The sequence below is a fragment of the Tiliqua scincoides genome, chromosome 1, assembly GCF_035046505.1.
Source record: "Tiliqua scincoides isolate rTilSci1 chromosome 1, rTilSci1.hap2, whole genome shotgun sequence".
Taxonomy (NCBI): domain Eukaryota; kingdom Metazoa; phylum Chordata; class Lepidosauria; order Squamata; family Scincidae; genus Tiliqua; species Tiliqua scincoides.
In genome coordinates, this window is record NC_089821.1 from 291963941 (window position 1) to 292036029 (window position 72089).

General features: G+C 45.3%; 1 protein-coding gene and 1 pseudogene across 1 annotated transcript; both read left to right on the forward strand.

Annotated features, from left to right (window-relative positions):
* Positions 1 to 11985: 11985 nt before the first annotated feature.
* On the forward strand, positions 11986 to 13032 carry GPR65 (G protein-coupled receptor 65). Its single transcript, XM_066612144.1, has one exon. The coding sequence runs from the start codon at positions 11986 to 11988 to the stop codon at positions 13030 to 13032; it is 1047 nt and encodes a 348-aa protein (XP_066468241.1).
* Positions 13033 to 59009: 45977 nt separating this feature from the next.
* Positions 59010 to 59128, forward strand: LOC136637981 (5S ribosomal RNA; annotated as a pseudogene).
* The last annotated feature ends 12961 nt before the right edge of the window (positions 59129 to 72089 follow it).

The following is a 72089-nucleotide window of genomic DNA, read 5'->3' on the forward strand; positions in this document are numbered from 1 at the left end:
CTGTTTTATAAAACAATTACATTTATAAAAAAAATGGCAATACAATTCTCTATCAGAGTGAACTCATATGGAATTTCCCTTCTAGCCTATTTGGCTGAGACCAAGTCAAATCTTGGGCACAAGTAAAGGAAGCAGCTTGCACAGTATTCTTCAGCAATGCAAGCAGGCACAGAGAAACTTGCAGTTATATTCATCTGGTCATTCTTCTGGTACCACCAGTCCCTAGCTTACCAGGGCTTGCTCGCCCACAAGGACTTGAGGGAATACGGACACTTCCCCTCTGAGTCCTCAATCTCCAATCTGGCACACCTTTCAGTAATCTGGCCATTCTTCCTATCTGACACACTTAATGTGCATGGGGATTTCCCACTTAAGAATGCGGCAGAATGCTCAGAGTAGTTCTGGAAGCTTCCAAGATCAGTTCTGTGCATGTGCAGAGAACTGTATGCAGACCAAAGAGCTGCATTTTTTCATTCACTAGCACACTATGTATAGCGTTTTCAAATATAAGCGTTTGCAGAATAAGGTACTATCAAGTGATTAAATTATGTCAGGGCTTAGCTCTAGAATCTATTTATAACAATAGAGCTGAACCCCAGAATACGTGAAGAAAAATGCTCAGACAGGAACCAAAACAGACACTATACAGCTCTTCAAAATGAATTGGGTTTATTCACGAGGACAACTTTGGTAGTGATATTCAGAGGGTTGCCTCTAAGTTCCTTTGATCAAGGATTGGATATCAATGCAAATATTCAGTGCCACAACTCCCTTCATTTGCTTAGATTACAATGATGCAGACGGGATAATGTGATATTTGAGGAAAAAGGTCAACATGTTGTGAATGATAGAGCATGGATGCAAGAATGGCAGAATACGTAAGATGCAGTTGGGGAATGCTTTTAAAACGATGATATTCAGTCACTAGAGGCCAGTGTTAGAAAAAATAGCAGCCATGGATTAATCATTAGGGACTCAGCCATTTTTAGTATGAAGGCACAATTTCAATATCTGTCCTTTCTCACAAATGATTTACAATGAAAGAAAAAGAAGCAGTTATAGACAGAAGACTGCAGATATAATTGGCTTCAAGATGAAAGGTGCACATACATTTGGAAGAAATTATGAGGAAAAAAATACAGTACATTCCATTATGCTGATGAGAAGCAGCCTCACTTTGAAACACAACATGCACCAAAAGAAATGCCAAAGATAATGATCCCAAGCATAGAATTGGCCTTCTTCACTGCTGCCGCACATTGGGTCAACGCTTTCATCGACCTGTCCACCACCACCCCAAGATCTCTCTCCTGATCTGTCACAGACAGCTCAGAACCCATCAGCCTATATGTGAAGTTTTGATTTTTTGCCCCAATGTGCATGACTTTACACTTACTAACATTGAAATGCAGCTGCCATTTTGCTGCCCATTCTGCCAGTTTGGAGAGAGAGAGTTTGGAGCTCCTCACAATCGCTTCTGGTCTTCACTGCTCGAATAAGTTTGGGGTCGTCTACAAACTTAGCCACTTTGCTGCTCAAACCTGTCTCCAGGTCATAAATCTTCAAATTATAAACAAACCAACAAACCAACCAACCAACCAACAAACAAACAAATACTAGCCTGGCATCTTAGTGTAAAGTCGTCGTCCCCCTTGTAGGCCAGTTAAACATTTCAACCACGCTGATTTTTTAAAAAGCCCAGGTGCTTTCATTTCTCACCAACAAAAAAAAGATGCCAGGAAATGGCTTAACAGACAACGATGCTTTTGTACAGCCATTGCTAGATTCACAGAAGTGCCAGGTGATTGCTTCTGTGAAGCAGAACTGAGTAACTCCTGTGAAAAGCCACAAATCATGAGGGCAGATAAAGCTGTAGAAAGGTGCAGGTTCTTAGGGCGCAATCCTAACCCCTTATGTCAGTGCTTTCCAGCACTGGCATAGAGGTGCCAATGGGACATGCTGCATCCTGCAGTTGGGTGTCACTCACAGATGCCTCCTCAAAGTAAGGGAATGTTTGTTCCCTTACCTCAGAGCTGCATTGCCCTTAAGTCAGTGCTGACATAAGGGGTTAGGATTGCACCCTTATTCACAGAGAGAAAGGCTACAAATCCACGCAATTGAAAATTGCCTCTCCAAAGAGGCTGCTTAACTCTTGAAAATTCCATTTGCTACAATGTCCACTCAGTAAGTCCCTTGGACTTTAGTGAAATTTACTTTCAGAAAAGCACAGATAGAATTTCAGCATAATTGTGCCTATTTCCCTCCTGGATTGTTGCCAGCCGCACAATAACCTGTTTTGATAAATACATTTTTTTTTAAAGTAGCAGTGAAGTAGGATGTATGATACATACATGAGATTTTCTAGAAATATAATTTGCATAGAAGATACTTAAATAAAAACAAAATTTGTTAAAAGTTGAGAAGCTGAACCTATTGCCAAGCCTTGATCTATGATAATTTAGGCCAAAGAAAAGCATCCTGAGAGACAAATCTATTTTTTGAAGTAGACAACTTGTCCATTGCAAAGTCTAGACCCTGCATCTCCCACCCCCACAAAAATTAATAGCAACCTGAAGTATTTCTAGTGATATCTTTGATGAACTTACGTAGTTTCCCCAGAATACTGAATCATATGGCCCCTTTCTCTATGAAATCTGAATTAACCTGAAAAAACACACAGCCAAAAGAAGCAAGGAAATAATGGTTTCCTCTCCACTCCTGTGAGCCAATGACTGTGCAGCTACTTCCCTCTTAATTTTTTAAAGTAAAATTCTGTAGCAATTTCCTGCTTCTGTGTGAGAATTTTTATAATCAGAGTACTTGGTCTTCTCATTGTGAAGTGAAGTGAGGAGAAACAGCTGGGCAAGATCCTAAGGTAAGTTCCTACGCCTACAAGATAACATGATAGACGCATGTCTCCTATTGGTATGACTCAGTAGGGCTCCTGCAGGACGTTTTTACTTGCATGCAATGTCTAAAGGGTGAGACTAGCCTTCTGTCTGATCTCATCTAAATGGTGAGACAAGACTTCCCCCTTGATGGTGGTGCACTGCACACCATCACAAACTGAATGGAATACTGTTGAATGTTGTATCCAGTTTTGGTCACCATATGTCAAGAAGGACATTGAAGAAAGGAAAAAAAGGTACAAAAGAGGACAACCAAAACGATTAGAGGATTTTCTTGTGAGGTACGTCCTCAGCATATGGGGCTTTTTAACTTGGGGAAAAGCTATTGAGGGGAGACATGATTGAGACTAGTTAAATTTACATGATGTGAAGAGATATTGGCTAAGTCCTTCTCACAGTACTAGAACCAGGGATCATTCAATGAAAGTGACCTGCAGAAGACTGAGGATGGAGAAAAGGAGGAACTTTGCACAGAACATAGTTCTGTGGAATTTCTTGGGTTTTAACAGAGGATTGCATAAATTCATGGAGAAGAGGTTTATCAAAGGCTATTGGTTTGGGTGACTGCCTCCAGATCCAGCTGCAGTCTGCCTCAATACCAGTTGCCAGAGAACAATGGTGGGGGAGAGACATGCCCTTTCTCTTTGTGGGCTTCCCAGAGGCAGCCAGTTGGTCACAGGATGTTGATCTGAATGGGACTTGGTCTGATTCCGCTGGGCTTATATTCTCATGGTGCCTTATCTTTTTGTATACCATCTTGACTGGAAGGGCGACTTTTAAAAGGTGTATATAAACACACTAGCAGCTCATTTTCTGGACTGGGGTTTGACACGTGGAAAGTGAATGGCCATTGATGGTCTGATCAAAGATTTTTGATCTCCAATGGAGGGCAGTTAAGATCCACAGATTAGTGATCATCTCTTAAAATAGTTTTATAAAATATTAGCGAGCATATGCAGCAGCTGCCCCTATTTTCTGCTACCTCTTTGTAGAAAACACTGTCCCTGCTTGGGGTGATGTTGGGGATGTCTTCCAAAATGTTGCTAGTGCACATACACTTTGCTGTAGTCCTTCATGTCTCAGGCCTTCCACATCACCTCCAGAAATTAATTCTTGTGAGTGGAGGTGAGCAGACACACACAAGAAATTACTAGAGAGCTTGAAAAATTTTTCACTGGGTTCCGAACCTACTTTTGGTGACCCTGCTCATGCGTTCCCCATTTTCAAGCAGTCAGAAGCTGCTGGGATTCACCCACGGCTGTAGGCTTTAGCTGACCCATTTTGGGTCAAGCTCTTCTCTTTCTTCCTCCTCCCTTTTCTTTTCCCAGGAGTTTTCCATTCCCAGGGGCTAAGCCTCTTTGCTTACTGGTCAAAGCATCTTGATTCTCAAACACTGACTGCAATACTGCACAGTCTAAGGACCCAATCCTATCCAGCTTTGCAGCACCAATGCAGGTGCAGTGAAGTCCTGAGGTAAAGGAACAAATGTTCCCTTACCTTGAGGAGGCCTCTGTAGCTGCTCCCACCACCACAGGATGCAGCACCCAACCTGTTGGCATGGCTGCCCAGTGCTGGACAATTGGACAGGATTGGACCCTACTTTATGGAACTCCTCAGCGTAAACACTTTGCAGCTGCCAAAAAGTGCTTTCAGTTTCTCATGAACAAACTCCAAACTTTTCTTGCTTTGTTCCTCATTCAGGCTCACTTTTGGTCTTTTTTAAAACTGCTGCTGTGACACTTCCATTTTTTTTTTTTCTGCACGGTTGCTCTGGTTTCAAGACTGCTATCATTTGCTCCATCTTGCATCACACACGAGTTCACAGTTTCTCTCTGAGGAAGCACAAACACCTTCCCACACCACCCGCCACCCACTTCTAAATTGTGTTAAGATCCAGGTTTTGTTTGGGCCAAAGAGCACTGAAGGCTTGTGGATCCTTGTAAGAGTCTTTCTCATCCATTGCCTTCAGTGTTAAGCTGCACAATTCAAGCTAACAAGATGAGATTTATCTCTCTCTTCAGCCTGTTGCACTCACAAAAACTCTGAGCAAACCGATATCTGTCTTTTCAGCATTCAGCTTCTGAGAATTGCAGCCCAAACCTATCATGCAGTTAGGACAGCAGAACTCATGCTCTGCTGTTGTAAACAGTGTGGTGTTGCCAAACATTGCATGCTGCTGCCAAGTGTGAGGGAACAGCCAGTGGAAACAACCAGCGGCTCCCCACAGCTCACCCAGGTCATACCAGAGCAAGTAAGGTGGCAGAGGGGGCAGGTCATGAGTGGGGAGAGGGAGAATCAAGGGAGGTTCAGGGCAAGGAAGAACGGCAGGTTCGAGGAGTGGGCTGGAGGAGGTGGATCTCAAAAGCAAAAGCACACATCAGATCCTACCCCTGAGTTTCCAACCTGCCCCGCCCCCTTCCTCTACTCAGAATTATGTCAGCAAAATACAGTGGGCCCTCAGTATCTGTGGGAGATCTGTTTCGGGCCTCAGAAGATGTTCCGGACATGATTGGAAGCCACTTCCTATTTGTTCCAGCGACTTCCAGTCATGTCTGGAGGTGTTCTGAGTTGCACTCAGGAACAAACCAGGAGTCAATGTAGTTGGTTTAGCAATGGGCATCACCCAGTGGAAACATTTGCAGCAGCATTCTGTTCAGGGCTTTTTTTCTAATGGAACGTGGGGGGATGGAGTTCCGGCACCTTTTTGCAGGGCCCCCTCCCCTTCGGAGGCATTCCGGGGGGGAGAAAAACAGAGGCATTCGCTGGGTGGGTGCTGGGGGGTGCAGGGTGGGCGGGCGCCTGGCTCCTGCCTGACCGCACAACGACCCCCTCCTGCCCCCATCCCCAAGCTCTCGCCTGAGCCCAGCCCGCCTCCCCTCCCCCCGCGCTCTGCTTCCCCGTGCAGCTTCCAAGCCGGTGGAGGGTGTGGGGGGACATGCGCCAACACCGAGCAGGAGGACGGACAGCCAGCCAGCCAGGGAGACGGGCTGCGGCACCCACGGAACGCCCAGGTACTGGCTTGGCAGAGGAGGAGGGGAAGGAAGCTGGCTGGTGCAGCCCCATGCCAATCTGCAGCATGAGCCTAGGCATGTCTACTCAGAAGTAAGTCTCATTGTGCTCAATGGGGCTTGCTCCTGGGAAAGGGTGCATGGCCTTGCAGCCTGAGAGCCCAAGCCTATGCATGTCTACTCAGAAGTAAGTTCCATTGTGTTCAATGGGGCTTACTCCCAGGAAAGTGTCATAGCCTTGCAGCCTGAGTAGACAGGCAGAGGAAGGGCTCTGAGGCTGCAGTCCTCTCCACACTTTCCTGGGAGGAAGCCCCACTGTCTCTACTGGGACTGACTTCTGAGGAGACAGCCATAGGCTTTGGCTCTGAGGCTGCAGTCCTCTCCACACCTTCCTGGGAGGAAGCCCCATTGACTCTAATGGGACTGACTTCTGAGTAGACAGGCACAGGATTGGACTCTAAGGCTGCCATCCTATCCACAGTAAGCCCCATTCACTAAAGTGGACTTCTGAGTAGACATGCATAGCATTGGGCTCTTAGGCTGCAATCCTAGGCACTTTCCTGGGAGCAAGCTCCATTGACTAGAATGAGACTTACTTCAGAGTAGACATACCTAGGATTGGGCTCTTAATCCTGGCAGAGATATATATCTGCACCGTTTTCACATGCTAAGGGCAGGTGAAAAGGGATTCTGCGTGTGTACAATGTGCTGTCCAGCCTTGCCAGAGATCCTCCTCATGCTTCCCCCACAAGCATGCCCTCCGCCAGCCAGAATTTGCAGCTCCTCTCCAGCAATGCACAGCAGCTGCTCAGGGCAGCAGAGAACATACAATTGCATGCCAAGCGTCTTCCCAAAGACACAGAGTATTCTGATACCTGAATTAAACCATATTTAATCACTTGTTTGCAAACGTAGCTGTTTCTGTGTGCACCTAAGGACCCCTCTCATGTAAGAATTCCTTTTTTGTTCTTACTCCCACAGTTGCTTAGAGTAATTTTACTACATGGAACTCATGTAAGCCATTTTTTGGAATCCATTCACTGCTTCCTCTCCTCGAAGTAGTGCCACACTACATACTACATGCTACAAGTGCACCTGTACAGTATTTTTCCCCACGTGTAGAAAAAGTAGCTAGGGGGAAGGGGATGTGGAGATTGACAGCCCAATCCTATGCATGTCTACTCAGAAGTAAGTTCATCTTTAGGGGGAAGCACATAAAAAAATATTTTATTTTTCCAATAAAAAATGGTTTATAAATAAATAAATAAATAAATAAATAAATAAATAAAAGATTAACAAGTTGTGAGTTCCTGCACCTTTTCTTTTACAAAAAAAGCACTGTACACACCAAAACTGGTTTTAAAATGAAAAACAAGAACAATAAAAAACCAAGCTGACTAGTGTCCTTTTATAATATAACTTATACTATAAATACTAGCCCCCTATGCATATAAGGCTTTCCAGCATATATATTAAAAAGCCTGTTGCTCCTTCAAACCAAAAATTTCAAACTGCTAGAATGTTCCTTATCTGTAGCACATAAAGGCCAGTTTATTCAAATGTATCAACATTGTTCTGCAGAGAATCTGTGGCAGGCTGCCCAGCTCTCGCAATCGGCCTGACTTTTTAAACCGCAACTGTTTTTGTTTTTTTTACTTAAGTTGAACATTCAGAGAGAGAGAGATCAAAAACTATGTTGTTTACATTTCAGGTAAGCATCCTATACCATAACTAACAGTCCTTTTACCCTGCATCACTAGTGCTGGTGAGGTGGTTACTGTGGTGGTGCTTGGCAATATTAGGATTGAACCATCAATGTATCACATTTGCACTGCAGTCTCAGCTGCCAACTGGATGTTTAGCAAAGACGGGAGAGCAGTGTTCTGGCGCCCTGAACAACGCCTGATGTCATGATACCACGCAGCATCATGATGTCATCAGTGCACTTGCACTTCAACTGCTTCCCAATGGGAACACTGAACTGATTCAACAAATCACATCCAAATGGATTACTCATAATAAGAAATGTTATAATAATGTCATAATGTCATAATAAGAAATGTACTCATAATAAGAAATATTACTCATAATAAGAAATTGTGCGGCGGCAGTGAAGAAGGCCAGTTCTATGCTTGGGATCATTAGGAAGGGTATTGAGAACAAAACAGCTAGTATTATAATGCCGTTGTACAAATCTATGGTAAGGCCACACCTGGACCGCACAATGTCCCCCTCCTGCCCCCATCTCCAAGCTCTCGCCTAAGCCCAGCCCGCCTCCCCTCCCCCCAGCGCTCTGCTTCCCCGCGCAGCTTCTAAGCCGGTGGAGGGCATGGGGGACACGCGCTGACGCTGAGGAGGAGGACGGACAGCCAGCCAGCCAGCCAGCCAGCCAGCCAGGGAGATGGGCTGCGGCACCCATGGAACGCCCAGGTACTGGCTTGGCGGAGGAGGAGGGGAAGGAAGCCGGCTGGTGCAACCCCCATGCCAATCTGCAGCACTAGGCGTGTCTACTCAGAAGTAAGTTCCATTGTGTTCAATGGGGCTTGCTCCTAGGAAAGGATGCATAGCCTTGCAGCCTGAGAGCCCTAGCCTATGCATGTCTACTTAGAAGTAAGTTCCATTGTGTTCAATGGGGCTTACTCCCGGGAAAGTGTCATAGCCTTGCAGCCTGAGTAGACAGGCAGAGGAGGGGCTCTGAGGCTGCAGTTCTCTCCACACCTTCCTGGGAGGAAGCCCCACTGCCTCTAGTGGGACTGACTTCTGAGGAGACAGGTGGCCTTCAACCTTCCACCATCCCACTGCTTTAGGACTTCTGCCTCTACGGAAGCTGTAACAACGCTGTGACAGGTGCTTTGGTTATGGGTATGGGGAAGATGAATGAAATTGCCCCACCAGCAGCAAAGCTCTACTTATAGAGAAAGTTGTGAGCATTGAGCATCGTATCATATATTAGATATATTGTGAGCTTCTAATATATATTAGATCAGTGAGTTTTCAACCTTTTTCATCCCGTGGCTCACTGACAAGTCACTAAAATTGTGAAGGCACACCATCAGTTTTTCGACAATTGACAAGGCACACCATGCTGTTGGTGGGGGGCTCATATCCCCCAATGGCCCTACTAATAAATGAGCCTCCCCCAAACTCCTGTGGCACACCTGCAGACCATTTGCGGCACATCAGTGTGCCATGGCACAGTGGTTGAAAATGGCTGTACTAGACAGTAATATAACTCCAATCAAAAGGTGGCACTATATCCCCCCCTTAGTGCATAGTTAAGGTTTTGTATATCATGTTGTTTGTGTTTTGTCATCCTGAAGAAAATTTTGGAAATTCTGGTATGTTTCCTTAGTTTGTGCTGCTTGCTGAGTTAAAAAATATGGTTTCTGGAAGCATATATGGCATCCCCCCCCCCCCCACATCAGAATACTGTTCACTGTGTCAGGACTAGATATTATACAATTAGTCCTAAATCAGTTCCAGAACAAATAAAATAGTAGTAGATAAGACCATCTAAAATAGTCTTAAATCACCCCCCCCCCAAAGTGGTGAATTGCCTCTGATGCAATTTCTCAAATCATCACTTCAAACACAGATTGTTGCTTTGCAGGGTGGGGAATGATTTTTCACATCCCCCTCCCTGTGCATCTTGGTCCCAACTGGGATTTTCCCCAACTCCTGATCAGGTGGGGCTTCCACATGGAAGCACACTTAGATAGCACTCATTTGTGGGTATGTCCAATGTGATCCTTTTATATTGCTGCCCCTGCAAAGTTTTACCTTGGGAGTAAAACTCCCAAAAAGTTTGAGAACCACTGACAGCCCAGTTCTGAGCTCCCGGGGTGCATGGCTTCGGCAGCACCAAAAATGGCTGCCACTGCATCCTGCGCACCTCGGGCAGCCGGGGTGGCACCTCGGGAGAAGGGGGCTTTTGTCCCCTTCCCCCTGGTAAGGGAAGTCGCCCTGTAATGGGGCTGCTCAATTCACCACCAACCAAAAGGTCAGTGATGGGGGACGAGTGTTCATGTCAGACTGTGAGCCCCACACGAACACTCAGTGAGCCCCACACACTTCCTCCCTGCCCTCTCCCTGCCTTCCGCCCGCTTCCCCCCTCCCAGGAATGCCTCCTCCTCACCTCCCCCCTGCCCCTGCTTTCCTCTCCACAGCTCGACAGTCCGTGCAACTGCTGAGCAGAGGAGGCCAGGTGCCCATCTGGCACTAGCATGGGCGCTGACCCAATGTTAGAGCTCACAAATGTACCTTACAGCACGTTTTCAACTGTGCACACTGGCAGTAAGCCGGTTTGTAGGGCCCAGGTAGTCTAAAATTATGACGAGAGTGGAGAAAGCAGATAAAGAGCTTCCTCCTTCTCTCATAATACTAGAACACATCACTGAATGATATTGATCAGCGTTATTCTCTGTGAGCCCTCAGCCTGATTCAGCAGGGTGCTTCTTCGATTCTTATCATATCTTTCAGAATTCTTTGCTCTTTCTTCTCTAGTTTCTCCCTCACTTTTTACTGTGGCTTCTCAGAACTGCAATTCTGAGGGCTGCCTAGAACTTTGAAAACAAGGGAATAGATATCATCCTTTTCTCCCAGAAGATTAGTTTTAGCCAGACACTTCCCCCAAATCTCCCCAGTTAACCCTCCACCTTTCTTTCCCTTAAGAAGTTGCACATCAGAAATATAGAGGGATAGAATTGTGACGTCTCAGGAGGAACATGATTGAGACCAGGGGACATCCACTAAAATTGAGTGTTGGGAGAGTTAGAACGGACAAGAGAAAATTTTTCTTTACACAGTGTGTGGTTGGTCTGTGGAACTCCTTGCCACAGGATGTGGTGACGGCATCTGGCCTGGATGCCTTTAAAAAGGGATTAGACAAGTTTCTGGAGGAAAAATCCATTACTCGTTACAAGCCATGATGTGTATGCACAACCTCCTGATTTTAGAAATGGGCTATGTCAGAAGGCCAGATGCAAGGGAGGGCACAAGGACGAGGTCTCTTGTTATCTGGTGTGCTCCCTGGGGCATTTGGTGGGCCGCTGTGAGATACAGGAAGCTAGACTAGATGTGCCTATGGCCTGATCCAGTGGGGCTGTTCTTATGTTCTTATGAGACATACAAAATTATGCAGGGGATGGACAGAGTGGATAGAGAGATGCTCTTTACACTCTCACATAACACCAGAACCAGGGGACATCCGCTAAAATTGAGTGTTGGGAGAGTTAGAACAGACAAAAGAAAATATTTCTTTACTCAGCGTGTGGTTGGTCTGTGGAACTCCTTGCCACAGGATGTGGTGATGGCGTCTGGCCTGGATGCCTTTAAAAGGGGATTGAACAAGTTTCTGGAGGAAAAATCCATTATGGGTTACAAGCCATTATTTGTATGTGCAACCTCTGATTTTAGAAATGGGCTATGTCAGAATGCCAGATGCAAGGGAAGGCACCAGAATGAGGTCTCTTGTTATCTGTTGTGCTCCCTGGGGCATTTGGTGGGCCGCTGTGAGATACAGGAAGCTGGACTAGATGGGCCTATGGCCTGATCCAGTGGGGCTGTTCTTATGTTCTTAATTGTTTTCCACTGTTTTCTTATTATTTTTGTTCTGACCTCCTGGGTGACCTTGGGCCTGCCATTATCTCTCAGCCTAACCTTCCTCGGAGGGTTGTTGGGAGAACAAAAGAAGAGAAGGATCCATGTACATCACTCTGAGCTCATTGGTGGAGGGAGGGTATGAAAATCTGAAAACTAAATAATAAATACATAAACCATTGCACTGAATCTTTTCTTTTCTTCTTGCAGCAAAACAAATCAGTGAATGAGTCCTTCCTCTTTGATGAAGTGATCAGAAGACAAACAATAAGGGCCCATAAAAGGTCCCAGTTTCAATCCCTGGCATCCTTTTCTGAAATGTCTCAAGCTCATCATTGGTCTGTGTCAACAATACTGGCCTAGACGGACAAATGGCCTGATCCAATATAAGGCTCTTTGCATCCCAGCTGAATGGTGGTCAAGAACAATCCATAATCTGCTGTTCTTTATCTCTTCCCATTTAAGGTCAGATGGTTCTGGCTTGGTTCAAGACTATGACAGTGAACCAGTGTGAGCAAATGAACTGTTCTATAGATCACACACTAGATAAGAATTTGTTTCCTCCTTTCTTCAGCATTTTGTTTATTATCAGCATCCCTGCCAACTGTGCATCTCTTTTCATATCCATCTGCCAGGTGAAGAAAAAAAATGAGTTGGGAGTTTATCTTCTCAATTTATCGATAGCCGATCTGCTCTACACTCTGACCCTGCCAATGTGGATCCATTATGCCCTTAAGAGTGATAACTGGGTGCTTCCCAAAAATGTTTGCATCTTTTCTACTTTCCTCACTTTCCTGAATTATTACACCAGCTCAGGATTTCTTGCCTGCATCTCCATTGACAGATACTTAGCCGTGGTCCATCCGCTGAAGTTTCATTACTTCCGAACAAGAAGGTGTGCCTCAACAGTCTCTATCTTGGTTTGGGCCTTTGAAATCATATCAAATGTTCAAATTCTCAGGCATACTGACTTTTTTCCACATGCTCATAATGATAGCAACCATTCCATTTGCTATGACGTATACCCTCTACAACAATGGCAGGCTGAGTTAAATCTTTACCGGATCTGCGTGGGGTATGCAGTGCCATTGGCTATCATTGTATTCTGCTACCAGAAAATATACCGAGCTGTAAAGCATAATCAAGCCACTGAAGACAGAGACAAGAAGAAAATCAATCACTTGTTGCTCAGCATCATTGTCACCTTTTTCGTGTGCTTCACACCATATCATGTCGTCCTCCTTATACGCAGTATCTCTGAGCCATGCAACTGCCCCTTCGCCTTGAAAATGTTTAAGCCCTATAGAATTGCAACGGTGGTAACAAGTTTGAATTGCATCGCTGATCCAATTCTCTATTGCTTCGTGAGCGAAACTGGAAGAGCAGATATCTGGAACATCGTCAAGTGTGGCTCTTCAGCAACTCAAACAGATGCCCAGAATTCACAGAACATTGCTGTGTCTAAAATGTCACAGGACACAAGCACAAAGAATCGAGAATCAACAACATTACTATAAACCTTCAAGCTACTTGAAAATAAGGGTAGAGAGGTCATTTTGTCATATGTGTAGGACTGAATCCAACAAAAGGGCTGCTTCTTTGGGTTGGCTTCTCTTCGATCAACCACTCCTCTGTCCACCTGCAGTTCCTTGTTTCCTTGGTGGGAATAGCCTGGAACCTAGACTATGTCATCAGCTGCCAAGGACTAGAAGATGCTGACATACATATCCATGTGATGTTAATATCTTTGTGTTAAACTTTAATTGTTGTAGGCCACTTTGGGAGCCAATTGTGCTAGAAAAGCAAGTTAGAGCCCAATCCTATGCATGTCTATTCATAAGTAAGTCCCATTACAATCAATGAGGCTTACTCCCAGCAAAGTGCAGAAAGGATTGTAGCTTTAGAAATTGAACACATGTAAAATAAAAGTTGCCCTTCCATGTATGGAAGGTGTCTTCTTCTCACAGAAGGGTTGCATCATGTGTCATGCTAGTATACTGTGCTAGAAAAGTGGCACTAAATCCAAAAAATGTTCATATGCGAATGGAAGCACTATTACAGCACTACGTGGGCTGTTCCATTAATCTGTCAGTGGATATATAAACACCGTGTATTTCCAATTAATGTTCCCGTTCTATAAAAATGAAAGCAAGCCCCCCTTTAGCCATATTAATGTTTACACCTCTTGATTGATAACAATAAAGAAAAGTACACTGAGAGCCCAATCCTATGCATGTCTACTCAGAAGCAAGTCACATTATAGTCAATGAGACTTTCTCCCGGGTATGAATGGGTAGGATTGCAACCTGTGGATGTGAAAAAATGACTTTCTTTCTAGTTACCGCAGGGATCTAGGAAGGGGGGGGCTGCCAAGTGGTGAGCTACTTATAGGGAAGCACTTGTCCACTTTGGTCCAGCCTTCAGCCAATAAGCATCATAGAAGATGTGTACTTCCAACTAATAGAAGTGGATATCATCAGAGTCTGCAGGGGTCACCCAGCAGGAATATCAGGAATCTGGTCAGAAAAACAGGCAGGTGCCATGTCCGAAAGCACATGTGCATTTGCAATGTTTTTATTATTTCTCTGCCTTCTGTTACACATACTTTGATTTTTTATAAAAAGAACAGACATTTCCATTCAAAGGAGGAATATGCCCAAAGGTGGTTTCTTCCACTGACTCCTAAAAGAGAAAAAGCTGTTGTTGTTTTTTGTTTTGTTTTGAATGGCTGCCCATGCTTTCCAAGTTAAACAAAGATGCTGGCACAAAGATATTCAGAAAAGAGGAATTCATTGTTCAACTTAGACCAAGCGTCTCTAAACCCCAGCCCGGGGACCAGAGGCTGCCCACAGCGAGCCTCTATCTGGTCTGCAGCCAGCTTCTAGTCCCCTGTGAGCCTCTGGCCCACTCTGGCCGTGTCTGGAGGGTGTTCTGAGGACCTGAGAGGATTCACGTAGCCTTCCCAGCCCTCAGAACGCTTTCTAAAGGCCTGAAAACATCATTTCCTGATTTTCCTGAAAAACTGGATGCTTTTGTGCCCTCTGAAGACCTTAGAAGGCTACCTGAGGCCCAGGGAGGCCTCCCCGGCCTTCAGAACACACTCCAGGCGTTTCCTGTGTTGTGCCGGTTCTGAGGTATTTATTCCTATATATTTAAGTAAGCTGCTTGGAAGGTGGGGGAATGGGAATCCATTTGAGCATGTGCTTTATTTCTGTGGTATGCATTGGTGCTTGGAGAAATCATGGAAATTTGAGCCCATTCATTCATACATTCATTCATTCATCTAAGTTCCATCTCTAATGTAGTTACTTAAATTTTATATTTAAAATTTACTTTTTTGGGCCCTCAACACCATGTGTGCAGATATTTTATGCGGCCCTCTGGCCGAAAAGTTTGGACACCCCTGACTTAGACAAACGCACCTCAGGAACAAACATTGTCACCCAGGAAATGTCAATAATATTCATATTCCCTGACATTGGTCAGCTAGAGCTTGGTCAACTCCCTGGTTAACCCTGGGGGAGAATGTTGTCAATAACTGGATTGCCAACTTTTGATTTCAAGAGTTTTGTCCCCTAGATGGGATCAGGGGACAGGCAGGCAGAGGCAGAGTGGAACCAGGTTGGTTACGGGTGGTTATGGGTGGCAGGAGGACAAGCTGGGCTCACAGCAACTGGTCACCAGCGCTATTGATCCCCCTGCTCCTTGAGTTTTTGTTTTTGTTTTAATCCAGTAACACAGTAGTTCTCAAACTCTTTGAGAGTTTGAGAGCCACTAAGTTCTTGCGTGGACGGGAGGGCGGAGGCAGCAGGGGCGGGGGAAGGCAGCGGCGTGATTCCCAGGATCGTGCCGCTAAGGGGGGCTGCAGGGGCTAAAGCAGAAGTGGAGTGTGATCGCTCCACTTCTACTTTCACTGCTGTGGGGAGCCCTGCTGCAGGTCATGCCAGGCTCCCCGCAGTCCTGGGAGGCTGCAGGGGCTTGGGTACCCCAGGGATCCTGGGGATCATGCCACTGCTTCCTCCCTGCCTCCGGGCTGCCCTGCCCCTTAAGGGGGCAGGGGCCAGGGCCCGCAGGCTGGGGCGTCGTGATGCCCCAGTTTGAAAAGCCCTGCAGTAACATGTTGCTACTTTTGTGTGCATAGTTGTTTCCCACCACTGGCTCCTTCCTTGTTTCTCCCAATAATCCCATCGTCTTCCTACAGAAATAGCATCAGTGATTGCATATATAATGCAACACATAATTTCCTGCATTGTTTATCTAGATGTGTCCTGATGTTGTTTCCCCTCCCCAACTGCATTCCACTTTCAGTTATGGTAGTATCTTGTCAGTTGAGCCCACACGTTGCTATAGGAACGCACAATGCAGGAAATTGAAGGGGAAAAAAGCAGCCTGATACTATTAAGGATGTGGCAACTTATTTTAGTCCAGCCTGCTGTAAAAGAAGCACTTTCCATATGGGGAACTCATGAAGTATCTTAGTCTTTGTTATGCACACAGTGTGTCATCATTACAGAGGCGTCTCACGTTCACATATCAATGGCATAGCTAGAGGGGGTGCAAAGCAGGGAGCCTCACCACAGTGTCCAAGGGGCCCCTCCCCTTCAGAGCCATTCCAGGTGGTGGGAGCAAAACGGAGGCGTACACCTGGCTCTGAAGGGGAGTCATGTGGCTCTGTTTTGCTCAATGGCGTAGCTGGAGGGAGTGCAAAGCACTTTGCAGGGAGCCTCAGCACAGCGTGCAAGGGGCCCCTCCCCTTTGGAGCCATTCCAAGCAGTGGGAACAAAACAGAGGTGTATGGAGGCAAAACGGATGGCTCCGAAAGGAATGGGCACCCCCTCTAGCTATGCCACTGCATAATATTGTATTCATGTATTTATTTACTGTATTTCTAGCCTGCCTTTCTCTCCGAAGGGACCCAAGGCGGCTTACAAAAGCGTGGGAGTACAATAAACATAAAATCATCATTCAAAAAACATAGTGCAGGCACTCGCCCTGTAAGCTGATCTCACAGATAAGTTGAGGGCAGGTTTTGAGTCAAAAAAGTGCATGGAATTTGCTGTGACCCTCGAATAACTCAAGGGTAAAACTGAGGGGTGTGTGAAATTCTTTGAAAATGACTTAAGGGAAATTGTTCTAAGGCAGCAGTGAAAAAAATTAAAAGGAGCCATTTTAGCATCTTCTCCAAACAGGAAGGGAGATGAAGGTGCCTATAGGCTTTGTGTGGAGTACAGGGCTGCACTTCCATAGCAGCATCCCTCATACAGATAACAAATCCCGTCACTTTGTATTTGGAGAAGTTAAAATGGTTGCCTTTTCTGCTTGCTTTTTGTTGCTGCCTCGGAACAATTAATAGTAAGTAAAATTGCTCCTTTCCCTTCCACAACCCCTCCCCATGTCCTGCTTCTCAGCCCAGTCCAACTCACACCTCACCAGGCAGCTGCTCTTGGAAGCTTATTTACTGTAGTGACCCGTATGTAAGTTGAACCAGGTTTTCAGGGTTTATTTTTTGCATACATTTTTCAACTTATACCTGAGTGCAGGTGCGTGTCACTTGGTGACACTCCAGCCAGCGACGGCCCACATATGCAACGGCTGCCGCTGGTCCCTGTTCACCCCCCTTTAGCCTCCAAAGCTGAGGGGAACCATGCTTCCCTCACCTCCAGAGACGTTTCTGAGCCTCGGAGAGGCAGCGCACATCTGCGTGCCGCCTCTCCGAGACTCAGGCTGGTCATTTTGGCCCAAAATATGTAAATTCCAGTTTCCCAGGAAACCAGAAATCGCATCTTTTCTGGAGACGGCTCAGAAAAGGCTCTGAAAATCCTTTCGAAGGCTTCGTATAGCATCAAGCCTCACTTGGCAACAGGGGTGCCGAACTACATCCCTGTCACTAAGTGATGCATGACTGTATATATGGTAAATTGCACTAAAAATAATATACTCTCCCTATGAGGTGAAAGCTGCTCTGACTAGGTCACTCGCTCAAGAGCTGGGAAATCAGAGTACTCCCAGCAATTTACCTGGGAGTACAGCTCGTGCTACTGGAGTTCTCTTCCGTAATCCCCAGTGGCACTGGCATCACTAGAGGGGGAGCGGCACACTAAGTTTTGCAGAGAGCCTCCCTGCAGCGTGCAAGCGGCTCCTCCCCCTCCCCTTGGGAGCCATTCGCCTCTGTTTCCCCCCACCCACCCACATGGCTCCGAAGGGGAGAGGAGGAGACACTTGCATGCTGCGGTGAGGCTCTCAGCAAAACTTAGTGCGCCACCTTCCCCTAGCAATGCCAGTGCCTAGTCGATTAAAAAAAACCTCAGTGGATACCAAAACAGTGTAAAACTAGTTTTAAAGACTCACTTCTGGTTATCTTGCTCTTATAATGTCACCCCAGAATGCATTGGTGTAGTGTAGACATTATACTGTATTCAGCCACTAGATGGGGTGAATAATGAAATCCAATGGAATGAAATAATTGTAATTATTTAAATAATTATTTAACAGCGTGATGGTGTTAAATTGGATTTTAGTGCCTTTTTCCTTGTTACAAGGCATTTAAATGTGGACCTTGGCATCAGTGGTAAATCAAATCAGTGGATAACAAATCAGTGGATACCAAGGTCCCACCAATTTAATTTTTGTGCATTTACCTGGGCTAAGTTCCACTGAGTATAGTGGGACATACTTCTGAATAGGTCTGCATAGGCTTGCAGTCTAACACAGGGAACTAAGATTCCTGGTTCAGATCATCCCTCAAGCATATATTCTATAGGGGGCATTAGATAAGTCACTATCTCTCCTCTTCTCCAGCATTACTATGAGGATTTTTAAAAAATGACCTCCCATGCTGGGCTTTTGTAAAGATTACAGATACAGAGGAAGCACTTTCACTACTGTAGAAATGCTAAGCATGATTTGCTGTGGATATCTTAGCACCTGCAATACATTGCCAGATGCAGATGAACTTTCAGTGTCCCTAAACTCAATTTTGCACAATGAAGTTCTAGAGTGAGAAGTGATGCTGAATATGAACAAGCCAAGTTTATTTAACCCATTTTTGCCCAGCCCACAAATGTACACATTTGATCCCTGTTGCATATATGCAACACTGGGCAGAAATGGCATAAGCACTTAACATCATAGGGCCAAACTCGGCATGATACAGAAGATCAGTGATTCAATTTCTCAGCATCTTTTTCATTGAAAGGCAGCATGGGAAGTAATCGGGAACAAGGCTGTGACCCTGTGGGAGGTGGGTAGCCCTTTCTCCCTGTGTTGTTCCCCCAATTTAAATCCCTCCACTGAAGCAGCTATTATCCACAGAAGGGAAACAGAAACAGGCATAGTACAAGTTATTTTTGCTCTCTCCTCTGCAGATAATAGCCACTTTGAGAGAGATATTTAAACCAGGAAAATGTCACGGGGGAAATGGGTTAAAAAAAAAAAAAAAAGACCCACCATTGGAGCTCTGATGTAGCTTCCCTTGCACTTTCTTTGGACTTTAATGCATGTCAAGGTGAATTGCTGGGACTCACTTCTGTACTTATCACACATCTGCAAAGATTGAATAGGTGTTGTATTTGTATTCTCTGTTCATAATCTGACTGTCTAACACATTCATGCTTGCAGTCACATGAGCTAAAGGCCAAAGTCCTGCAGAAAATGGGCGCAGTCTTAAGTCAATCTTATGCAAAAGCTTTACACACAGGGAGTGACTTTGGCTTCAGATTTCTACCATGTTTCAAAACATGCTGTCTCATGCGGAGAGGGGTGGAGCAGTCCAAGAAATTCATATTCAAAGTCATTAGATAGGTGAACCTAGCTGCAGGGATCACTGGATTAATTGTGCAACCAGTACCTGCAAAAACTCTTCTGTTGGTTTGTACAAAGGAGTTCAGTGGTTGGGCTGAGCTCTTTTTTGCACTAGAGGGCAGCTAAGCTCCATGTAGTAAGGTGAAGTTTGAAAAATATGACACAGAGAAAATTCCTTCCTTACCAGCAATTCCTGTCTTAGGAACTTCATTTAGGGAAGATCTTGAAAACATGTTGTCTTGCATGGCACAGGAGTTCAAGATTGATTGAGAGTTGATCCTAGCCAACAACTAGTACCCAACCTGGGAAGAAACAGTTCACACATGTGCTCTACATGTGTAAGCAGTAGGGGTGCCTACACATCAGGGTTTACATCTAGAGTCTACCAGAGGAGACACTAGTCAAGAGTCCCTGACCATCAAAGGGTCCAACTAGCCAGCTAATTCCCAAACTGGTGGCAGTGGTAGCACCCCTGTATCATCAGGAGGTGGGTTGAGAGCACCACGGAAGATCCAGTACAGGTGTCCCCCCCAGGGTCACCAGCAAATCTACACAAGATTATGGTTCTTCTTTCGTGAATGGAAAAAAAATCACAAGTTTGACCTACCTCTTTAGGCTAAGGCACAAAAGGTATTTATTAGAAATTTAAAAAACAATAATTAGCAGGGATGGGAAAATTCAACGCGGCTTGACTTGAGTTGAGTCTAGAGTCACCGCCCTCTGTGACTTGACAACGAGTCATAATGGGGGCACTTTCTGAGTTGCTGAGTCGCCCCTTTGCAACTGGATAGGACTTGAGTTGAGTCACCCCCATTAAAAAGTCTTCTGTGGCTCTGCACTGTGTGTGTGTGTGTGTGTGTGTGTGTGTGTGTGTGTGTGTGGAGTTCACTTTAAAGACTTTCCTACTGCCCCATCCCATCTGTAAACAGCACAGGAGGGAGTGGAAGGAACTGCGTGAGAGCGGGGACAGAAGCGGCAAGAGGGAGAAGGGTCACGCGCAGCAGCTGCAAGGCTTACCAGGACAACCCAATCTTGGCAGCTCTACTCAGAAGCAGTCCCATTTGCGCTGGCCATTCAAGGAGGATCCTCCCCCCCCCCCCACCACGTAACAACATTGCTCACAGCACTCATACGGAGGAAAGTGTTCTTGCTACAAAATGCCTCCCTCCCTCCCTGCTTCCTTTCTCTCCCTCCCTGGATTTATCCAGCCAATTGTAAGGCAAGAAGCCCCTTAGGCTCCTCCTAACCTCTCCCAGCCAAAGGAAATATTAGAATGCTAACCTTCCTCCAATAATCATGGGTTCCCTCCTTCCTAGCAGAGATAGGCTAAAGAGCTCGCTCCTGCCTCCCCCCTCCTATTCATTGCAACAGGAAAACATTTACCCTTCCCTGCCTCCTGGCGGGAACTTCCCTGCTGCTGGTCTGAATAATTCCCAGTCTGAATAATGGCCCCACAAGGTTTTTCATGCCACAAAAACAGTAAGCAAGCACACCCAGACACAGGCAGACTAGAGTCTGCATGCTTGGGGACAAGTGCTAAGTCAGGGGGGCCCTGACTCAAGTGTTTTTCAGAGCGTTCCATGCGCGCAACTCACGAGTCAACAAAAAATGTTCATTTTTGAAACTCGAGTCCAAGTCACCTGACTCAAGTTCCCATCCCTGATAATTAACACACTGATCTTCTGTAGAAGACTGACAGATAGGTTGGACCCCAAAATGTGTCATAGATCATATGAAGATGGGTCGTATAAGCCATCCAAGTGGTCCTTGACCAAGTGCACAACTGACATTGTGCACAACTAACATTCTTGTTTTGTCTTATGAATGAATGAGAAGGTCAAGCAGGTAAATTTGACATTTATGTTGTGCCCTATGTAGCAAGTTCACAGACTTCAAAAGAAACAAGGTGGCAGACTTCAAAAGGTGTGAAAGAGTGGGAGCACTGATTTTCCAGGATTTCCAATCCAGTGAAGCAAATTCTACACAATGCATACACTGACTCCATGCAGACATTCAAGTGAACACAGAGATTCGGAGCCAACTGTCTGGGGACTCCTACCATGAGTCCACTTCCTAATCAATGTGCTTTTGTTCTCCCTAAATGTGTGTGAAAATAGAGCCCTCTTCATGTGCTCTAAAAGCGATGACAGTGTACAGGTGGAACCTCGGTATCCACTGACTTGACTCACCACTGATACTGCGGTCCACCTTTAAATGCCTTGTAGCAAGGAAAAAAGCACCAAAATGTATTTTCCTACCATTGCACAGTTCAAGAATTATCATTTCATTCCACTAGATTCCTTTATTTACCCCATCTAGTGGCTGAATGAGATATAGCATCTATACCAATGCATTCTGAGGCAACAATGAAGGAACAAGAAACCTGGAAGTGGGTCTTTAAAGCTATTTTCCCACTGATTTGGTATCCACTGATTTTTTTTTTTTAATCTTCTGGGGGTTCCAGAACAGAACCCCAGTGGATAACAAGACACAACCTGTATAACAGAAATGGGAATACAGAGGAGACACGGGAATACATCCCTTGCTACACCTAACCACAGCTAACCTTTGGTGCCAATTTACTCCATAGCCAAGCCACCTGCTCTCCCTACATGTTGTGCCCATCTGCATAGATAAGTTCTGGGACAGGAAGTTTTTCTCCCTGCATTCTGGAAACCTAAATAGTCAGCTTGCTTCTGCAGACAAGTGCTGAATGTGAGGAGAGGGGACATCCAAAAAATTTAAGTGTTGTTAGAGTTAGAACAGACAAAAGAAAATATTTCTTTATCCAGTGTGTGATTTATCTGTGGAACTCCTTGCCACATGATGTGGTGATGGCACCTGGCCTAGATGCCTTTAAAAAGAGACCGAACAGAGTTCTGGAGGAAATGTCCATCACAGATTACAAGGCTTTACTCAGCACTGGCTGGCACTGGGCTAGCGCTGGTGGAGAACTGGAGCTCCACCACTCGATGGTCGCACAGACCACTGAGCAGCGGAGATGTAGGTGGAGCCGTGGGGGGAGGAGGGAAGGAGGTGTTCTCGGGTGGGGGGAGGTGGAGGGAGGGTGGGGAGAGGGCAGGGAAGAGGTGTTCCAGGGGACGGAGCAGGGTGGGAGGGAGGTGGATTCAGAGTTTCCATGTTGGGCAGGCTGCCCAACACGGAAGCTCTTCATTCTACACTCTTCATTCTACGCTGACCTTCGGGTTGACATAGAATCAATTAGCCCCATTGTGGGACTACACGCTTTACCTGGGGGAAGGGGATAAAAGTCCCCTTCTCCTGAGGAGGAGGAGGCGGCAGCTGCCTGGAGTGTGCTGGATGTGGTGGCAGCTGCAGGGCATGCACGGGGCAGCTCAGGATTGGGCTGTAGAGCAGTGCTTCCCAAACATTTTAGTACCAGAACCTACTTTTAAAAACAACCATCATGACCCACTGGCCAAAAAAGAGATGATGATGATGATGATGATGATGTAGTAGTAGTAGTAGTAGTAGTAGTAGTAGTAGTAGTAGTAGTAAAGGTCCTGTGCTCCGAGACATCAAAAATCAGCTCACAACTCACTGGTGGGTCCCAACCCACAGTTTGAAAACACTGGACTAGAACCATCTTAATATATTCAATATATTCTGCAGATCTTTCAGGGTGTGATTCCTCAAATGATGGTGTAATTATTAGGCTTGATAAAACAGACAATTTTTACCACCAAGCCAAAGAACTAGTGTGGTTCCTCTTTAATATTCATTGCCATGCTTTCCAGGAAGACAATGAAATCTTGTGACCACTCAGCCTTGTGATGCAAGTCCAATTAAGGTTATACAGAATAAATTAAAGGAACCTTTTGTTTATGACGGAGAGCCAACCATAATGCTACAAAAGGTACTCATTTGATGTGTTTGCAATTCAGCCAAATTAGCCTCCATGCTTCCAGGAGGTAAGGCTGCCATGGATACAGGACATGCAGAAGATAACTTCAAAATCAGATGAGGCTATTTTGAAGAATAAACTGAAGTACATAATGTCCAGTTAGAAAGAAGCAGTTTTTCTCTGCATGGACATGCACGAATGGGAGAAAAAACTTGCAACCTGAGCAGTAGCGAAGAATATCTAGATTTCAAGGTGTATCAAGGAGTTGTTCAAATATTGAAATACAGGAGGTGCAGCCAGGTGAGATTAACAGGTAGATGAACAAAACATACTGGAACAATTTGGGGAAAGATTTTTGAATGCACATTGATATTTGACCATAGCAATCAACACTGGCAATCATGGCTCCCAAGCTGCCCAAGGCCAGGACCACAGAATGCCACCCCCCACCATCTCGTCCGGGGACCTGCTGAGAGCTGGAAGAAGCAGCTCAAGGAGGTCTTCTAAGCTCAAGGAGGTCAAGGTCTTCTGAGCTCTAAGGTCAAGGTCTTCTGAGCTCAAGGAGGTCTTCTAAGCCCTCCAGAAGGCCTTTAAATCTCACTTCTGGTTTTCAAACAAAAACTGAAAGTGATGTTTTAGGTGTGTTAGAAGTTCTTTGGAGGGCCAGGAGGGCCTTAATGTCACTTCCAGTTTTCAGCCAAAAACTGAGGCGAGTTTTAAAAGCCCTCTGAAGGCCTACAGACAGGGGGAGGAAAATGCCAGTGGAGCCAAGGAAGGCGGTGGCACCTCCGCAGGCATGGCACCCTCAGGCATTTGACCCCCTTGATCCCCCTAGATCCCCCTAGGTGCACCAATGGCAACCGATACAGCATAGCCATCATGAACACAGTGGTGCTCTAGGGCAAAGGTGCTGTTTAGAAGGCTAGCAAGTGTTGGCTAACACCAGCGGGAGGGGGTGAGGATAGACTTGGACTGTAAGTTTCAAATCTGAAGTATGAAGACAACAGATACGTAAGGCCTACCTGACTGGGCTGTTGTATGAATTACACGGTTAATACGTGAGAAGCATCTATGAAATGTTCTCCATAAAAATATTATTCCCTAAGCCTATGCACATTTACTTGAGAGTATAGAACTTAGCAGTACTTACTTTTGAGTGTGTGTGTGTGTGTGTGTGTGTGTGTGTGTGTGTGTGTGTGTGTGTAGGCTCAGGCAGTGACACACATGCATTTTTTTGTGGTTTTGTGGTTTTTGTGCTGGAAAGCACTGACATAAGGGGTTAGGATTGCGCCCTTTGTTTTTTAAATTGATTTGCTATAGTACATTTTTAGCCATCCACCTGAGTTCTTGGAACGGAAATGGATTCACAAATAATGAATCTCAACCTGTATAGTGACACATCTCAGGCTACCCCTCTGGGCTTCCTGGCCAAGTGAGAATTTGAACACTCAACCCGTAAAGCCAGTGGTTCTCAAACTTTTTAGCATCGGAACCCACTTTTTAGAATGACAATCTGTCAGGACCTACCAGAAGTGGTGTCATGGGAGGAAGTGACATTATCAAGCAGGAAAATAAACACACTCCCCATATAACAAAATCAAATTAAGTAAATAAAACTTACAATAAGTCTAAGTTAAAAAAATTATTTAAAATGATAACACTCCCAAGCAGTTGTTGATTTGTTTTATTAAAAAAAAATTCCCCAAACATCCCAAAGGCTACATTGACTATCATTGTTAAAAGCATATACATAGTAGCCTGTTGAAAGTACAGATCTGTAACATTTCCCCTAATGCAGACATATACCATGGTAGCATCAAGTCTTGCGAGTTCATTTTCAAAATAAGATACACTTTGAAATGAATGGGAATCCACCTGAAATTGGCTTGTGACCCATCTGGTGGGTCTAGACCCACAGTTTGAGAAACACTGCATGAAGCCATACTTGATTTCTAACATTCTTGCTTTGTAATCACCTTCAGCGATACACATATGAAACGTATGGCCCAATCCAACACTTCCCTGCACCCTGGCTTGCTTTCAGCTCAGCTTTCAGTTTCTAAATGTTTGCTCTCCCCTGACACTGAACTTGGTGGAGTTCCTGCTGGTTGGTTATATATTCCACAGAGTCTCAATAAACCCTTAACCTTTTGGAAACCCCCAGTAGTCTCTCCTGCAACTATTCCAGCTCTTTCCCAATTTATTTAGCTTTTATTCTACAAAGATAATGAGTTGGACTCCGACTGAGTGATTACACCTTGTTAGGAAGTATAATTGGGATGGACACAGTTTGAATAACTACAGGAATCACAAGCCACATAAAGCAATATATTTTCACCTTTGTGTAAACCGAGAAATGAGAAAGTGACTGCATGCAAGGATGCCAAAGGTTCTTTGGAACGATTCCTGTGTTTTTAATACTGGAATATGTGTAATTGTCCTATACTTGAGTCAGAGCATTGCTTGCACTGACCAGCAGTGGCGTGGTTTGGGGGTTTGTGTGTGTTCATGTGTGTATTTCCAACCCTATCTGGATATACCAAGAATCTTCGGTATGAAAGGCCTGGGCATATATATATATACAGAGAGAGAGAGAGAGAGAGAGAGAGAGAGAGAGAGAGAGAGAGAGAGAAAATCTTCACTCAAAGTTCTTGGCAATGGATATTCTTGCAACCAGAAAGCAGAAAGACATGGTTATAGATGGGTACACATGAAATACGCATCACAATCCCACTATGAAAGTAAATTAGCCGAAAGTAAATCCCGCTCTGTTCAAGGAGGCTTACCCGCTATGTAAGTGTGTTTAGGTTTGGAGCCTCAACAAAGAGAAAGTTTTCCTATATCATATCTGGCTTGACCCTTACTTTCAGTGCAGTGGCATTGCTAGCAGGATGCGGGCCATATGGGCGATGTGCATGTGGAGATGGTGACACCACTACTGGCCAAAAAATTTTAAATCTTAGTATTTTTGAATAATACCATCATGTTATATATATCATTCAATGTGTAATTTCATGCAGAATGCAATGAAACAAAACACGCTGAAATATCTCTATTCTATCAAATGTTATAGCCAAATGATCGGCCTCAAGCCCTGGGGCTATTAATAAATCAGATAGCTGCTAATTGCCCTGCAAAGAGACAAGCTCCTGCAATCTGCAAGTTTTTGCAAATATAGGAAGATAAAGGATGCTTTTGAGCATCTTTTTTGCTGGTGTGTTTTTTTCCCCAAGTCCGTCAATGACACATAGTGGAGGCAGGGGATGGCAGGGTCACATAACCACCTTGAGTGCTCTTTTCTGGAGTGGAAAGGCAGAATATAAATTCTGCAAATAAATAAATAACTCAGCCCAGCAGGCCTTGAGGCTATTCATTAGGGCTGCTTCATTATGAGAAATGGATCTGGCTTTATGCAAATAAATATAAATAAATAATCCTTGTTGGCATCCTTCAGTCTCGCAAGACTATGGTATTGCGCTCTGAATAGTGTTCTGGAACAGAGTGTCCTCTCCAGTGCATGAAGCCTGGGTAAAGTAGATATGGAGGATAGACTGTTTCCCATGCAGCAAATCCCCCCTCTCCACGTCTCTGAAATGGTCCAATGGAAAGGCAGAAGCCAATACGGTTGATTGGTTCCAGCGGCGTCGCAGGAGTTGCCAGAGCGTGACTGTGTTCAGCCGCAAACTGCCTCAGGGACTCCGACTCCAGATTTTGCCTTGAGGTTTCTTTCTAGATCAACCAAAACTTTTCAGAAACAACCTGAAAATTCACCCACACCTGAAAATTACTTAAGGACAGAAGGAATGTACCCCGCACAATGAAAGGTTTTGTATTCTTCTCATTAGGTAGCATGAAGGTTGTATATGTTTTATAATATACAACAAAAGTTATCAACCAACATGTATTTTATCTGGGAGGATTTTATCCAGCCCCCAAGGTTCCCCAGTCTCTCAAACTAAAAATAATTCAGAAGATACACTTCTGGTTATATTCCTCATTCAGCCACTAGAGGGGCTGAATGTAATGCAATCTAATAGAAAGAAATTATTGCAAGAAGTTACATTGCATTGCACCTTTAGTGGCTGAATGAGGTATATTCCAATGCTGGGAGACCTGGAATATAAATATAAATGTAAATTAAAGTTCATTAAGCTTAAAATAGAGCAGAAACAGAGACCCAAAAAAAGTTTGTGATTTGCATCATAGGTTGCTTGATGCTTTTTAAAAATCCGTTCTTCTCCCTTCCTGTGCAAGTCAGTTTTGCCCTCTGCTCCCCTCCTCCTTCCGTCCCCACCCACTTATTGTATTCAATAATCGGTTCTCCACGTATTTATTATTTTCTGGCCCTTGACACTACGTTAGATATACAATGTGGCCCTCATTCCAAAAAGTTTGGAGTCCTTTGTTTATGTCATCCAGGCAGAATCCCTATGGGTTGAGAAAGGAAAAATAAAGAGGTTAGTCCCAGAAGTGCCAAGAGACCATGCATAAATGAGCCACTTGATGACGCAACTCAAGATCCATTGGCAAAGGCACTATTACAGTTGGATGTAAAAGTTCAGCAATCATTAGTGGACATGAGGCAAGACCTTCACAATTTTAGTGACACGTGAAATCATGTGCACACGTGCGCAGATGCAAACAGTTTTGAATGGGAATCTGCAACAGAAATGCTCTCGACTGCTATCAATGACCAAACGTACAAAGAAAAATTACAGTTGGAAGAGAAATTTTAGAACCCTCAAGCAAAGTTAAGATTGGGGGGAAAAGCCTGCAGGCTGAATGGCAGATAACCATGGGGAGTATCAACAACACCTCTCAGATGCAGTTTATATTTGCTTTTGATCAAATTCAAGACAAAATAAATGAAGAGGACAAAGGCTAAATGTCTTCTACAACGAAATGTGTAAAAAATTATCCACGAAAAAGAGAAAGCTCACATCCAAAGCCAGCTTAGCAGAGAGACAGCACGTTAACAAACAACCGTAAGGCATCAAGTCAACTCTGAGAAAGGTAATCTGTAGGAAGCTGCTGACGCTCAGTTCTCCAGTTCAAATGAAATCCAACATGAAATGAGGAGGCTGGTTAGAAGGAGGTTGAAAGGGAGGGTAAAAAGAGTCCAATCTCTCCAGAGTACATGGAGGCTGCTTAAAACAACAGTAATAGAGGCCCAGCAGAGGTGTATACTGCAAAGAAAGAAGGGTTCCACTAAATCCAGGAGGGTGCCCGCATGGCTAACCAGCCAAGTTAGAGAGGCTGTGAAGGGCAAGGAAGCTTCCTTCCATAAATGGAAGTCTTGCCCTAATGAGGAGAATAAAAAGGAACATAAACTGTGGCAAAAAAAATGTAAGAAGGTGATATTGGAGGCCAAGCAATGAGGAACGCATGGCCAGCTATGCGTACTATGAGGAACGCATGGCCAGCAACATTAAGGGGAATAATAAAAGCTTCTTCAAATATGTTAGAAGCAGGAAACCCGCCAGAGAAGCGGTTGGCCCTCTGGATGGTGAGGGAGGGAAAGGGGAGATAAAAGGAGACTTAGAGATGGCAGAGAAATTAAATGAGTTCTTTGCATCTGTCTTCACGGCAGAAGTCCTCGGGCAGATACCGCTGCCCGAACGGCCCCACCTAACCAAGGAGTTAAGTCAGATAGAGGTTAAAAGAGAAGATGTTTCAGACCTCATTGATAAATTAAAGATCAATAAGTCACCGGGCCCTGATGGCATCCACCTAAGAGTTATTAAGGAATTGAAGAATGAAGTTGCTGATCTCTTGACTAAGGTATGCAACTTGTCTCTCAAAACGGCCATGGTGCCAGAAGATTGGAGGATAGCAAATGTCACGCCTATTTTTAAAAAGGGAAAGAGCGGGGACCTGGGAAACTATAGGCCGGTCAGCCTAACATCCATACCGGGTAATATGGTGGAATGCCTCATCAAAGATAGGATCTCAAAACACATAGACGAACAGGCCTTGCTGAGGGAGAGTCAGCATGGCTTCTGTAAGGGTAAGTCTTGCCTCACAAACGTTATAGAATTCTTTGAAAAGGTCAACAGGCATGTGGATGCGGGAGAACCCGTGGACATTATATATCTGAACTTTCAGAAGGCGTTTGACACGTTACCTCATCAAACGCTACTGAAAAAACTCCACAGTCAGGGAATTAGAGGACAGGTGCTCTCGTGGACTGAGAACTGGTTGGAGGCCAGGAAACAGAGAGTGGGTGTCAATGGGCAATTTTCACAATGGAGAGAGGTGAAAAGCGGTGTGCCCCAAGGATCTGTCCTGGGACCGGTGCTTTTCAACCTCTTCATAAATGACCTGGAGACAGGGCTGAGCAGTGAAGTGGCTAAGTTTGCAGACGACACCAAACTTTTCCGAGTGGTAAAGACCAGAAGTGATTGTGAGGAGCTCCAGAAGGATCTCTCCAGACTGGCAGAATGGGCAGCAAAATGGCAGATGCACTTCAATGTCAGTAAGTGTAAAGTCATGCACATTGGGGCAAAAAATCAAAACTTTAGATATAGGCTGATGGCTTCTGAGCTGTCTGTGACAGATCAGGAGAGAGATCTTGGGGTGGTGGAGGACAGGTCGATGAAAGTGTCGACCCAATGTGCGGCGGCAGTGAAGAAGGCCAATTCTATGCTTGGGATCATTAGGAAGGGTATTGAGAACAAAACGGCTAGTATTATAATGCCATTGTACAAATCTATGGTAAGGCCACACCTGGAGTATTGTGTCCAGTTCTGGTCGCCGCATCTCAAAAAAGACATAGTGGAAATGGAAAAGGTGCAAAAGAGAGTGACTAAGATGATTACGGGGCTGGGGCACCTTCCTTATGAGGAAAGGCTACGGCGTTTGGGCCTCTTCAGCCTAGAAAAGAGACGCCTGAGGGGGGACATAATTGAGACATACAAAATTATGCAGGGGATGGACAGAGTGGATAGGGAGATGCTCTTTACACTCTCACATAATACCAGAACCAGGGGTCATCCACTAAAATTGAGTGTTGGGCGGATTAGGACAGACAAAAGAAAATATTTCTTTACTCAGCGCGTGGTCGGTCTGTGGAACTCCTTGCCACAGGATGTGGTGATGGCGTCTAGCCTAGACGCCTTTAAAAGGGGATTGGACAAGTTTCTGGAGGAAAAATCCATTATGGGGTACAAGCCATGATGTGTATGCGCAACCTCCTGATTTTAGAAATGGATTATGTCAGAATGCCAGATGCAGGGGAGGGCACCAGGATGAGGTCTCTTGTTATCTGGTGTGCTCTCTGGGGCATTTGGTGGGCTGCTGTGAGATACAGGAAGCTGGACTAGATGGGCCTGTGGCCTGATCCAGTGGGGCTGTTCTAATGTTCCTATGTTCTTATGAAAGCTCCAGTTAACAAAGCTAGTGCTCCCGTTTTAAGGAACACCACACATCTTGCAGGATATGTCATACAAACAAAGCATGTACAATAAACAAGTGTGTCTGAAGTAGTTCACTGTGTCAGAGAAAGGGCAAATAGTGAATACTTGCATCACATGCATTTGTTTTTAACAATGTCCACTGTATGAGCTGGGTAAGCATACAGAACCTGTGTAAAGGAACTCTACCTAACCCTCAGTCCATTTGGTGTGAGGAGTTTCCATAAATTTAATCAGCTCTCTTGTACCCAATAGAGCTTCCCTTTGTTCTTAGCTAGTAGTTCACAGACTGCATGGTTCCCTGAATGCTATCTTAGAAAGATCTGAGATCTTAGTATCTTAAACTTGGGCAAAGAGTATTGGATCGCATTTATAGAGGAACAAATGAAAAATATCTGGAGGAAAAAAACAATTTGTCAGATCTGACAATTTGTCAAAGTTGACACTTTGACAATTACAAAAAATGAAAATGCTGCTTTCTATAACATACTATACTATAGTATACTATAGTATTTCCATACTATAACAGTTTAACTGATAACCACAAGAAACTTGGGAATTGCTAAAATTATTCTGCTTATTTCAAATTTGTTGCCATTGAAAAAGTGGAATTGATAGCTAAAATAGATAAATACATTTGAATCAAGTTTGGAACCACTAGATTAATTTTTCTATCTATATGAGACATAGTTTCTTCTTTCACTGTCTTTTTCAGCATCTGCAAATCTTCAATTAAAGGCCCATCTGTTTCCATTGCAACAGGACTGCTTACAAGACAGGTGTCACTGTATATCTATCTACTATCCAAATGCAAAATGTTTTAGGTCAGAATTTTTTAATAGCGACAGGACTGCTTACAAGACAGGTGTCACTGTATATCTATCTACTATCCAAATGCCAGATGTTTTAGGTCAGAATTTTTTAATAGCGAACCTCAAGATTAGAAACTATAGCCAGGCAGGATTTCACTGCCAGAAATTTAAATCTCAGACATTTTGATGAATCAACTATTTTAAACTGCAAATCTCTCTTTTTCAAGAAACTGAAACCATAACAGCTACTAGCAAAATAACTTCTTGAAATCCAATAAGGTTATAAAATGTATTTTATCAAAAATAAGTTTTCTTAACTGTAATTTTGCAAAGTATTAAGGAGGAAAGATGCATTTTGTTAGTGCCAAAACCATTTAGTGGTTAGTTTATATGTTCTGCCCTTCTGTAATTGAAAAAATGGAACCATATACTTGTCCAGTGTGGCTTTAGATATCCTCTAGCATCTCACCTCCATCTTGCACTGCTTCTGAAATTTTAGAAGGGTTTCTAAAGCAGATTATGACATATTGATGAGTTTGCTACCCAGAGATAAAAACAAATAACAGCCCCCTTTCAGGGGATGGGCCTGTATCCTGTTGCTCTAAGGATACTCCTCAGGGGACAGGGGATCGGATACTGCTTGAAGTGGGCGATTTGATTGTCAGGAACATAGAAAGGGGGGTTTGTGACAGATGTGAGGACCACATGGTGGCTTGCCTGCCTGGTGTGAAGGTTGCGGGCATCACATCTCATCTAGACAGGCTGGCAGAGATTGCTGGGGAGGAGGTAGCAGTTGTGGTGCATGTCGGCGGTAGTGGTTGTGTTTTATATCGGCACCAACAATGTGGAGAAATGTAGCCAGGAGGTCCTGGAGGCCAAATTTAGGCTGCTAGGTAGGAAGCTCAAAGCCAGGACCCCAAAGGTAGCATTTTCAGAAGTGCTACCTATTCCAAGCACACAACCAGCTAGACAGGCGAGCTCAGGGGTCTCAATGCATGGATGAGACAATAGTGTTGGGAGGAGGGGTTTAGATTCATTAGACACTGGGAAATGTTTTGTGACAAGCCATACCTGTACAAGAGGGATGGGCTTCACTTGAACCAAAATGGAACCAGACTGCTGGTGTGTAATATTAAAAAGGTGGCAGAGCAGCTTTTAAACTGACCCCTGGGGGAAAGTCAGCAGGATTGGGGACTCCTCCTCCCTGTGGAATGAGGATGCGAAGGTTAGAGAACAACAAGGTTGTGAAGTGACAGAGTAGAAGTAGTAATGGGGAAGCATGCTCTGATAGCCCGTCCAGCAGAATGAGAGGCTGCAGGGATAAAGGAGCAAATAAGCAGCTCATCTTGGGGGACTCTGTATACAAGTGCTTTTATGCAAATACCCAAAATCTCCAAGCAATGATGGGAGAACTGTAGTGTTTGGTGGCTAGGGAAAACATTGATATAGGGGGCATAACTTAAACCTGGACGAATGCAGAGAATCAGTGGGATACCACAATCCCAGGCTATAAATTCTATAAGGGGGACAGGGAGGGGCATGTTGATGGTGGAGTGGCCATCTGTGTTAAAGAAGGGGTAGAATCCAGCAAAGCAGAGATTGAAGGTGGGTGTAACTCCACTGTAGAATCATTGTGGGTTAAATTACCAGGCTCAAGGAGTGATGTAATACTGGGGGTGTGCAATTGTCCTCCAGACCAAAAACCTGAAGGAGACCTTGAAATGAGAACACAGATCAGGGAGGTGTCGAGGAGAGACAGGGTTGTAATCTTGAGGGACATCGATTATCTTCATATCTACTGGGTCAATTTGTACTCCAGTCATGAAAGAGAGACCTGATTTCTTGACATGCTAAATAACTGTGCCTTAGAGAAACTATTCAGGGAACGCACCAGAGGACAGGATCTGGATTTAATATTGTGTGCTACTTGGGACCTGATTAGGGATGTAAATGTTACTGAGCCATTGAGGAACAGTGACCATGCTGGGATCCATTTCAACATGCACGTTGGGGGAAGAGTACCAAGCAAATGTGACACAAAAACCCTTGACTTCAGAAGGGTGGACTTCCCTCAAATGAGGAGACTAGTTGAAAGGGAAAGTAAAAGGAGTTCAATCTCTCCAGAGTGCGTGGAGGCTGTTTAAAACAACGGTAACAGAGGCCCAATGGAAGTGTATACTGCAAAGGAAGAAGGGCTCAACTAAGTCCAAGAGGTGCCAGCATGGCTAACGAGCAGAGAGGCTGTAAAGGAACCACATTGAAATATCTCTATTCTATCAAATAGCCAAAAAAAACCAGCCGGGGGGGGGGGGCTGGTCAATGGTGCATCACTGGGCCCACTGCCTAGGCCCACTGCATGGGAGGAGATCCCATCATGGGGGTGACCTGCTGGCCTCCATTACCAGGTGACCCAAACCCTAGTGATGCCACTATTTCAATGTCTGATATTTGGGGCTCAGTGCTGTTAAAGGATTGTATGATAGGTATTTCAGTGGTGCTTGGGCAAGAGAACAACCTGAAAAATTCTGGGCAGAATGAACAGTGATGAGAAATGAATGATACTTACCAAACTATTCCTTCAATCAAAGGAAAAAAAGAGATGTACAGTGATTAATGTTTCCCCATCACCGCATGTGGTGCTAGGTGGTAATCCAGTACACTGAAGATCATTAGGAGAGATTCAGATTCAGATTTCATTAGGAGAGAAACTAATGTTTAGTCATCATCATCATTTTAAAAAGGCAGCATGATGCCATTATAATGTTGTCTCAGAATGGCTTTATAACAATGAACAAATTAAGCCTGTTGGCCTAATTGAATTAAACATCAGTACCTGTTTGCCATCCATATTTATTTCTGTAGCCACATTTTACCCATGAGTTCATATCAATGAATCAATATGTCAATTTACCAGAATCCAAATGTAGACCTCTGATTTTTTTTTCAGAGACATATCTGTATGAAACACAGAAGGTGGGGGGGGGGGAGCTTAAAACCAAGTAATTTGGTTGTTTGTGGTGACGCACAGATTGCAGTTAAATAAATATATAAATGGGTATCATAAAATGTCTATATTTTATGAGTGTTCCACTGTACTGTGGTCTGTTTCCTGATGTGCTTTAACTCAAGCTTAAAATTCCATGCTCCAGTTTGTATCAGTCAGAGCTGGAATGACATTTACAGGCAGCCTACTGAACGATCAAGGTTTCCCCCCCCCCAGGTAAGCTGCGTGTCCAAACGAGGGGAAGAGAGGGGAGTGAGGAGAGAGTGAGGATGCTACACTAGGTGCGACTGCACTGGAACAGCATGCGGTTGTTGGTGGCCCCTCTCTAGGCCTTGACAATGGGCCTGCCTTACATCTAGCCCAGTTTTCTGTACATCAGAGAGACAGCCAGTCAACAAGGCCTCAGATAGCTGTCTTTTTCCTTCACCAGTTACTTGATCCTTTTAACTGGGATCATCTGTCGGTCCCAGTGAAAGGTTAACTCTATCAGTGTGCTACAGGCCCATCCTAAAACTTCCCCTAAGTTTCACTGTGCCACTTTTTTTTTCAAATCCTCTACATTTTTTGTCAATTTTAATCAAGTTTGGACAGCTTCTCAAAGAGTGATCAGAAAGCATTATCAGTAGTGTCACTAGGATTGCACCACCCGGAGCAGGAAGCCAGCGTGTCACCCCTGTGATGAACCTACTCCCATGCAGTAGGCGGGGCAATGCTCCAGGGGTGGTGATGTATCATTGTCCTGCCCCCTCAGGTTTTTTGGCTTTAATTTTTAATACAATCAAAAGATTCCAACACGGTTTGTTTCATTGTATTCTACATGAAATTACACATCAAATAATATATAACATATATATCATGATGGTATTATTTGAAAATACCAAGATTTTGAAAATTTTGGTGAGTAGTGGTGTCATCCCCCCCATGTGCGTCACCCAGTGCGATCTGCACCCCAGCAACACCACTGAGCATTGTGCTGGAAAAGTCAGATGTCACACAAAAGAGCTTAGGCCCAAATCCTAACCCACTTCCCAGCACTGGCAAAGCAGTGCCAAAGGGGCATGTGCTGCATCCTGCAGTTGGGTGGCACTCACGGAGCCCTCGTCAAAGTAAGAGAATGTTTGTTCCCTTATCTCAGAGCTGCATTGCCCTTATGTCAGTTAAGAACATAAGAACAGCCCCACTGGATCAGGCCATAGGCCCATCTAGTCCAGCTTCCTGTATCTCACAGCCGCCCACCAAATGCCGCAAGGAGCACACCAGATAACAAGAGACCTCATCCTGGTGCCCTTCCTTGCATCTGGCATTCTGACATAACCCATTTCTAAAATCAGGAGGTTGCACATACACATCATGGCTTGTACCCCGTAACGGATTTTTCCTCCAGAAACTTGTCCAATCCCCTTTTAAAGGCGCCCAGGCCAGTCGCCATCACCACATCCTGTGGCAAAGAGTTCCACAGACCAACCACAGGCTGAGTAAACAAATATTTTCTTTTGTCTGTTCTAACTCTCCCAACACTCAATTTTAGTGGATGTCCCCTGGTTCTGGTGTTATGTGAGAGTGTAAAGAGCATCTCCCTATCCACTCTGTCCATCCCCTGCATAATTTTGTATGTCTCAATCATGTCCCCCCTCAGGCATCTCCTTTCTAGGCTGAAGAGGCCCAAACGCCGTAGCCTTTCCTCATAAGGAAGGTGCCCCAGCCCCGTAATCATCTTAGTCACTCTCTTTTGCACCTTTTCCATTTCCACTATGTCTTTTTTGAGATGCGGCGACCAGAACTGGACACAATACTCCAGGTGTGGCCTTACCATCGATTTGTACAACAGCATTATAATATTAGCCGTTTTGTTCTCAATACCCTTCCTAATGATCCCAAGCATAGAATTGGCCTTCTTCACTGCTGCTGCACATTGGGTCGACACTTTCATCGACCTGTCCACCACCACCCAAGATCTCTCTCCTGATCTGTCACAGACAGCTCAGAACCCATCAGCCTATATGCGAAGTTTTGATTTTTTGCCCCAATGTGCATGACCTTACACTTACTGACATTGAAGCGCATTTGCCATTTTGCTGCCCATTCTGCCAGTTTGGAGAGATCCTTCTGGAGCTCCTCACAATCACTTCTGGTCTTCACCACTCGGAAAAGTTTGGTGTCATCTGCAAACTTTGCCACCTCACTTCTCACCCCTGTCTCCAGGTCATTTATGAAGAGGTTGAAAAGCACCGGTCCCAGGACAGATCCTTGGGGCACACCGCTTTTCACCTCTCTCCATTGTGAAAATTGCCCATTGACACCCACTCTCTGTTTCCTGGCCTTCAACCAGTTCTCAATCCAGGAGAGGACCTGCCCTCTAATTCCCTGACTGTGGAGATTTTTAGTAGCCTTTGGTGAGGGACCATGTCGAATGCCTTCTGAGAGTCCAGATATATAATGTCCATGGGTTCTCCCGCATCCACATGCCTGTTGACCTTTTCAAAGAATTCTATAAGGTTTGTGAGGCAAGACTTACCCTTACAGAAGACATGCTGATTCTCCCTCAGCAAGGCCTGTTCGTCTATGTGTTTTGAGATTCACTGTTTGATCAGGCATTCCACCATCTTATCTGGTATAGATGTTAGGCTGACCGGCCTATAGTTTCCCGGGTCCCCCCTCTTTCCCTTTTTAAAGATAGGTTTAAAGAAAGGTTCTGGAAAATGGGTCAGGATTCTGCCCTTAGTTGTCTGTAATAAAAGCGTTGTTCATCTACCCCTTTTTTGAGGTGAAAAATGTAGTGCAGTGCATTTGTATTCACACACGTATATAATTTAGGCTCTTGTGTCACATGATTATTTTGTGAATGAATCTATCACCATGAGAGTGCTGTTTCTGGGGAAACATTCAAAATGAATGGCAATACTCTGAAAATGAATGAAGATCAATTACTTTCCATTACTTGCATGTGTGCAGCACATGTAAATAAGGGCAATTGGGCCTAATGGAAATGTAGCAAGGAAGAGATTTTTCTGACTAAGCACATCTGTCATACTAATGGATACAGTTCTGCCATGCTCAGATGGACAAACTGCAAGGAGAAAAATGGATGGAGACAGGGGTGAACACATTTGCTTTGTGCATGTTTTTGTTGCTCTTTTTGCTGAGATGTGGAGGGCCTGTAAAGCTTCTTTGCTGGTGCGCTTGACTAGAATCAGAGAATGAATTGTCTGATGTATTAGCTTTTTTTTTTAACCTTGTCTTTTCTATGCCCAAAGCAGCTTACAAATCAATACTATACTGTTGAGTGCTTCCTATTTCCCTAAGTGGCCAGCGATTTCAAGGTCATCACTGCAGGGTTTGGTTTCCTTTGAATAAGAGAACACTAAAGACTTAAGACATTTTTGAAATAATGGCTGTATTTACAGGTGCACAAGCAGAGCATAAGTGGAGGCAAACAACAGGCAGAACTACACAGCCATAGATTCCACATCACCGCTCCAGAGGGAGGCCTGTGTGTCCCATGTCCCGTCCCCCCCACACACACACACTTGGACGTCCCCGTCCAAGTAAAGCAGATGTAGCTGCTTTACTTGGCAAAGAGTTCTTTCTGTTTGATTCTCCCTGTTCTAAACTACAAAACTGCATTACTTGGGGTCACATTGCATGAGATGTTAAGTCCATTACTAAAGCTGATGAGCTTTTTTCCCCCAACAGAGTAAATAGTGGGCAGAAGAAAGCAGGTGCTGGCACAAGTTGCATTGTCTCTAGGATAGGGTTGGCGGGGTTCACCCTATTACTACTGACAGTTTTGGCTGCCTTGACCAGAAGGAGCTCACCCACCAGTATCAGATGATGAGCTCATAGCCTTTCAGGTGCTATAAGAAAGTATTGTTTTTTATGTGGTTTATTGAAACCTATTTCCAGGGATGGGCAAATCCAGCGCAGCTTGACTTGACTTGAGTCAGGAGTCTCCGCCCCTCATGACTCGAGTTGAAAAGGAGTCCTAATAGGGGCACTTTCTGAGTTGTCTGGAGTGTTTTCATGACTCGAAAAGACTTGAGTCACGAGTCTTTTTTATACGTGTGTCAGGCACAGAAAAAAAAAAAAACAGGTCTTCTGCTAGTGTGTGTGTGTGTGTGTGGGGGGGTGCAATCCCTTATTTCAGTGCTTTCCAGCACTGGCATAGCGGTGCCAATGGGGCAAGTGCTGCATCCTGCAGTTGGGTGTCACTCACAGAGGCCTCTTCAAAGTAAGGGATTGCTGGTTCATCCTTTTTTTGTTCATCCTTTTGCAATAAAAAATAAAGGTTCAAAAGGGGTTAATAGACTAATCTCACAGATTCCTCAGCTCAGTGTTGACTGTTTTGTTTTTTTCTGTGGAGCATCTCTGTGGGATTTTTGGTTTTCCCCTCTTTGTACTTCTTACTATTACTGTGGTTTTGTGTCTGCTGCTTTCAGATGCTAATGCTGCTGTGTTGGATGTTTTATGTGGTTTTTGTTTTAAATTGTGCTTGTATTTCTTATTTGTAAGTTACGCTGGTTGCCCTTGCAGATGGATATTATTGTATGTTGAAAAAGACATTTTTTTGCAACCCTAATTTTAAAATTAAGGCTTTGGAGCCCTGTATTTTATTCCTTCCAGTCACAGACACTTCCTGGTACTAGTACTGGTTTGTGTTCATGATATACAGCCTAGTGTGAGTGCTACCCATCTTATTAGCCCTTCAGAGCACATTCTTGGATAATGGACAATTCTTAGAGGAAAACCAGTTTGAATATTTTCTTCTCCCACAGCCCTATATTAAGACCTTAGAGAAAGTTTACAAACACTGAGATAAAAGTCTATCTAGTCCAACACTGGCAAGATGCTTCTGGAAATTTTCAGAAGCACTGAGGTAATGTCCTTCCTCAATTATTTGTAGCCAGCACATAATAATTGGAGATAAACTGCCCTTGAACATGGAGGTTCTAATAAATTGTCACAGCGAACAACCACTGATAGACCTACAGGAACCATCTATAAAACACGTCATATCTTATTTAGCCCTCCCCCTCTCATTGTTACATCTTTAATTAACTAACTGCCACTTGACACATGATGTATGTTAAGGGTGATTCCTGTATGGAGCGTAGGGAATCCTTGATTCTCATGGACCCTTTTACTCCTAGTGCCAGAGGCTGCGTATTAATCTCAACTATGATGAAAACATAAAATCGAACGTGCATTTTCTCCAAACCACATGGTGTATCCCATCATTCTATGCTAGTCACATTCTCCCTTTTTAAAATTAAGCTTTAGATAAAGTGGCTGAATCCCTGTTCCTTCAACTCCAGTCCCATCTTTGCTTCAGATTGATTTCCAGTCATGTCAAGCAGGAATTCAATTGTTCCCTTGTAATCCCATTCTTCCCTTATTCCAACAAAGCTCAGCTTTTCAGACTATCTATTTTGCCTGAAAGGTCAATAACGCACTCCGTCGAAGGTGTGAAGTAGTGTGGTTTCTCACAGTGCTCTTATTGCAGAATAAATGGCTTCTGGTATCTGTGATTAGTTCCATGGTCTATATCTTACCATCTCCTGCCAGAGTAGGCTACAGAAATCTCACTGAGACCGATTCATAAGTCTGATTTAGTGTCCCATGGATAGCAGAAGACAGAGAGGGAGAGCGAGCAAAGAGAGAACGGTTCAATATTTGTGACTGTCTTGAGCAGAAGCACATGGATACAGTTAATATTTCTAATAGATGGCACTGGGGGAAATGCTAGGTTTCATTTTTTTTCCAGAAGAAGGCTGCAAGTTAATTGAAAGAAAACTCTACTTAACATTCCATCTTGACGTCCCTTAAAGGCCACCAAGCAATACATGCGGTACTTGAATTCCAGTACCCCAGCACAAGTAGACATGTATTGCTTTGAGTATGAAAAGTCGCATGTGTGTATAATTACCAGCTTTCCCCTTCAGAATACTTGCAGGTAGATACTGTAAAACAAAAGGGAAAAAATAAGGAAGTAGATCTTATTTAACCGTCTGTCTTTGGTGTTGCTTAAATTTGAGTGGTACATGTAGGGGGAAAAAATACTTGCAGGTACTGATTCAGCCTCTAGAATGGTATCAGTAGCATAACAGGGTTATATACAACTCCCTAGAAGGGGTCTTAATATTGGACTGTGGAGGCTTGGCTGGGTGGCCCTTAAGGGAACAGTGCACAAGTTTATTAACTATGACTGTAAATAATAGAGTTATCCATTACCTCCTCATTTAATCCAGGTTTCTTTCCAAGGAAATCTAGTGCCTAAGCCAGTGTTATTCAAACTGTGTGGCGCGGCTCTTTAGGGAGGCGCCAGGAACTGAAAGGAGAGGCACGGGATGTCTTCTCGCAGCAATACAGTCACACCCCTGGGCAGAAGATGAGCCCATCTTCTGCCCATCGTCTGCGCTTTTTTTTAAAGCAGAAGAAACGGGAGTTGCTCAGCTGCGAGAGTGGCTGCTGCTGCCCTGCCCTCTTCTCCCTCCACTCCGAGGCTGCCGCCTTCCGTGTTCCCTGCATGTTGTTTCCAAAGCTCTTGGACTCCACCCCCCATCTGGCAGGTACCAAGCATGCTCAGCTTGCAGTCCTTAACCCTCGCTGATCCTTGCCTGGTTGGTTTCTAGTTCCCAGCCTGGGATCGCTTCTCATCGAAGTGAAATCTCTCTTTTCAACCCCCTCCCTCTTCCACTGCCCCCTTTCAATCTCCAAACCTTCCTGCTTTCCTCCCCCTCCCCAAATAAAACGCATCCTATTTTACCAGTCACCAGGGGTCTTAAAGTTGCTTCCATGCAGTTGGCAAAGGGGGGAGGGGAGAGACAAGCTCACACTTTACTTGGCCAGGAGCAGAAAAAGGGTACTGTTTTTAAAGTGATTTATTAATCTTGTTGTTTGACTGAAGAGGAAAGGCTGTATTTTTAAAGTGATGAATCTTGCTATTTGAAGGGAATACTTATCAGCCATTGATGAAGTGATTGCCAGCCCAATCCTATCCACACTTTCCTGGGAGTATGCCCCATTGGCTCTAATGGGACTTACTTCTGAGTAGACATGCATAGGCTTGAGCTGTGCATCTCCTAGTATAGGAGACAAATCAGCTTCCTAACCAAACCCTTATCAGCTCTGATATATTTTCATGATCTATTTTTGTTTTCCCCACCAGCTGCTGAAAAAATTTAATTTCATTAAATTAAAAAAGGGTTCAATCCTATCCAAGGAGAATGGGAGAAATGACTAGTTGAATTGGGGTCCACAGGGGTGTGTGTGTGTGTAATGTTGGTCAGACTCGGTGTTCACAAAGTTCATTTGATAAAACAATGCTATTGGTATGCTTACAAAGTTTTAAAAAATGAGTCCTCCTGGACTAGACAAAATCTACCTACTCCAGCATCCTGTCTCCAACAGTGATCAGCAGCTGATCATTTATATTATTATTAACAGTATTTATATACCGCTTTTCAACTAAAAGTTCACAAAGCAGTTTACAAAGAAAAATCAAATAACTAAATGGCTCCCTCTCCCAAAAGGGCTCACAATCTAAAAAGATGCAAAAGAATACCAGCAGACAGCCACTAGAACAGACACTGCTGGGGTGAGGTGGGCCAGTTACTCTCCCCCTGCTAAAAAAGGAGCACCCACTTGAAAAAGTGCCTCTTACCCAATTAGCAGGGGTAAAAGCATGTATATTGTTATGTTATAAAGCATGTATATTGCTGTGTATTAATAATATATTTTTAAGATCTGCATTTAATTAATGATATGAATAATATAATTAATATTACTATTGTTAATATATATTTAATATTATATTATAATAAATATAATATTTTATTTAATATAATTAATATTTCTGGCCACTGATGATGGCCAGATAATGTCACTTTAATGATGATGATGTTTAATGATGTCACTTCCAGCCCTCAGGAACATGATGGGGAATCATGGCCAACAGCCAAGGGAGTCAAGGGAGCCACTGGCCAGAACAGTTTGAGTACCACTGGCCTAAGCCCTAGAATCTCGCAGGGGGGAGGAGGAGAGGGGGGAAGAGGAGAGAGAGAGAGACAAAGAGAGGGAGAGAGAGAGATATGGAAATACATGATGTATTAAACTAAAAATGCAAAGAGAATGTTGAAATCACATAAAAACCGCTTAGAAGCATTTGTGTGTGCAAAATAATAAACATAATTTATTCCTCTCTCCCCCACTATGATCCATTGCAGAACCTTTACAAACAAGTTTCTCATGTACTTTATTCTATTAAGGTATTTATACCCTTGCTTTCTGGTTCTAAAACAGAACCACCCAGGGCTGGCTACCATAAGACATAAAAATACAGTCTTGAAACATTTTTTTCCCCAAAACAAAGCAACTACTGCTAAAAGCAATTAAAAGGAAGCAGCTGAATAACAGCCCAGTCCTATTCCTGATAGCGCCACCAGGTGCAGTGGCACCAAAATGACTACAGCTGTAGTATCCAGCAGCACCGCCAAGGCCGCCAGAGGTCTTCGTGGTGAAAGGGAACTTTTTTCCCCTTCCCCCAGGGAAAGCTCCAGGCACACAATGAGGTTTCTCAAATCTATGCTGGTTATTTTGCCCTCGTAGACTTGAGAGCCTCAATGTCGGGCTTTGCAGCCTGACGTGGAAAATAGGATATGGCAGAGCAGGGCTCCGCAGGTTCCACCCCACCGTCCCCAGATCCTCCTCCTACCCCATCCTCCTCTGCCCTCCCCCTACCCTCTGTTTACCCTAAAATGCTCCCCCCATCCCAAAAGACCTTCTGCCACCCAGAGTTCTTCCCTTGTTCTAGGCGGCATCTGTCCAGCTCTGGGCTCAGTGCCAATGTGTTCTTTACACTCTGGGAGCTGTAAACATGCTTTATGGCATATTGATGACACCCAGCACTGGTGCTGGAGCTCAGTGCCAGTGCTCAGAGCCCACAGAACCGCTACAGAATACCATCAAAGAAGGGGCTACGTAAATCTCCTGAGGCAAGGAGTTCTAAAGGCTATGGTATCACAATTGAGAAAACACACATTCGTTTGTGTTCTTGGCTGCTTTAGGAAACATGCTCCTGCCAAAGTCCTACTCACAAAATTAATTGGAACAAACTTCTATATGTTTTGCTAAATATATATCCCTTCAAAATATAGATCTTCTCCCACCCAGTTACTGATGTCTTCGGTCAACTTGATTCATTTACCTGGTGTTTGTTCATGAGATGTATTTATCATTACGGAAATTAGGGTTTCATCTGAATAAGAAAAAGCCACTTTTGGATTCACATGGCACTAAGCCAGGCTACATATCATTGTAAGTAGATTAATGTTTATTGGAACTGTATAGCTGCTGCACAGCAGGGAACAGGAATGAGAGTTTGTTTCAGCATAACTTATTGTACTGTTGTAAACAATGTCGTGCAATAATGTACTGCGCTGTTATTTGGTAAATTTAAATGTCGCTATAGAGTCTCACCTTTAATAATGCATGGGCTATGTTCCCCAAAAGCTGAACACGGCACAAAACAGTGCTATAGGAGACATTATATCCTATGATGCTCAATCCAGAATGCATTGCTCCCATTGGCCACAGTGGGTATCAATCACTATTAGGATGAAGAGCGCCGTAGCAAAACAGTGCTAAAGGAGGCTGGATTCTATTACTGTACAGGCATGTCTCTCAGTAGTTACAGCTGTTCTTGCAGAGTCTCATCTCAAGTGGTTGGAAAGCAGGTAACTATTGTCTTCGATTCTTTGCGGATTCAGATGCAACCAGATCAGGTTATATGTTTACTGCAAACTATGGAACTATTATCCATACTGACATATGATTGAATGAGCGGAGGAAATAAAAGATGGAACCTTCTAAATGTAATTTGGACTAGTCAACTGAGAGAGAAGTTTTCTGTTAGCAGAGTTGAGGGAACCAATCAGTCCCACGCACGGCAAAGTTGAGCTTTGTGAAGACTTTGCTACAACATGAAAACTGCAGGCAGTTTTGTGACAGAACGGCACAGAAAACCAAGATGCTAAAGAGGAACTGATGGCCCAATCCTAATTAAGATTTACAACAGAGGAACAGATGGCACTCACAGTGCGCCACTGGTGGCACTCACTGGCAGCCATTTTGGAACCAGTGGCCTGCTGCTGCATCTGGTTGCCCATGGGAGTGTAGGTAACTTGGCCTGGGGGGGGTAGGTAGTGGGAGGAACAGGATGGGAAGGGGAAAGGAGTGTCTGCACAGTAAAGGAGCAGGCAGGAGGCAGAACAAGAGAGGGAGGTGGCAGATCCCGGCAGCACGGGCATGCACCAGAATCCTGTCTCCATTCCCTCTCCCTTATTCTCCTCCATCCTGCTCCAGCAAAATGACTGGCATGGATCTGAGGAGAACCATTGGGGTAGCAGAGACTTGGCCCAGGAAAAGGGAATGACAGCTCCCTTACCATTAGGAGACATCCATGACTACCCCCCCCCCCAAGGATACAGCTCATCATCCATTGGTGCAGTTGAACCAGCACAGGGCGGGGGGAGGGGGTTTAGTTCGGAAGATTCTCTTCCTATCTGATATAGGAAGAGAAGAAACTAACAAGTTCTGAGATAGGTTACAGCTCCTCCTGTTGCTGAAGACACTGATTTACATCTTCTGTGACTAGACACTGGCATATCTCTTCTCCCTGCTGTCACCAATGCAACATTTTCTTCCCGATTAATCAGTATCTCCCACTACAGTTCCTTTCCCTGTGTTCTCTAGCAGTCTTTCTCAAACTACGGGTTGCGAGTCAATTCCAGGTGGGTTCCCATTCATCTCAATATTTTATTTTTGATGTATCAGACTTGATGCTACCATGGTATGTGACTGCATTTGGCGAAATGTTACAGATGTGTACGTTTAACAGGCTACAATATATATACTTTTAACAATGATAGTAAATGGGGCTTACTCCTGGGTAAGTGTGGATAGGATTGCAGCCTAGGATTGTTAAAAATTTTCCTGCTTGATGATGTCACTTCCGGTCATGGCATCACTTCTGGTGGATCCTGACATATTCTGAAAAGTGGGACCCGGTGCTAAAATTTTGAGAACCACCGCAGATCCAAGAGTTTACTTTCAGGAAACCACCCATGTATTTGCCTTAGCGGATTGTTACAGGGTTTGTGTTGTTCTCATGATTTGGGGCAAAAAAAAAAAAAATAGGACAGAAAAAAACCCTGTAAATGGATATGTTTGAAAGTGTGAGTATGAATAAATAAAGGTACTGCTTGCCTTGCGCTGTCAGTTAGGACCTTGAAGCCACAGAGCCTCAAGCTTAAGTTTTTTATTACCATGGAAAGGATTTGTGTTTCTGGAGGCAATCAGCAGAACAAGGTGATAGGCCTCATGACCTTCCATTAATGCATTCTATTTTTGCCTCTGAGAAGTATTTCAGTTGTGTTTACAACTGCAGGCCAATCAGGAGGAGTCAATATTGATTGATTAAGGAGACCATATATCCACTGAAGTTTCACTCAAGGTATAAATTACTGATCTGTGTATGCAAAAGGGGGGAGAGGAAAGGTAACCATCAAGGTTTTGTACCAGGATATAATTTGCAAGGGCAGCCAAAACGGCATTGATTCAAATTGCCTGTATTAGGAGTACAGCTGAGAAGGACTGGGATATTCCTCACTTTATCTGGTTAGGGTGACTCTGGAGAGTTCAGAGAGAACAAAGATCGCTTGCTCCATCTCTGGGTTTTTGAATGTTTGACAATGCAGACAACCACTTGCCAAAGTCACCCCAACATGTAGTGAGTTTTGTGGGCCTAAATTAGTGGAAATTAGGGGAATTGATTAGTAGTCCAAAACAGTTCCCTGCCACTGAAGTTTCAGCAAATTCGAGTTTTTCAGCTTGACCAAATGTCCCCAGTTGAATCAAGAATGCTTCAAACAAATTGGAGGTATTTGGACTCTTCCTCCCCCCAATACTTCCTACAAACTAATTGAGGGAGAGGCCAGTGGTGCACCATGGGAACCTGCAACCACAGCCAAATGCCCCGAGAGTGTCCCAGTTGCCTTGGCTATAGAGACAAAGGTAGTCAAGTAACAAAGAAAGAAGGCACAGAGGTGTGGCTCAATTGCCAAAGTGATGGAGACCCTTCCTCGCCTGCCAGGAATCCCAGATGCAAGGTCAACCAAAGAAATCCCAGCACTGAGTGGCGTCACTAGGGTTTGCATAACGCTGTGCAGGAGGCCACTGCATCACCCCTATGATGGACCTCCTCCAATGCAGTGGGCGGAGCAACTCTCCAGGCGGTGGGTGTGGTGATGTACCGTTGCCCCGCCCCTGATAGTTTTTTGGGCTATAACTTTTGATAGAATAGAGATATTTCAATGCAGTTTGTTCCGGTGCATTCTGCATGAAAATACTCATTGAATGATAAATAACATGATGGTATTATTCAAAAATACCAAAATTTTGGCCAGAAGTGGTATCACCTCCCCTGTATGCATCAGCCGGTGTGGCCCGTACACACCACAGCTCCCTAGCGACACCACTGCCAGTACTTGAGGTGATGTGACAAATGCCACCCTCCTTACACGATGGCCACCTGTTCTCCTGCTCTCTGGATTGGAAAAGGTCATATAGAGAAGAAGAGAGCCTCTATCCCACCACATTTGCCCCTTCCGCTCCTTTCCTCTCTTTCTTTATGAATTTGGGGAGCGGGAAGAGGAAGAGTGGCAGAAGACTGCCCCCTGACAATCTGGCACTGGAAGCATCTACCTCACTTGCCTCATGGATGAGCCAGCCCTGCTCAGATGTTTGAAGAGATCAAACAGCTAGCCAGGCATGAGTTAGAAAAGAAGAACCACAAAGTATTCCAATAGCCAGGAAATAGCGGGGGAAAGCAAAGGCTAGATGAGAGAAGAACAAGGGCTCTGATTTTACCCCCTTTTCTCTTGCTGTGGAGGGGGAACATGGCTGGCCTTAAGAGCTCTGAAGCCCAATTGGAAGCATTTTTTGCAGGACCCCAGGTTCACAGCCAAGGTCTGAAAAATCTTAGATAATTTTATAAAGATAAAATTTATTATAATTGTAGATTAGTGCAGGGGTGTCCAGAGATGTGGGTCCCAACTGGGAACAATTTGCTTAGAGGTGACCCTGCAGCTGAAACTGGGAGTGAGGAAAAGGCAAGCCATTCTAGCTACACCTCACCTGCTGTAGGTTGTGCCTCACTAAAGAAAAATGTAAGTGAATCCCTATTTTCAACCTTTTTCATCTCACGGCGCACTGAAAAGGCACTAAAATTGTCAAGGCACACCATCCGTTTTTTGACAAGGCACGCCACACTGACAGCGGGGGCTTGCATCCCCCAGTGGCCCTCCTAACAAATGACCCTCCCCCAAACTCTCCCGGCACACCTGCAAACCTTCCGCAGCACACCAGTATGCCACAGCACAGTGATTGAAAATGGCTGCTCGAAAGGAAGAAGCTGAGGGCAATACAGGAAATCATTTAAAGTCTACAGAGTGCCCTAGATGTTTATGGCAACTTAATATGACAGACAAGATGAGGTTGCTGTCTAAAGAAGATCACATTGTAAAAGTGATTAAATATAGAAGAGGTTTATTAAACATGGAAGAGATATTTCAGGACAAATTACAAATACCTCTTAAAGACATGAGAGAAATAATTTATTAAGGTCATTTCTTCACCAGCTTTTGAAACTCATCAGTAAGGCATGATCTAAGGCTTGCAGCCTGAGTGTTTCCATTGTGAGTGCTGTAAGCAATTTCTTGTGGCACGTGACCTCATCATAAGGACTTTAGCCATCCTTCCAGTGAATTAATGCACTTTTTTCCTAATTTGTGACCTTTTTTATCTGTTGATGTATTGTTGGCAACCTTCAGTCTCGAAAGACTATGGTATCGCGCTCTGAATGGTGGTTCTGGAACAGCATCTAGTGTGGCTGAAAAGGCCGATTCGGGAGTGACAATCCCTTCCACACTGGGAGCAAGTGTAGTCTGTCCCTGGTCTGTATCCCTGGCTATGGGCCTTCCTTCTTTGCCTCTTTGCCTCAGTCTGTTGACCAAGTGTCTCTTCAAACTGAGAGAGGCCATGCTACACAGCCTGCCTCCAAGCAGAACGCTCAGAGGCCAAGGTTTCCCATCTGTTAAGGTCCATTCCTAAGGCCTTCAGATCCCTCTTGCAGATGTCCTTGTATCACAATTGTGGTCTACCTGTAGGGCGCTTTCCTTGCACGAGTTCTCCATAGAGGAGATCCTTTGGGATCTGGCCATCATCCATTCTCACGACATGACCGAGCCAACGCAGGCGTCTCTGTTTCAGCAGTGCATACATGCTAGGGTTTCCAGCTTGTTCCAGGACTGTGTTGTTTGGAACTTTGTCCTGCCAGGTGATACCGAGGATGTGTTGGAGGCAGCGCATGTGGCAAGCGATCAGTTTCCTCTCCTGTTGTGAGCGAAGAGTCCATGACTCGCTGCAGTACAGAAGTATACTCAAGACGCAAGCTCTGTAGACCTGGATCTTGGTATGTTCTGTCAGCTTCTTGTTGGACCAGACTCTCTTTGTGAGTCTGGAAAACGTGGTAGCTGCTTTACCGATGCGTTTGTTTAGCTCGGTATCGAGATGTTGATCTGTTGATGAAAGCATTCAATAAGTCTTGATGGATCACAGAAATCACCAGGAAGTGTCCATTTTGTTACAGATTACTTCTTGATACATTTTCCCCCAAAACATCCTTTTCTTCCCTAAAAGGACAAAACAGAGCTCTCTCCTATAGAAAGAGCAAGGACGTTGACAGCCCAATTCTTGAGCACAAGAACATGGCCTCCAGAGGCACAAAGATACTCCGCCAATGTAAAAGCCTATCCACCAACAGATACACTACAGATGCCAGCAGAATTCCAGAAAAAAACAATGTGCTGGAATAGCTCAGTTATCACTCATATACGGACACAAAAGCGAGTGGAGAGGCCAAAACAGGAAGGAGATTGGAGTGTGATGTGGAAGGGATGTGGGGGGAGGGATGAGTAAGAGTCAACATACACCATATTCCCCTTTCAGACAATGGACATGCCCCTGATGCTGGAAAAATGCCAATGACGGAGCTGGCATAGGTAGGAGTAATCTCATAAGGAACAATAGGGAAAGGGAAAACAATAGGGGAAACCACCAGAAAATAACACCTCCTGCCACTCCTCTGCCTTGCCCAATTTCCTAGGATGGAGCATAGGACAGAGTCATAGACTACATTTGGCAGCCAAACACAGCACACCAACCCTAGTACTAAAGCCTCTGCCAGGGAGACTACAGCTCAGAGGTTAACCCACATGTGGTATGGGCTATAGGGGAACTTTGATTGTGGGAACCATGCTGAAAGGGAGTTTGGCACACAAAACGAGCTCTTGGCACAAACAACCTCTTGTCACTCACAACATGAATGGCAAGATATGCAACCTCTACCTTTCCACTCAAACAGAAGAAGGATAATGCACCACGCACAGGTGAGCCGGGGGGGGAGGGAGAGGGAGAATCCTGTACTGCAATGTATTGATGCCACATCTGCCTCTCTCTTGTCAAAGTTCAGATTGTAAGTTTCTCGGGGACAAAGCCCTTTCGTTTTGTAGTTACTCTGTGAAATGCCATGCACATTATGGGCTGCAATTAATCAAGATTGTTGTATAATTGCTTTGATCTATAACTTGACTGTTGTAACAGATGGTCTGAGACGAGGAAACGATACAGTGGGGAGATCCTTATATCCGGAGCTTCAGACTGTAGTGTTATCGAGGGAATAATCAAAACCATATAGGCATTTCATTGGAGTATACAAAACAGTTCACTCAGAGGTCATATCTGCCAAAATATGTATAAAGATGCCAAAGAGTATACATTATGACTGATTCTGAAAGAGCTCCAGATCTTGGTCCTATAACCAAATGGAGAAACTACCACCACAAGGTAGCATTTTCCCCTTCATTCCTCCATGGATAAGAGCTTCCAAAAACAACAAAATGAATGAATGAGCATCTGTCTGATGAAATGAATTAATTTAACCATTTCCTGTGTCAGCTGCTATCTGTATCTGGGAGCAGAGCTGGAGCCAGTATTCGTTAGCACATCTCCTGGCAGCCTGCTGGACTTTGCTGAGAGCAGCTCGGAGGACCTGCAGGTTGCGCTCACTGGGACAGGCTTTGTATGCTGCTTGAGCTCTCCTCTTTTCCTCAATGACTGGTGTCAACTCCTCAGAGTGGGCTTCAAACCAGTCTGCCGTCTTGTTGGTCTTCTTGCCAAATATGGACAAGGAGGTGTTGTAAACGGCATTCTTGAAATGTTCCCATCTGTTAGATGCGTTTGCGTCAGCCAAGTCTGGAAGAGATTCCTCAAGCGCTCGTGAAAATTCCTCCACTTTTCTCTGATCCCGAGTCTTGCTGGTATCAATGCGGGGTCTTCCTTCCTTTTTCGTGTGATACAGTCGCTTTGTTTGTAGTTTCACTCTGCTGCACACCAGGGAGTGGTCAGTGTCTCAGGCAGCACCCTGATAGCTGTGTGTGATCTTTATGCTGGGAAGGCTGGAGTGTCTGGTGAGAATCAGGTTGAGCTGGTGCCAGTGCTTTGATCTTGGGTGTCTCCAAGAGACTCTATGTTGGGGCTTCGTGTTGAAGAACGTGTTGCTGACACAGAAACCATGATGACAGCAAAACTCTAGCAGGCGTTGGCCATTCTCGTTCATCTTCCCATTGCCGAATTGACCTAAGCAAGTGGGCCACGAACTGTTATCAGCACCAACTCTAGCATTGAAATCGCCGAGGATGAACAATGGCTCTTTTACGGGGATCTTCTTGATAGTGGTGGCCAGGTCATCATAGAATGGGGATGTATGACAGTATCAAGCAGGCCCTAGGTCCAACGCAGAAGAAAATTGCCCCTCTGAAGTCTGCCACAGGCGAGGTCATCCAGGATCGGATGCAGCAGATGGACCGCTGGGTGCAGCACTACTCTGAGCTATATTCCAGAGAAAATGTAGTCACCGAAGAAGCGCTGAACAACACTGAGTGCCTGCCTTTGCTGGAGGAGCTTGACAGTGAACCAACCCTAGAAGAACTTCACATGACCCTGGACTCCCTTGCCTTTGGCAAGGCACCTGGAAAAGACAGCATCCCTGCTGAAGTCCTAAAGTGCTGCAAAGAGATCATCGTCACTGCGCTGCATGAAATCCTCTGTCTCTGCTGGAGAGAAAGTGGAGTACCTCAAGACATGAGGGATGCAAACATCATCACGCTGTACAAGAACAAAGGTGACAGGAGTGACTGCAACAACTACCATGGCATCTCTCTCCTTAGCGTTGTAGGAAAGTTGTTTGCCCGAGTTGCACTAAAGAGGCTCCAGGTACTTGCAGAGAGCGTTTATCCAGAATCACAGTGCGGATTCCGAGCCAGCAGGTCCACCACTGATATGGAATTCTCCCTTAGACAACTGCAGGAGAAATGCAGGGAACAATGACAGTCACTCTTTATAGCCTTCATAGATCTCACGAAGGCTTTCGACCTGGTCAGCAGGGACGGCCTCTTCAAGATTCTCCCCAAGATTGGATGTCCACCCAGGCTCCTCAGCGTCATCAGATCCTTCCACAAGGACATGAAGGGCACTGTTGTCTTTGATGGCTCCACATCAGACCTCTTTGACATCCAAAGCGGCGTGAAGCAGGGCTGTGTTCTTGCACCAACCTTGTTTGGGATTTTCTTCACTGTCCTGCTGAAGCATGCCTTTGGAACTGCAACAGAAGGCATCTATCTCCGGACCAGATCAGATGGAAAGCTCTTCAACCTCTCCAGACTGAGAGCAAAGTCCAAAGTCCAGCTGAAATGTCTTCGTGACTTCCTCTTTGCTGACGATGCAGCTGTCACTACCCACTCTACCAAAGATCTCCAGCAGCTCATGGATCATTTTAGCAAGGCCTGCCAGGATTTTGGACTGACAATCAGCCTGAAGAAAACACAGGTGATGGTTCAGGATGTGGACTCACCTCCCTGCGTTACAATCTCTACGCATGAACTGGAGGTTGTAAATGACTTTGTGTACTTTGGCTCAACGATCTCCGACACTCTTTCTCTTGATACCGAGCTAAACAAACAGATCGGTAAAGCAGCTACCACGTTTTCCAGACTCACAAAGAGAGTCTGGTCCAGCAAGAAGCTGACGGAACATACCAAGATCCAGGTCTACAGAGCTTGCGTCCTGAGTACACTTCTGTACTGCAGCGAATCATGGACTCTCCACTCACAACAGGAGAGGAAACTGAACGCTTTCTACATGCGCTGTCTCTGACGCATTCTCGGCATCACCTGGCAGGACAAAGTTCCAAACAACACAGTCCTGGAACGTGCTGGAATCCCTAGCATGTATGCACTGCTGAAACAGAGACGCCTGCATTGGCTCGGTCATGTCGTGAGAATGGATGATGGGCGGATCCCAAAGAATCTCCTCTATGGAGAACTCGTGCAAGGAAAGCGCCCTACAGGTAGACCACAGCTGCGATACAAGGACATCTGCAAGAGGGATCTGAAGGCCTTAGGAATGGATCTCAACAAGTGGGAAACCCTGGCCTCTGAGCAGCCCGCTTGGAGGCAGGCTGTGCAGCATGGCCTTTCCCAGTTTGAAGAGACACTTGGTCAACAGTCTGAGGCAAAGAGGCAAAGAAGGAAGGCCCATAGCTAGGGAGACAGACCAGGGACAGACTGCACTTGCTCCCGGTGTGGAAGGGATTGTCACTCCCGGATTGGACTTTTCAGCCACACTAGACGCTGTGCCAGAACCACCTTGCAGAGCGCAATACCATAGTCTTTCGAGACTGAAGGTTGCCAATACAATACTGAACCATTTCCTGAAAAAATGATGGAAATCTAATATTTTTGAGAACGTAACTGCAAATGTTCAGAATTGATGTTCCAACCCAAGAAAGAACTTCTGGTGTGGAATAACACTCAATTCCCAAAACCTTTGAGCTTCATCACTTGGGTGATAATGACTTTTTAGTTTCCAAATGACACAAAATCCTGTGAGAGCACTACATTATAGCCCCATATCTCATATATTCATGCTGATCCCTTGCACAAAGGCAAGGGAGTGCCTTGTCTTTTAACATTCTAAAGATGCCTACTTAGTAGATATTGATGCCAATTAATGTAGTGTCTGGAGTACAGGTGACTTCTTCCTGCCAAGCTGGAGGCTGAGAGCGCAATCCAGAGAGTGCCCTCGGCTGGCCCAAGTCCCTTGGCCATTCGAAGAGTGTTGCGAAAGTGCCATAAAGCAGTTTTGTGCCACCACCTGAGGAGGGAAGCGAGCCCTAGCCCCGTTGGGCCTGAAGATGAGGTAAGCCCGTGCCAGCTGAGGTTGGCACAGGGGTCTGGGGGGGGGCATGGGGGGCAGGAAGGAGATGTTTTGGGGTAGAGAGGGTAGGCAGCAGGCAGGTCTGTGGCCAAGCAGTGGGTGAGCAGCTGGGGTGGGGACAGGATCAAGCACTTGTGCCAAATTCTAACCCCAGTTCTGGGAAGCCCGGGACAGCTCTGGGCTGCTTGGATCTGTGCCATCTCTTGAGGTGGCCCAGATCTGAGTAGCCTCATTGAGGCTGCTAAGGTGAGACATAGGGTAAGGGGAAGTGATTCCCCTTGCCCTGGCTAAGCCACTTTTGGCCCCAACCCTGCTTTGAATGTGGAGCAGGTCAGTCAGCCTGCCTGCTCCAGGGCAGGTTAGGACTGGGTTGTAAATTCAGAATGATAAGAAGGACTGAAAGAAACAAGGCAGTCTTCTGCTCACCGCTGTTGGCTAATCTGATAGGCATTTCACTTTGAGGAGATCCATTTTTGGCTAGGATAACAGGTGCTTCTCTCTCAAAATTGGAAACCATTTCATAGAAAATCTTAGCCAGCTCAATGCCTAGACTTTTACCTTTTCTCTTGATGGAACGTGTCAACCATGGGATTTTTTCTTGGTTCCTCACTCTCACTGCATGCACACAACAAATCAGCAATGCTGTGGGGGAACAAATTTCAAGAAAACATGATGCTCAAAGTGGAAATGTACTCTTTGAAATGATTCACCCCTGGCAGGCAGCGCATAAAAATGATGTGTGGGTAGATAAGCACAATCCAGTAATAGGAGCCATTCTCAGACCAAACAGCCCAAGCGCTTTTGCTTCTTGGGTGCCAGAGGCAATAGCCACAGATAATTTACAGTCACGCTTCTCTGTTTGAAATTTGAATACTTCATACTGCACTATTAAAAAAAGATGTATGTTGGTGAGATTGCTTCTCCTCGGGCTGTAAAAATATTTACTTCCTATTCAGGTGATTAACCCCTCCTTTCATTCATTTCAGATATTACCCGATAGTTTTTCTTGACATCTAGAAAGCAAACAAAGGCAAACATCCTTTATTCTTTGCAGGAGATCCTGCAATTATTTTTTAATAAATTAAGGGCGCAATCCTAACTTGCAGCTAGGAGGGTCGCAAACGTGCCATAAAGTCTCCGTGCCGGCTTCCCCTCAGCCGCTTGTGTCACTGACCCTGCACTGGCGCAAGCGGAAAAGGGAGGTGTGGGGGAGGCGGGGAGGCATTCATGGCGGGGAGAGGGAGAGCAATAGGCAGCCCTGGGGGTGGGCAGGGAGCAGGAGGCGGGGCTGGGATCTGGCAGTTATGCTGGATCCCAACCCCCGTTCCTGGGAAGAATAGAGCGGCTTCAAGTCGCTCTGCTCTCCTCAGACTTGTGCCACCTCCAGAGGTGGCGCAAGTCCAAGGAGACCCATTGCAGCCAGCAGCCCTTACCCAGAGGTAAGGGAAAAAGTTTCCCCTTACTTCTGGTTGAGCCGCTTCTAGCCACAATCCTGCACTGGATACAGCACAAGCCTCCTGGCTTGCCTGTTCCTGCGCAAGTTAGGATTGCGCCCTAAATTAAAAAATTGAAAATAATAAATTAATTAAAAATTAATACTTCATTTTGTATTCTGTAAATGCTTTCTTTTTATCCATTACTGTGCTAGTTCCTGTTATGTCTTTGTTATGCCCCAATACCAATTTTAGGGCCCCCAAACATCCTCTCTGAATTAATCATAGCTATACAAAGGGGTTTTAGATTAGTACACTCAGACCTGGCATCAGCACAGGGCATCCTTCATTAGCTGAAGGGATCCAAGCACCCAAGTTGAAGGTGTCCCAGCAGTGGACACTGCTGTCCACTGTCCACAACCACCTGCTATTGGACTTGTCCAGGGAGAACTGAATCCAGTTGCCATTGTTTTTCCCACAATGCCCACAGTTGCCTCCGTTGTTCTAGGGCAGTGTGGTGAATAAAATGCTGGCTCCCTACAAAAAGCAGGGTTAGAGCGTGAGTGACATGTTTAGTTCCCAACACAATTCAGAATGATAGTACATTGGTGGAATTGTGGGAAAAACAATATGGTGTTTTGGTGGTCCAAGATAATGGTGTTGGCATCCTTCAGTCTTGGAAGACTATGGTATCGCGCTCTGAATAGTGGTTCTGGAACAGAGTGTCCTCTCCAGTGCGCGAAGCCTGGGTAAAGTTGGTATGGAGGATAGACTGTTACCCATGCAGCAAATCCCCCCTCTCCACGTCGCTGAAATGGTCCAATGGAAAGGCAGAGGCCAATACGGTTGGTTCCAGCGGCGTCGCAGGAGTTGCCAGAACGTGACTGTGTTCAGCCATGAACTGCCTCAGGGACTCCAGCTCCAGATTTTGCCTCGAGGTTGACTCCTGAAGCCTTTTCCATAACTGGATGTAGCCACAAGGCAGTGGAGGTTTGGGATCAGAGTTTTCCTTCTCTCAGATGAGCTGCCTTCCCAGGCTAATGAGTCCCATCTACCCGGTGGCTGTTTAGTTGCCTCTTATGACAAGTACAGCCAAACTGAGGGCCTGTTCTTATCCCCAGCCCCCAGGGGTTAGTCCAAGATAAGCTGAATTGGGAAAAATGAAGGTGTCAGTCGAGCCTAGAGCAAGGGCTGGGGATTAATGGAGACCATTCCTAACAGTAAGTGTGGTTCACCAGTGGAACAGTTTGCCGAGAGAGGTGGTGGACTCTCCCTCACCAGAGTTATTCAAGCAGAGGCTTGACAAGCACCTGTTGGAGATGCTATAAGAGGATTTCCTGCCTAAGACAGGGGTTTGGACTAGATGACTATTAGGCCCCTTCAAATTCTATGATTCTCTCTAAAACATTAGCTGGCGAACTCCTCAGACAAATCTGTTCTACTCCATCATAAACCTTGTGAGGTACATTGCTTCTTTGACTCTCCTTGGGAGAACATTCCAGACAGAGGCCTGGGAATTAAATACGTTCAGACGGAACAATGATGCAATTTAAAACTCACTGCTCTGTTTTAGTATCACTTTCTCTTCCCCTTCTGCTGTCTTCACTTTTCTCAGTTGCACCATCTTCAAGGACAGGTTGTTCACTTCCCCAATGCTTATGCGCCAATCTCTGTGTTCTTTCATTGCCAATGTTTGTCCTGAGCCACAATGTCTTGTGGACCTTGAGATTTTAGAAAACTCTGTGGCTTAGCTATGTTTTCTACAAGTCACTTCCGCTATGTGACGTTTGTCCAGCAGCCTACTCGACATGTAACAGAAAACCACTCCCAGGGCAAGCTTGGAAAGGTCACTATTTATCAACCAAACTCAAGCTAGCCTAACTCATGGGGTTTTAGAGAAGAGGAAATTTTAAATATGTTTTGGTCATCAGGGACAAAGTGAAAAAGAATGTTAGGTGAATATTTTTTTCCAGATTGGTTCATTCATAATCTCTGGTAGGGATTCCTAAGAACAAGACGATCCAAGAAAGAATTGTAGCCCATCTCCATCAAATGACATCATAAACTGGCCTCTTCTCTCTAGGTTTCAGTATAACATTGCTCTAGATCAGGGGTGGGCAAATCTCAGCCTGTGCATCATTTGCTGCCCTCAGGGACCCCTAGTCCGGCCTGCAGGGAGCAGGGAGTCTGATCCAGAAACTGCCAGAGCAGCTCTTGCTCTTTGGATGCTCTCTGGATGCATTATATCCATGCTTGTGATGGACTTACCCTACTGTGACTTTGTTGCAGGGGTGTAGCAGCTCTTGTTTCTGTTTCTCTTCACCATCTTCTGGGTCTCTGGCTGGTTTACCACTCTCAGGTAAGAAAAAAGCCTCACTGGGGAAAGAATGTTGAGTCCTGGTCTGACTTGGGGGTCTCTGTGCAAACTCTGTCAATAACTCACCTATAGAGGAGGAACCGAATCTGTCCACTGAATCTGTTTTCTTCTGAATGTAAGAACTAGCTTTTTGGCATAGACCTGAGGGCCATGAAGGAGGGTTGCCAGAACTCCTCAAGTCAGACTGTAGGACTGTTCACATATGTAAAGGAATGGAGAAAGGCCTGGCGGGTGGAGCACCTAACAGTCAATGAATCACAGTCCAATTCTGAACTGCCTGGAGCACAGGGCTGCCACGGTGCCAAAAATGGCTGCGGCATCCTGAGCACAACAGGGCAGCCACTGGCAGCTCCTCAGGGGAAGGGGACATTTGTCCCCTTCCCCCGGGTGAGGAAAGTACCCCCACAATAGGGCTATTCAATTCTGCAGCAGATCTGGAGATGCCACAGAATCAGAGCATTCCGTGTCGGGCTGCATGACCTGACATGGAGCTCAGGGTCCGATGGAGCTGAGCTCCATAAGTCCCACCCTCCTCCTGCCCCTCTCCCTCCTCTGGAATGCCTCCTCTCCACCTCCCCCCCACACCACCGCCTACCTCTCCACTGCCCCGCAGTTGGTGCATCAGCTGAGTGGCAGAGCACCAACTTTCCACCGGTACTAGCCCAGCATGAGCTTGTGCTGGGCTAACTCCAGCGCTGGGCCGGCGCTAAACCCCGCAAATGTGTCTTATGGCACATTTGCAAGAGTGCATACCAGTGGTAAGCTAGCAAGCAGAGTTCAGGGTTGGGCTCTGACATCGATCTCCCTGCTTCACCCTTTTAACTGGGAGTGAACAGGGAGAAAGGAGCTCTGCCACCACCCAAAGTTAGAGAGCCTACATGGAAGGAAGACTCCTTGAGAAGATGCCGTATTTCTTGGACTGAAAACACTGTTGGCCTCAGCTTTTAATGAAGCTTTTAATACAGCTGCTGGGGTATTTGGTTTGGTTTAATTATTATTCTGTCATTGTTTGTTGCCTGCTTTAAGCATTGCCATGTTTTCCATTAATCTCCTTTTATTGTGATTTGAAAATACTTAAAATAAACAAAATTTCATGGTGCGGGGTATTAAAAATCTATATCTGTCTCTGGCAGAGGTTGACAGACAGAATTTGCCATGTTGATTTGTCTGGGGAAAGAGGTAGTTTCTGAACTGCGACGCTTGGCATTTCAAGGGAGATCTTCTGAATTTTTCTGTTACTTCTGGAGATCAATGCCCTTCTGGGACTAATACCGCCTTCACATGTGTCTGTTTGCCTACTGTCTGCCTGACATTTGTTTTCATAAAGCAACAGATATATTGAAACACTGTTTGATTGCTCAGAAATCTTTCTTCCAAAAGAAACAGATCCTTGGGAAATCGTTCTGGCGTCTCCGTTACCCTGCACATGCCCAATCTCATCTGATCTTGGAAGCTAAGCAGGGTCAGGCCTGGTTAGTACTTGGATGGGAGACCGCTTGGGAATACCAGGTGCTGTAGGCTTATACCATAGTCTTTCGAGACTGAAGGTTGCCAACCAATCTCCCACAGTATTAAAAACCACCATGAGCATTCAGCAGTAGGCAATTTTAAATGGTTTATATATTGAACATGACTGGCCTTTAGCACATTTGCTGTACAGTTTACAAAATGGAAGTCCAGCTTTTCAAGTGCAAGTTTTAAGTCGGTGATGTGCCATCGCCCCGCCCCACTGGTTTTTTGGCTGTACTTTTTGTTGGAACACAGATATTTCAATGTGGTTTGTTTCATTGCATTCTGCATGAAATTACACATTGATTGATATATAATGTGATGGTATTATTCCTCCAAATTCTGATTTTAGTGATTTTCAAAACTTGTAGAGCCACACACACACACCCTGTGTCAACTTACTAACAACTTATTGCAGCAGTTCTCAAACTTTTAGCACTGGGACCCACTTTTTAGAATGACAGTCTGTCCAGGACCCATTGGAAGTGTTGACATGCCCAGAGGTGACATCATCAAGCAAATTAAAATAAATAATTATAAATAATTAAATTAAAATAAAAAAATAATTAAATAAGGGAGAGCCAGTCCTATTCCATCAAGTGAATCTACTCTGAAGTAAGTCCTATTGTGGTCAATGGGGCTTATTCTCAGGAAAGTGTGGGTAGAATTGCAGCCTATGAGCTCAAGCCTATGCATGTCTACTCAGAAGTCCCACTGTGGTCAATGGAGCTTACTCTGTAGTCTGCCTACAATAGCAACCCCCCAAAAAGAATCAGTCAGATCTTCAGCCCTCCCCAGTGCCCAGTTTAAAGTTTTTCTGTTTCAGGCATATCAAGATAAAGACCCACCTGGCTTTGCAAGTGCAAAATAGAAAACTTCCCCTTACCAGTTCAAGCCTCTTTTTAGTCCTTTTCGGGGGGGGGGGGGCTGCCTTCTGGAACATTTGTTCAGTTCCATCAAATTGGGACAATTCTGGTGTCCTCACAGTCCCCTTTGCCTGGCCTGACCACCAGCCAAGGCACGTCTGCTTAATTGCGAGTAAACGTAGCCGTGAGGCTGCTTTATTTTCCATCAGGCTCAATAGACTTGCAGCTGGGAGGGGGGACCTCCTTCTGGGGTGTTTTGGGGGGCTGCATTCATTGGATCAGGACCATTCTGACCTTGTTGGAGTCCTGTCAGCCTGCCCTTTCCGATGGACTAAGGCAAGTTCACCTGCTCAAGAGTAAATGCGGCCACGTGACTTCGTTTCGGGCTCAATAGCCTTGCAGCTGGGAGGGAGGGCTGGACCTTCTCGGGTGTTTTGGGGGGCTGCATTTATTGGATTGGGACCATTCTGATGTCGTTAGATTCCTCTCAGCCTGCCCTTTCCGACGGACTATGGCAAGTATGCCTACTCACGAATAAACACACAATACGGCTCACTTTCACTTTCCATAGGGCTCCATGCATTTTTTCTTTCCGGTTTTTTGGCCATAACTTTTGAAGGAAAGGGGAATTTCAATTCTGTTTTTTGCACTGCATTCCGCTGGGAATTCCACATCCAATGGTGTATGACATGATGGGGTAGCTCCCAAAGCCACTGTTTTAGCACGTCAACTCTCCAGGGTGTGTCACCCCCCAGTGCGTCAGCTGGTGCGCCCCGCACCCCCCTAGCGATGCCACTGAGTGGCGTGGCTTTTCAAGACAGGGGGAGGGTGTAGGGAAAGCGAGGGGAGGATGGAACTGTAGTGCTCAGATCTGTAGTTCTCCTACTTTACAATGATGAAAATTCATCACAGAAACAGACTATGGAAATGGAGTTGAAGTTTTGCATGCAGAATGCTCCTATTTTAATCCTTGGCATCTCCAGGTAGGACTGGGAAAGACCCCTGTCTAAGAACATGGAGAACTTGAGCTGCCAGCCAGTTTTGACAATACTGAGCTAGATGGGCCAATGGTCTGATTCAGTATAAGGCAGCTGGGGATGTGGATAGGGAAGAACCCTCTGGTCCATGTTAGCTGATGACCAGGTTCTTTCCTCCAAAGGAAGAGAAGGACTTGTACATATCCATCAGGTAAAGTCACAGGCAGAGCTCATGAAATGATGAACAGTTGTTCTCCATATGGCATGACAGATTCTGTCTTTTCATGCAAAACTTATTATCTTCTGTTTCCATTACCTTTTTATTACCCCTGTGCAAAGACCACAAGGGATGGGAAAGTCCCTTGGCAGATAGTCAGCATCTGTCAAGACATTTCCTACTGCAGAAGATCTAAGATGAAACAGCAACAGCATTTATAGAAAAATATTATCCTCTTTGGAAAACAAGCATGTTTCAAAAGTGGCAGAGCAGAGATGCCTAAGAATTGTGGTACTGGGGATGAAATGCAATACAACTTCCCCATAAGTCACCAGAATTTATTTGCCTTTCTCCCTGTTTACAGCACATACAAGGAGTAGATATAGTAATCCTATTAAGTGCATACATAGACCTTAAGATGGTGTACTTGGGGGTTATCCCATCTTGCCCTCAGTGGTGGACCTCCCATTCATTTGATAGGGCAAATGCCACAGGCGCAGAGCCTCAGGTGCCTATAGGACTCACGGAAGCTTCTCTGATGCTCCTGACAGGGTCAGAAACTGCTTCTGTTTTTCTGGAAGCAGAGTTTAAAGCATCAGGGAAACCTCAGGAAGCTTCCCTGAAGCAGCCTGGGGTCGCACAAGGCTCCATAAGCTTTGGGTAAAGTGAGGGGAGCGGATTTGCGCAGGGGCAGCAACATCCCACAGGGGGGTGCCATCGCTGACTGCCTCAGGGCACGGGGGTGGGGAGATCTGCCACTGCTTATCCTCACAACAGTCCTGAGAGATGGCAACTCTCCTGGGCATCTCAGGGCTGAGCGGGGATCTGAACCCAGATTTATATAGTCCAGACTACTGTAGACATATCAGTTTAATAACCCCTGATTGATGGATTTCCTTGAAGAACCTAGGGGTGGGGATGAGGCACCTATCTCCTATTGCTACCACCTTCTTACCATGTGCTGCTTTTAGAAAGGAAGACCAATGAAGCAAATCGTTCCTAGAAAAGCCAGTGGTGTGTAGCCATTGTGGGTGATCAGCTGTCACAAGTTGCCTGTTTCTTTCATGCACAGTAGATCTGCCTTCACATAGGGCATGTGTGTTCAGGTGTTCACAAAGAAGTAATACTGAAGATGTTGATTAGAACTGTACTTCACACATGCTCTAGCACTGTTTGGGAGTTTCTTTGCCTTCCCAGAGCAGAGCATCCCAATGAGTGCTAGTCTACCCATGCCGAAGAATGAAGCAGAAAACAAATGGCAGAGTTTCAGTGTGGTGGAATGAACTGAACCATTCTAACCAGAAGTGATGAATCACAGTTTTGAACTCTTGCATGCATTTAACCAAAAACTCCTGCAAATATAAACAAGTATAGAAAAGAGCTGTATTCTTCCTGATGTGCTTTTTTCATTTGCAAGAAATTTGAAGGGTTCCCCCCCCCATGGGGGAGCATTCAGAAACATCATCCGCCACCCTTCCAGATGTTCTTATTCAAAATGCTTCTGAAATAGTCTGAAACAGACTGTAAAAAGCCTGAACATTCTACAGTGACAAAATTGAATTGACTGAGAATTATGCTCGTATGTGTACACTAAGGAAGGAAGCCAGAACCAATGGAAAAACAGATCCTCTTTATGGAAAACCGGATCATCTCTATTGAATTTTGAATTAATAAACAATATGATGCAATTAATGTCTTCCATTTCTTCTGTGTGCCATAGTATGGTGAAGAATCCAATGGTATTATACGTATGTTTTAAAAATAGAACAATATTCTACTCCTTTCTATATTTTTAGCTTTTGACTACAGAGTCCCCAAGCTGGCTTACAGCTCATCATTAGAAACCATACCTACATAATATAACTGAAACTATTAAAAATACTGGAGACATTAGTCTGAACCCAGTAAAGTCTGGGGCGAAAAGCAAGACGTAGCCAACAGCATCAGTGATGCCATTAAATGTGCAGGACAGGTTTGTGTGTTCTTTTATCTAGTGCCTGAATGCGAGCATAGTAGGTGCCTGATTAATATAATGAGGAGGACTTGCCACAGGTAGGACAAGGTCCTCTCCTTGGTAGCCACCCACCTTACTTCCAACTGCATGACCTCAATGAGCAAACAAAGCAATTACATATTAAGCCAGGACATGTATCCGCAAGGACTGGCCATAGCTTTCCAGGTTTTCACACAGGTGCCTCTTACAATGTGAAGATACCAGGGATCAGACCTGGGAGCTTCTGCATTCAAATCACATGTCGCACCACCATACTATGTCTGCTGCAGGTGTAGGCCAGGCCTGATTCTCCAGTAGTGGGTTATTCACATCCAGCCCTCTCCAATGTTCAATGAACACTTATTGATTTGGCTGACTGCCCATTTTCCTGAGCAAACAAGAGCTCAGCAAAAAATTGAACAGGACACAGATGGCTTTCGCTTTGCTGGATCACAAAGGTCTGTAATAATACAACTTCATTTTCTAGGAGCCTCTCATTAAAAGATCACTTATAATGGTTAAACGCACATTCAGGAGGACTTGTGAATACACCCAAGCATCTGAAGGTCAATTCCAAAATAATTTTTGTTCACTGGAGCACACCAGCAAGTCACTCCGATAGTGGAAATGCTGGTAAGATGGACACCCATGACAGTTCAGACACATTTGCTGAAAATCTTGATGCAGTCATTCACTGTCTGGTATAGATGCCAGAGATCCCCTTTGTTTTGTTTACCCAAATGTTACACTGCAGTATCTAAGGCAACCATTTTCAACCACTGTGCCATGGCACACTGGTGTGCCACGAGTGGTCCACAGGTGTGCCACAGGAATTTGGGGAAAGGTCATTTATTAGTAGGGTCAATGGGGGATGTGAGTCCCCCAATGGCAGCATGGTGTGCCTTGTCAATTATCAAAAACCTGATGGTGTGCCTTGACCATTTTAGTGCCTTGTCAGTGTGCCATGAGATGAAAAAGGTTGAAAATCACTAATCTAAGGCATCACTATAACATAAAAGAACCACCTTCTATTTTAAGAACCACATTCACCCATATGTACACATCTCAGAGTTATGATCTATTACATAGGCCCTACCCTCTGCTCTGCCTGCAGCTGAAGTGAGATACACTTGGTGAGTATCACAAGCTGGGCTTTTTCAGTGGTGGCACCGTGGTTGTGGAATTCCATCCCAAGGATGTCTATCAAGTATCCTTCTTCACACACCCACTAGAGACACCTTGAGAGGCCTTTGGCAAGGACCTTTGATCTCAATCAGTCATGCACTGACCTTTCACTTTTTACAATGATTATTGGTTCCTGTTTTATAATTGTTCCTAATGTGACAATGATTCATCTTGAAAGGCAAGATATAAATGTATAAAATAAATGAATAAATGCACAGTTTGTATAACCACTGCTAGATGTTTGGGATCTCTTGGTGACAAGTAGATCTGGGTTCTTTTTGGACACAATGTTAAGATGCCTACAGTCAATTTTATGTGTGAGTGCATAGAAATAAATACCACTGGTGGGACTTTTGTACAAATAGGTGTGCCTTAGACTAGCGTACATTTTGTTCAGGACTTGAAACTGCACAGTGGGCCAAAATCTGGGCAGAATGCCATAGATTCAACCCCTGGCACCCCTGGCTAACACATTTCATGTGCTAGGGCTTGAATAATCCTTCAGAGGTTGCAATGGATGATCTCATACATCAGAGGGCCTGTGCAGGGAAGCAGATACGGAGTGCTGTGTTCAGACTGGGCCTGTCACTGTCCCCAAGCCTCAACTGCCAAACAGAGGTGTCTGAGGATATAATAGCAAGAGTATACACCTCACTCAAAACTCCTTGAAAGAATGTGATAGAAACATAATTAATAATTGACATTGTTAAAATTACATTTTCAAGTGTACACTGAAGATATCTTAGGCAAACACATTTTAATGGATGATTTGCCTCTTATTCTGCCCTTTATCTTCTTAAGTATCAAGTGTTGTGTTCCCCCCCCCCAAACCTTTGTTCCCTGAATTAAACAGTCTAGTTTTAAAAGAAAGCTGTACAGGGAAGTGCGTGAAGGCAGAGATGCCTATCTTCGGAAGAATGTTTCAGAGGAAAAAATAGCCCCATCATTTGAGTACTTCTGAAAATGTCGATTTGTCCCTGGTTGCTTTGATACAAACCCATTTTCTCATCTTAAACACTTTTTTTTTAAAGCCAGCTTACCAAATGTAGTTTGAAATGAACAAACAGTAAGTTACCATGGCAACTACATTTACTTCTTTGAATGCTGTTTAATTTTTAGTGGTGGACAAAGGAAACTCATCTTTCCTTTGAGGAAGTCCTTAGAGCCTGAATGGAATTCACAATATAGCTAAGGCATCAGATTCCGTATATTGGATATAGTACTGACAAAACTGGAGCTGGTTGCATTATAGCAGAGCATTATAGCTGGTCTGCATTATAGCAGAGCAGGACATTTACTTTCACCCTACTATGAATCCCTGATGGGAGGCACTGAAGAAGATAACTGAGAAGATGGATTTGGAAGATAGATATCTCCATGCTAAAACATGATTTCTGCACAGAGAAGGTCTCAGGCAGAGGCATCCCTGGGGTGGGGGTCACCTGGTGCTATGGTTACCTGCAGAAGTTTAGCATTCTGGAAATTTGGGGGGCGGGGGCTGACGCAATGATTTAATAATTAACAGTCCACTCCTATGCCCCTGGAGCACCATGAGGAGTAGTGGCACCAAAATGGCCACCGCTGTATTCTGTGGGCCCAGGGCAGCTGCCAGAGTCTCTTGGAGGTAAGGGAACATCCAGCCCCATTGGGTCTCCTCAGAGCTTAGCCAGCTATTTGGCTGGTGCAGAACCAAGGAGGCCCATGAAGGGCTCTGCAGGTCGGGAGGGGCCATAGGATTCAGCAGCAGAATCTGCCTCAGTCTCCGCCCTCCTCCTGGGCCTGATCCTCCCTCCCACTCTCCCTCCACCCAGTCCTGTCCTCCCCCTGTCTTCCCCCACCCTCCCCCACCCTGAAAAGCCACTCCACTGGCTGGCGAAGAAACATACCACTGGTTGCTCCCATGGCGTGTCCTCCCAGTGTAGAGGCCCAGCACCAACTGGTACTGGCCTCAACACTAGTACTATGTACTATGAGTCCCATCGGGGAGAAAGGTGGGGTAAAAATAAAGTTATTATTACTACCTGTCGAATGTGGGCAGTAAAGTGCCTTACAACACTTTTACAACACCTGCACTTTTACAAGCATACCGCCAGTGCGGGGCTTAATAGGATTGGGTCCTTAATCTGCTCTGAACCCAATTGTTTCATGTTCTCACCAGCAAGTGGCCAAAACATGCTTATCAGTGAAAGTATGAGCCAGTTGGGACCAGAGCGGGCTGAAGATCACTGAATGAAGGCTTGGGCTGTATGGTGTCACCCTTTCTACCCCCTGTATTGGCCGTACTTCAGTAGCGACATCAGTTGTCTCAGAGTCAAACCACAGGACTCTTCTGTTAGGGCTGAGAACGGCATTGGCCCGAACTCAAGGAGAACCATTGCTAGTTAGACAGTGCCACCTAGACAGGGAGGAGCCATAGTTCAGTGGGGTGCTTTGCATGAAGCAAGCCCATAGTTTGGTTTCGGGCATCTCCTAGTAGGGTTGTGCAAAACCCCTGACTGAAAGCCTTCAGTGCTACTGTCACTCAGCACAGGCAGCACCAAGCAAGATGACAGTCAATGGTCCAACCCAGAAGACAAGAGCGTTGGCAGGGGGTTCAGCTTGATGATCATGTAGGTTCCATCCAACTCTGTGATTCTATCTGTTCTGAGGAGGGGCTGTAGCTCAGTTCAGAGCACTCGCCTTGCAAACACAAGGCCCCAGCTTCAGTCTCTGCCCTCTCCACCCGAAAGGCTCTCCCATAGGAATGCTGCAAAAGGTCTTGTACTCTGCCCAGCCTCCTCTGCCACTTCCCAGGGTAGCAGCTCTGGAGACCGACATGTCAGTGTGGCAGGAGGGTGAGTGAATAAAGGTTCAGAATACCAGCCTTTGCTATTTCGCAAGAGCTTTTATTGCTCTAAGGCCTCAATCCTAACCAGTACTGACATAAGGGCAGTGCAACTCCGAGGTAAAAGAAGAAACATTGCCCTACCTTGAGGAGGCCTCCATGACTGCCCTCCAACTGCAGGATGCAGCACATGCTCCACTGGCACAGATATGCCAGTGCTGGAAAGTTGGTTAGGATTGCACCCTACGTCAGTGATTTTCAACCTTTTTCGTCTCATGGCATACTGACAAGTACTCAAATGGTCAAGACATACCATCAGTTTTTTTTAACAGTGACAGGACACACTATGCTGTTGGTGGAAGGCTCACATCCCCCAACAGCTCTACTAATAAATGACCCTCCCCCAAACTCCTGAGGCACATCTGCATACCGTTTGTGGCACACTAATGTGCCATGGCACAGTGGTTGAAAATGGCTGCTCTATGTCCATTACAGAGGATCCTGCACTATATGCAAGTACCCCCACCCTTTTCTTCATTCTACAACAGTGAGGCTGTCCATCTCATGCTAGCCGTGGGTCACTAGATGGAGGAGTGTCTCTTTCTGGTTCCCCTCTTCTCTTTGTCCTTGGGTTTTCGGTCTTGGCTTCTCTTACTGCTCTGGGCTTCACCAGCTAGAGTAAATGATACTGATTTGCCTTATCTGACTCATGGTCCACACTACTAGTGTGTTATGCCACCAGAACAAGTGTTCCAGCAGCATAGTGCACTTTCTGGCTGTTGCAAACAGTGACCCAGTGAGTGGCCAGCTCCACACAGCAATGGTCACCTGCCGCCACAGGTAAGAACTGGTAGAGGTTTGAGGGAGGGAGGCAGAGGATGGGCAGAAGAGGGTGGAGTGGGCAGAAACAGGTGGTCTGTGGGTAGAACAAGGTGGCAATAGGGGCGGTGTTGGGGGTAAATCAGGCATGCAAGTCTAAAAGGACACTTTTCAAACACATCCACTTATATGTCGTGTCCAAATGCTTAAGATCTACTGCTTTGTATATGTAAATAATTGTGGAATGTAGGAACAATTGTGTTCCTGCAGGAAATGTGTTCCTCTAGTTGTGTTCCTGCAGCGAATTTTTAATTGTAGTCTCAGTAGGAAAGTTTGTGATGTGTGCACAGGCAACAAGTTGCGATCTATTGCAATAAGCACAACTTTGAAATGAATTACCTAGGAGTCACAGAGGGCTGGTTTGTTACTCATGACATCCAATCTTTCGTGTAGGGAAACCGGCTCAGCAGGATTCGCATATTTACTCTCATCTTCATAATTAGATTGATCTGAAGATCAAAAATTGCTCCCCCAAGGAAGTCAAACAGCCTAATTAAATTAAAGATATTGCAGTTTGTTCCCAGTAATTCATAATCAGCAAAAAAAAGGGGGGGGGGTTGTCAAGAAACCTGTTCACTCCTGCTTATTTCTTTGGTTACACTTGTATCCTAAGATATGGTTAGTGTGTGCTTTGCTGATCCATTCAAATACCCCTAGGGCCAATTGTGTTGACACAGGCTTCCAGCACAATAGATGGCGATATGTTTGAAACCATAGGTGCTTGATTTGCAGTTGGGCACAATTGATTTCTTACAAAATCACTTGTAGGTGAGAGCTATAGCACAGTGTTGGAGCACATGTGGGGGATTCCAGGTTCAGTCTTTAGGTATAAGGATCCGGGACATTGGAGAGCCAGTGTTCAGCAGAACAGACACTCCTGAGCAAGGTGGACCCATGGTCTGACTTAGTAGTAGAAGTTTCACATGCTCACTGCTTTTATAATGGGCCAAAAAAAGATCTAATCTAACCTGAGGACCAGACTATTTTTGTTTTAGGTCACTATTTCCAAGGAAGAATTCACAGTGCTCAGTGGGGGGGGGGGGGGAGAGATAATTTTTAAAGTGCGTTTTTTTAAAAGTATTCTTTGCTTCCGCCTTCAGAGCTATGATATGAGCAGATGGGTGTGTCAGTCAATCAGTCAGAGAGAGAGAGAGAGAGAGAGAGAGAGAGAGAGAGAGAGAGAGAGATGTGATTTTAAAAACAGAACTAATTTGGTGAGCTCCACCAGCATGACAGATATTTCTTTTCAACTGGCTCATTGTGTTTCATTTCACCTTTCCAGAATGGATAAGAAGATCTTGCCCCATTTAGAGTCCAATCCTATGGTCTACGAGTGCCAGCACTGCGATCAGAGCGCCAGTGCTGGACGTGGTAAAAGAGCCCTAAAGTACTTTTCAACACCCAGTGAGTAAGTGGCACCAGCAGGAAGGCCTGTGCTGTCCTGAATGAGCCGTGCCCTGCCCAACCACTGCCAGGGCACATAAGATTTGCAGCAGGTGGCAAAGGGGTGTGGGGAGGGTGGCAGGAGGATATTCCAGAGGTGGGGAGGGGTTGTTTCTGGGCAAGGGATGGAACAGAGTGCATATGAGACTTAGCAGGGGGTGAGAGTGGTGGAGCAGGCCTTTGTGGTATCCTAACTGCTGTGCCGAGCTCCCTGGAAGTACACAGGGCTACTCGGTTCTGCAACAGCTAAATAGTTGGCTAAATAGCTAAATAGCTGCACCAGCTAAATAGCTGGTGCAGATCTGAGCAGCCACATTGAATAGGCTGGGGCACTACACATGGTAAGAAAGTAAAGGTTCCCTTACCCCAGTGGTTTTCAAACTCATGGAGAGTTTGAGCCACTGTAAGTTCTTGCGGGGGCGGGGGAGGAGGCAGCAGAGGTGGGTGGAAGACAGTGGCGTGATCCCCAAGATCGCACCACTCAGGGGGCTGCAGGGGCTTGGGTGCACTTACCAAGCCTCCTGCAGCCTCCCCAGGGTGTAGGGAGCCTGGCGCAAACCTTTGGCTGGGCTCCCCGCAGCAATGAATGTAAAAGCGGAGCAATCGCGCCCCGCCTCCACTAAAGCAGAAGTGGCGCGCAATCGCTCCACTTTCACTTTCACTGCTGCAGGGAGACCTAACAAAGGTTCACACTGAGCTCCCCGCACCCTGGGGAGGCTGCAGGAGGCTTGGGTAAGTGCTCCCAAGCCCCTGCAGCCCACTGAGCGGCACGATTCTGCGGATCGCGCCGCTTGCTCCTCCCTGCCTCCAGGCTGCCCCCGCCCCTTAAGGGGGCAGAGGCCAGGGCCCACAGGCTGGGGCATCCTGATGCCCCAGTTTGAAAAGCCCTGCCTTACCCCAAGGAGACCTCACACCTGCTCGAATCCAATGCTGAATACTGCATGGGCCCAGCAGCCCCTCTGCACCAGCATTGGACAGGATTGGGCTGCCCATGTTCTAAAGAGCCCCTGTGCTTAGCTAATGAGGTACTCAGCTCCTATGTCAGCATCGACACACCAGGTGAAAGGAAACCTCCCCCTCACATTGTAACCCCCTTTATGTCCTATAGCTACTGGCCTCTGCAACTGCAGTTATTGGGAATTCCAAGTTCCCAACACATCAGCCAGATTGGTCAATCACACTTGGGCCAAGGATTCACTCTGCCTCACTGAGGCAAGCATTCATACAACCAGCTCTTTCAGGGCCCAATCTTAAGTTGGTCCAGCGCTGGCGCTGACCTGAAGCACCAGCACTGGGTGTTGCAAACATGTCATAAGGCATGCCTGTGACACCCTGCAATGAATCAGCACTGGTGCCAGCTCAGCACCAGCCGGATGGCACCCAGAGCTAGGTAAAAGCTCCAGGCAGCAGGGAGGGCTTCAGGGGTGGGGGGGGAGGCAGTGAGGCATTCCAGGATGGGGGAGGGGATGGCCCGGTGGGGGAAGGAACTGAGGTGGAAGTGGGGGTGGGACCAGCAGAGCCTTGCTTTGCCAGATCCTGAACTCTGTGTCTGGCCTTCCAGCCCAACACAGAATCTCTCAAGCCTGCACTGGAAAAATAGCCAACATAGACTTGAGAAGCCCCATTGTGGGGCTTGGGGTTTCCTCTTCCCCGAGGAGACCTTCAGTAGCTGCCACAGTAGCCTCTTTGCCACCGCTTCATCTGGTGGCTGCGGTGGTTTTAGGATTGGGCTGTTAGACTTTTTCCAAAATCTATATAGTGGTTTTTAAGACTTCTGTTTTCATTGCATTTATTTATATATTAGCCCATGATGAGCTCTTGTTAGACTCTCCAAGGCAGTTTACAACACAGAGTAGGAATGAGAACCCAATATTTAAACACCACAAGCAGAAGTCAAAAGGTGGACCCATTTAAATTCAGCACACACACAAAAATGCCAAAGAATATAAAAAGCCACTTTACTTCAAATCTTCATTACCAGGCACAATAAAGTACAACGAGATAAAATATTTTAATTGGCAATGAAATCTTAATACTTTCAAACAATGTAAGAAGCTCTGATTTGTAGATAAGCATCGCCATCACCAAATACCACCTTACTGGGTGATTAAAATGAAATAAAAGGGAATTGCTTAGTTAGTGTCATGGTAGTTATATTCTTTTGGTATATTTTTGGTAGTGTTACTGTTACTTTAAAAGCAGCTTGGACTTGTCAATGGTACCATCAACAGAATGTGAGCACGTGTCAGCTGAAAAGGTTGTAGAGGACACATTCCTGTCTGGAGGAGCAACAGTACTACAGTTGGACCTCAGTATCCACAGAGGCACCCCCCCTGCCCCCCCGCCCTCCCCCTGCCCCCCCTGTGGATACCAAACCTGCAGATACTGAGATCCACAGGGGTAGGCCATAGGAGCTAGGAATTTAGCAAGAAACTGAAAGTGCCTCTCAGAGGCCTCCAGGAGAATTTCTGAGGAGTGAGGAGGCTTCCCTGTGCCTCAAAACACTTCCAGAAGTCCTCTGTTCAGTGGTATACCTAGAGGTCCTGGTGCCCAGGGCAACCCCCAGTTTTCTGCTCCCCATACCCCTTG

Coding starts and splice junctions, on each gene's coding strand:
- GPR65 (XM_066612144.1), top strand. CDS start 11,986: ATGGTTCTGGCTTGGTTCAAGACTATGACAGTGAACCAGTGTGAGCAA.